Source organism: Typopeltis vanoorti, chromosome 3 (assembly GCF_054136105.1).
Source record: "Typopeltis vanoorti isolate ZY-2024b chromosome 3, IOZ_Tvanoo_1.0, whole genome shotgun sequence".
Lineage (NCBI taxonomy): Eukaryota > Metazoa > Arthropoda > Arachnida > Uropygi > Thelyphonidae > Typopeltis > Typopeltis vanoorti.
Window position 1 is genome coordinate 26,445,462 of NC_143551.1, and position 72,089 is coordinate 26,517,550.

The 72,089-nt window shown below is 34.6% G+C and overlaps 1 protein-coding gene across 1 annotated transcript; it reads left to right on the forward strand.

The window, feature by feature from the left end:
• The first annotated feature begins 22,194 nt into the window (after positions 1-22,194).
• Positions 22,195-32,125, forward strand: LOC150108005 (glutamate receptor ionotropic, delta-2-like). Its single transcript, XM_090415634.1, has 3 exons — positions 22,195-22,324; positions 23,931-24,157; positions 31,862-32,125. Exons 1-3 carry the CDS (start codon positions 22,195-22,197, stop codon positions 32,123-32,125), a joined length of 621 nt encoding a protein of 206 aa, XP_090271760.1.
• Positions 32,126-72,089: the final 39,964 nt, after the last annotated feature.

The window sequence follows — 72,089 nt, forward strand, 5'->3', positions numbered from 1 at the left end:
TGACAATTCAAACCATCGTTGCTTTTCTCCTTCAAAGTCGATGAATTTCAATCTCCAGTCACTATAATTATCAATTCTTCTTCACTTTTTCTTTTAGTCTTGGATCTGCTGGTATTACCACATCAGTAAACCTCTCATGTTGTTGTTCGACAACAGTGCTGTTTGGCAAATTACGTTCACGATGTCTATCGGTCTGTTATACTGTATATCCATAACTTTTTCAACTGCGTATTTCCAATTGATTATGCGAATTGGGAAACCATATTTCCTGCACAGCTTTTGATACCCGATCATTCCTTTGTTTGTGGCCTGTATGGGCAATAATGCTGCAAGAAATAATTAGTTGGTCCACAGTCTCTTCATCTCTGCACAGGCGGCATTTGATATCGTTAGAGATCTTTTCAATCTTCGTCTCTGTTGCATTCGCTTGCAGTGTTTGTTCTTGTAAAAAGCATCAAACATTTTGTCTCTTTCTTGATGCTGCCCTGCTGAGGCGATTGCCAAGTTAAGCGACTGTCAACTTTCTCTTCAATATTTTTTCAAATATTGACCATTCAGTGCTTTATTTTTCCAACCTTCCGATCATTTTGCTATTTCTTTTTCCTTGCTCTGTCTTTTTGAATCTTCTAATTCACCAATTTTTCTTTGTAAGCTACAATTAAACTATTTTCCGTGCTTTCCTTTATGTAATCATTCAACGCTCGCTTTTCTTCTATTACTGTTTGATTTACTTGAAAAAAACCACGTATAATGGATGGACATCACTGGTGGATGCAAAACATGATTTACTGTCATTCAGGAGGAAGGGTACCTGACTCTTAGCATATGTCGATTGTCAGTGCTAGTCAGCAAACTTAGATGTCTTTAAAACATTACTTCAGTCCAACCTAGAGAGTAACCAGAAGAACATATCGGACAAAAAAAAGACCCCAGCCAAAAAACTGCAAACATATAAGTATAGTAATCGCTACAGAACAGGCACCCGAAGCTTCTACATACCTGATATGATAAACAAACTGCCATTCGAGGACAGAAACCTAGGGGACCAGAACTAGCCGAAGCAGGTGTTATAAAAATTCTACAGCGAGACTGGAAATTACCAACTCTTTCTCTTTCTCTCACACACACACAAACATATAACAAACTCTCTCGAACACCATGAAAAGGACACACAGATATGCCATATCAAGCAGTGTTTATCTCGAGGCCCGTGTACTCTCCTCTATACGTTAACTAGAAAAAAGCATGTGTGTGTGTGTGTGTGTGTGTGTGTGTGTGTGTTTCCAAGTACATACCTATAAACAGTTAAATCAAAGTCTGACTTGCGACGGGTATTGAAACAAATCCACCGGCATCTATTATCATCTTCAGATAAACTTCAGAGAAGATTCGAGGAAGAAAGCAGAAAAGCCACAAAACAAACACAATAATAATAATTATTATTATTATTATTAGTAGTAGTAGTAGTAGTAGTAGTAGTAGTATTGTTTCACAAAAACTGATTTTAAAGTGAAATGAATGCATTCATGATTCCCTACTGATAACAAAAAATAAACTGTAAATATAATTTGTAAATTAAAATGAACTTCAGATTTAAATATAAATGTAAATTACAAAATGCAGAAACGGATCATGTGTATATTTGTATAAAATTATTCCACATCCAATATCGTTAATATGAAATATATCTCTCTATTAACACATTAAATGAATCATTGTAAATATATATGGGAAAAATCTGAAATACATTGTTAGTATTATTATTTACACACATTTAAATTAAATATTCACTTGACATTAAGTACTAAATATTTGTATTAAAAATATACTAGTTAAACTTCAACTGTGTCATCGTAAATCATCTGCATATGTCAAGATGATAATAAACGTTGTAATAAAACACAGTGATTAATATTATTATTATTATTGTTATTATTATTAAGAAAGACTTCAGGGCGTCAGGGACTCATCGAAGGAAGCCACATACTACACGCACGACTATCATACTTATACTTGAATTCATTCACAGTACTTGCACTCACAACCTTTAATTGCATTCCATTCAAAAAACGCACCACCATATTAGAGGAAAATTTAGCCATCACCCCATTCTTAGCGGCATTCATTATAAACTTCCAAGAATGCCCTCATGTCCTTTCTTCACACTCAATATTTTGAATAATTCCATCAACTGAAATGCTGTACACCGTGTCAGAAGTTTGTAAGTCTCAATCATATTACTCCTCTTTCCCCTGTTTGCAAGTGCTCGCAGCCTACAAATTCTTGATATGACTTCATAATTAGTATTCCACAATCCAAATATCATTTAACACTCTCCTTTGTACTCCCTCGCCAATACATCAGAATCACAAAGTAAACCAGGAGACCAGACCTGCGTAAAATAGTCTTATCACCGTCTTGTAAAGAGACAAAATGACATCCTTATCTGTACATTTGAACGTACGTTTCAGCATTGCAAATATCTTTGCAGTTGTATTTGCACTCTTTACTTCATTGTCCCTGAACTTCAACTTCCTATTTGCTAACACTCCAAGATCCCTAGCTTCATAATTTTCTCATTACGAAATCACTCCAATATAATACAACATCGAATATTTATTCATGCCAAAGTGAATGATTACATTTATTCACATTGAACTGACATTCATTTTCCAATGCCCACAATTCTAGGCTATTGAAATCATTCTGCATGTACTGCATATCAGCAGCATTCACGATTACCGTACCTATCTTTGAATCATCAGCAAATAGCTGTATGTTGCTTGTCAAATCCTTCCCAAAATCATTAATGTACAGATTGAAATAACAGTGGACCAAGCACTGATCCTTGTGTTACACCACTGTTATACCACATTTTGATATTTCAGTCAACCTCTTATCCACACTAATATTCAATAATCCAAACCCATATTCTCCAATTTATGCAACAACATACCCAGCTGTATTCTGCCAAAGGTCTCAGCAAAATCCAGAAATGTCATTGTGTAGCCATTCCCATTTTCTAGTGCAATGGAAACATGGAATGTGTGCGAGTTGCAAAAATATTATTTTCCCCTTAGTAAACCTCTATTGCTCTTTGCAACGTAAAGCTTCACTCAGCCGAATTCTGAGTGCAAGTCATAACCATCTTTTTTTCAAACTCTTCACCACTACCCTTGAGATACTAATTGGTCGATAGTTGGATACGTCGGTCTTGTTCGGTCATTGCACAAAGAGTGTCGGCACCCCCCCCTCCTTGTGCAATGGAATTTTCATACATTCTTTCCATTTATTCGGACACTTCCCTGTTCTAAGACTCATATTAAACAGCCTGGTCGAAAGAATATTCAGTTCAGCTAAAGACGTTTAACAAACATGCTGATATTCCATCAGTCCCAATTCTTATTCAGTTTCTACAACAGCTCTAATAGTCTAATACCTCATGCTTCATAGACCTGGGTATCTTCATCCAGTGAAGAGATAGGGTGAGCCCAATTTACCGTGCACAAGTTTGATAGGTTTTTAACAAATGGGTGCTCATCAGTTGAACAACCTATTCTGCATCTTGTACCATCACTCTGTTTGCCTTGAGAAGAGTTATACTTTCTTAATCAGTCTTTCTTTTAATAGCAGCATATCGATAGAAGTATTGTGTGTTGTCTTTAGCATGCAGTGGCAGTTTCTTTTCATAATCAGACTTTGTTTTCCCTACAACAGTTGTGTCTCTTCTACAATGCCACTTATAATTTTCATAACGGACATCATCCTTAGGCACACGGTATACTTTTCACATTATTATATTCTTACGAATCTCTTGCTTAATAAGATTACACATCTATTTGACTCCTACCCTATTTATTCTTCGAACTCTCAGTATATATACTCCTCAGTTGGTCACAATTTCCTGCTTTGTAGTTCAGCGTGTAAACATTTCTCAATGGAACATTCATAAACTCAGTCACTTCTCAAATGAGTACCGCATTGTTACTCTCATCAAGGTAGAATAGTTAAGTCTTTAACTGAAACGCCCTCTAACACTATAATCAAACCTTACGCTCCTTGACTTTGAGTTCCTTCTGTCGCATACTGCTTGAGAAATTTGTCACAGAACAGTTTAATAAATTAGTTTTCTTTCTACTCATGAGATTTCACTGCTGATACCCGATAAATATTTGGATAATTAAAATCATCGCTTATGAATATTTCGTTTCGCGTCATCTTTTCTATTTGGTAACATTTCTCCATCACTAACAACCGATCCACCAGGTCTGCAACAACACCATCTATGGAATTGGTCTTGTTATATTCCACCTCACACCGGATAGCTTCAAACTTAATGCTTCATGGAATACCGTTAGTAGTAGTACTACAAGCATAGGTCACAACTGTAATTGGATTAAAGTCATCCGATATCATTAGCAGCACGTCCCATCCTCTGCTATCCTTTCTCTCTTTCCTAAAAATTCTGTACCATTTACATTCGATATCAATTCGTATGTCTGATTCTGATAGCCATTTCTCACTAATGCCTACAATCTGAGGTCACAACATATTTACTAACATGACCAAGGCAACAAACTCTACCCCTTTGTTTCTGGTACTCCTAGCATTCGTGGGAAGTCAGAGTAATCTATCTGCATTTCTTTTGTGTTCTCTCGTCTGTAGTCTGCATGACACAGTTGGGAAACTTGCAGATCTCTATTCTTCTCTAGTGCCTCATATATGTAGACAATTTTGCATACGTTTGATGGATCCGAACGGGACGAACACAAAGTCGAAATCGTTGTCTCCTCGTCAAGATTTTCATGATAAAGCCCATTCCCGTAATTAACATAATTATACAATATTGTTGCTCTTGCACTCGCATTCTCACCATTCATCTCCTTTATAATTTAGTTTCCGTGACTCTCTGTGTTAGGTTTTATACTAGTTTTTGTTTTTCAAGAATTCTAATGCCAAACACATTCATATGTAGTCCGTCTCTCTTATATAATTCCAATGTTCTCTCATACTAACTCCACACATCCAACAACTGGCATCTTTTCCTTCTACACAGTCTAAATATCGAATCATTCGCCATCATAGCCCTTCGTAACTGATTTTTATCATATAGAGATAACTTTACTAAAAAGCGTCGAGTTCCAAGCTCAGACTTTACCCCTCAACTGAGATCAACATAAGTTATAATAGAATTAATTTATTACAACTATTAATGTATCCATTTTGTAGTCTTGTTCATGTGAATTTTGTCCTCAGTATCTCGAAGAAACTTGCCGTGCGAGGGTTTATTTTTCCTGCACACATATCGGTTATTTTATTGTTCCTTTTGTTAATCGGATTTGTTTCCTGTTCCTTTTAGAAGGCGCTCTTGTGTAATTGCTTGAATCATTTACACAAGAGCTCAGAATTATTGTCGGTTTATTCCTTCATTTCAAGATGAAATGAAAGAGTTGTCCTTTCATTTTCATTATTTCTTTTACTTGCAGCATATCGATAGAACTCTTGTGGGTTGTCTTTAGCATGCAGAGGGAGTGTCTTTTCTTACACGATCTTTGCTTTCCATACAACAATTGTAACTATTCTAGCCTGCTACTTATAACATTGATAGCGGACACCATCGTTATGCACACGGTATTCCTTAATTCTTTCATATCATCCTTTTCTTACGAATCTCTAGTTTCATAAAATTACACGTCATTTGACGCCTACCCTATTTATTCTTCGAACTTTCAGGACATATTTTGATTTTGCATCATTTTCCCATGTACTGTGATTATTTTATTCCATCCAGCAACCGATCCCATTCACTGAATTTAAAATACTCCTCCGTTGATCATAGTTTGTAGTTCAACACGTAACCTTTTCTGAATGGAACATTCATAAATTAATCACTTCCCAAGTGAGTACCGCATGATCACTGCCACCAAACGGAGGTAGAATGGTTATGTTTTTAACTGACATGTTCTCTGTCGCTATAATCAAATCTGACATTTCAAATCAAATCTAAAGTTATGTGTTCAATAACTAATTCCTTCAGTCTCTACAGCTTGCTTGCTGTTATCCAGATTTGAAATTGTGGGTGTTTTATGTAGTTATTCTATTATGTGCATCAAGATAACTTCGAATCCATCGTATTGTTTCAACCTTTGCAAAAGTAGTGATTTTACTAATAGTTGTATTAGGTCAAATGTTGAACTGTTATCTACTTATTTTCAACTGACTGTGGTTTTCTGAATATCAATGATTTTAGATTATCGGAATTTATGTGAATGCAGTTTATGTTGGGCCATCTTGTGACTAGATCGAAGTTCCATTGCATGTTTATCAATATGGATATGACGTATCTTCCATGTAATATCTTGCCTCTGAAAGGTAGCTATTAATGTCCTGTATATAACGTAAAAGAGAAGAAGAAGAAGAAGAAGAAGAAGGAGAGTAGAGAGAGAGAGAGAGAGCAGCTTTCTCTGGAACTCCAGTTTAATGGTAACTCTACACGGCGAGATAATGAGATACTTGCAATTTTTTTTCTTTTGTGCAAATAATTTCTTTTAATTAGATTAGTGTTAATTAGATACGCTACTGTTTGTTCATTTAATCTTCTGGAAATTATGTGGTGTGTTTGGTATGGTATGAGATATTTGTTTTATGAAATATGTTGGCAATTTGTTAACAATAACCGGTTCCATTATTACTTGGTTTCTAATTAATAATCATTTATTTTTATGCGTCAGTTTCGCTCTGCTGGGAAAACAGACTTTTGAAATTTCGTGCATAATAATACCCAACTAAAATATGGATTAACGATTACTTTTTCGGATATTAACTTAAGGTAATCTGAGTTCAAGGTAATCTGAAAAATATACTGAAGATAATTTTTAATAGCCTATACATTATCATCATGCTTGTCAAAGATTTAACCTGTTCTTGCCTTAGAAATCTTCGTTAATTCTCTTACGGGGACGTCTTGGTTTTTCTTCTTCCTTACGGTTTGTAATTTAAGGCTTGTTTGGTAATCCTTTTGTTTTCATTCTTTCAACATGTTCCATCCATTTATGTTTATATATATATATATTTTTCTATTATTGACTCCTACTTTATTCTTTCATATTTTTTTTAATTTCTTTTGTCATCGAATAGAGCATACTTTGCAGTTTTTCTCATAAACTTCATTTCAGCAGTTAGTAATCGTTGTTTTTCTTTTTGATTTACTTTCGAGATTTCACTTCCATACAATAGAACTGTTAGGGATAATGTATTGTATAATTTTAGTCTGGTTTGTTTTTGTACTAGGTTAGGTTTAAATATAGAGTTAATTACACCTGTTATTTTTAAATATTTCGCAATTTTTAGGTTTATATCTTTTTCATTTTCATATGTAATTATACATCCTAGTTAGTTATATGAATTCACCTGTCATAAAATCTTTTTGTCTATTACTATGTTAGTTCTTAATGTATAATTTCCTTTAAAGGGTACCGTTTTTGATTTTTTCTGTTGATATTATTATTCCATGATCTTTGGCTGTCTCGATTAAATATAAATTATTTTTCTGTAAATTACCTTCAGAATTTGTAATTATTATTTGGTCATCAGCAAAAAGGAGTGGTTAAGTTCGAAATAGGAGAAAGTTTCATACCTAGATTGAAATTTTTATTCCATTTTATTATTATTTCATTTTGATAAATATTAAAAAGTGTTGCTGAAAGGGGGACATCCCTGTCGAAGTCCTTGGTTTATCTCTCTAGTATATGATTGCTCATGATTAAATCTTATTTGCATTTGATTATTTTCATATACACTTATGATAGCTTTTAGAAAATTGTTTGAAATTTGTTTGTTTTAAATAAAATGATTCATGCTTCTTTTAACTTTGTCAAATGCTTTTTTGAAGTCAATAAATGTACTATGTGTTTCTAAATTGTATTCAGTTCTTTTCTCTATTACTAAGGTTGGGCAAAAGCCCGAGTCTATACATGATCTTCATTTTCTAAATCCATCCTATACATCTAAAATAAAGTTTGCAAAATATTTTATCATTAATTTAGGTTGTTATTTAAAATTCCGATACATATATTTTATAACAGGAATTTAGAATACCTCTATAATTTCAGGGTCATCTCTACTACCTTCTTTTAAAGATAACGATCACAATTGCTTTTTTTTTTCTTTCTGTTGGTGGGTAACTAGTAGAATAGATTTTAGTTAAAAATAATAGGAGTGTTCCTTTGAACCTTGTTCCTGCATATTTAATAATTCTGAACCCAATTTAACTACTCCAGGTGATTTTCCATTACCTGATTCATTCATTCCGATTTCTATTTCTTCTTCTTCTTCTTCCTTTCCTAGCTTATAGGCCAAGTGGCCTGTTCCGGACTCAATTCCATCTTTTTAAGGGTCTTCCTCTGCATCGAGTAACTTTTGGATGGTGATTTAGAATTTGTTTAGGTATTCTGCTTCTATTCATTCTTAGTATGTGTTCTTTCCATTTTTCTGTATAGCAAATAACTGTTTCATTTAGGCTGGTTATAATTCCAAGTTTTTTTCTGATTTCACTGCTTTCCATTTTGTCCATTATTGTGACTCCTTCAGCTCTGCGCAGAAATTTCATTTAGGATGATTCATTTCGGATGTTTCCTTTTCATTTTGATTAAATGTTTGCCAGTTATATATTTTAAGATATTTATCAGTCGACAATGCTGTATAGAAATCTAGAAATTCTTCTAATTTCCATTCGTTGTTTAAATTTATGTTTTTCTTTAGTATCTGCATTTAAGTGTTTCAAAATCTTAAATAAATAATAAATTGGGTCTTATTTTTTATAAATTATTTTCTAAATTTGGAGCAAATTTGTTCCATGACTCTCCATGTCTTTTCGTGACTTCTCTTTAAAATATGGCTCTTATTCTTTTATATTCTATTTCATCTTCTAATGTTTGACTTAACCATTTATGATATGCTTCTTTATTTCTCATTTTGATTATTTCTTTGATTGCATCGTCCCATATCTGCAGTTTTGGTTTCCTCTTATCGAATTTTTTTGGTATTTCCTAAGGTTTCATTTGCTACTGTATTTAGTGTCGTTTTTTATATTAAGCCATTCTAATTCTATTTCGTAATTTCGTTTTATTTTATCTAAATATTGGTTAATTCTTTGTTCATATAGCCATTGTATATTTTTGTCATTTAATAATCTACTTTTATAAACAAATATTTAAAATTCTCTTTCTGTCTGCCGTTGTTATTTGTAGCCAGTTAGACAGTAATCAAATCTTAATTTTATTTTAACAAGGAAGTGGTCGCTACTTATTTCATATCCTCTGGAACTCTAACATCCTAAGAGAACTTTGATGTGTTTTCATTTAAGATAAAATAATCTAATATTGAATATATTGAATATAATAAGGAATATAAAGCAATTATTGTTAAATAACCTCTTCCTATTTTTATTCTAGCTTCGAGGGTGGTCTGAAACTTTCTCGTCCTCGACCATAAATGGCAACACTATCGTCAAGTTGGTACATCTTTATTAAGCATCCATGTGAAGTTGCAATGGATTCTATCAAGTAATTTGTTTTATACAGCTGTCAGAAGCAAAAGCGTTATCTGTATCCCTTGAAAAGGATAAAATTGATTACCGTGCGGTTAGAAAATTCTCTGTAAAAGAAGGTTTAACGCCAAACGAAATTCATTCAAATTTCATAAAAGTTTGTGGGCACTCTTCACCTTCGTTTTCGACAATTAGGAAATGGGTTTCCAAGTTTAAACCTGGCCATACCAGCCTTGAAGATGATCCACATGAAGGACGTCCAAAAAGTGTAAGAACACCAGAAATCATTGATCACGTGCACGGTATGATATTGGATGACCGCCAAGTCCAAGTGCGTGAAATAGCAGAGACTATAGACATTTCAAAAGAACGTGTAGGATATACTTTGCATGAAGAATTGTAAATGAAAAGCTTAGAGCAAGATGAGTGCCGTGCTTGCTAAGAGCAGTTCAAAATTGCACCCACATGAAAATCTCTGAACAGTGCTTGGAGCGTTTTAACAAAAATTACACTGATTTTTTCCTTCGATTTATTACTATGGATGACATTTCAATTCACCATTTCCAACCAGAATCCAAACATCAAATTAGTCAATCAGAAACACCAAACAGAATAAAAACAATGGACAGAAGCCGGTTGTTCAGCTCCAAAGAAGGCAAAGTAGGTTCCATCAGGAAAGGTCATGGCATCAGTGTTTTTGGATGCTAAAGCATTTTGTTTATTAATCATCTTGAAAAAGGTAAAACAATAACCGGGGAATATCATTACGATCTTGTACCCAGACAAGACGAAAAAATTCCTAAGAAAAACCTGGTTTGCAGAAGAAAAAAATCATCTTTCATCAGGACAATGCACCTGCTCACAAAGTTGTTTTGGCAATCAGAAAATTAAGAGATCTGTACTACGAATTGTTGGAACATCCACCCTATTCCATATTTGGCTCCCTCTGACTTCTGTCTCTTGCCAAAACTAAACCCTTCCTGTCTCTTCCCAATACTAAAACTCTTCCTCGATAGTCAGCATTTTTTAATTCGAATCAAGAGGCGGTTGCAGCTGCAGAAGAGTATTTTGCAGATCTTTCTGAGAACTACTACAGGGACGGGATAATGGCGCTGAAGCATCGATGGTATAAATGTATTAGACTTAAGGGAGATTATGTTGAAAAATAAAAATTATTTTGAAATTATAAATTCGTTTTTTCATTGTTAGACCGAGAACTCTTCAGATCACCCTCTCATTATTCAGTATTTCTACAATTTATAATATTTTATCTGTGTTGAAAGGAAATTATGAATCCAAATCATAACACCTGCTTCTGCTCTTTGGTCTCTGTCAATTGCACTATTATTACATTAAAATTTTCACTCTCATGTTTCCTTTTAATTTCTTTTTTTGTTACAGTGATAACTGCTATTTGAAAATTTCTTTCATTTAATATTTGCTCTAACGTTATTTCTTTCTATTGCTATATTGTGTATTATATATTTTTTCTCCATTTTTGTTTCACATTTTCATACTAGGGTCGTTTTTCATACATTCATTTCGATTACCTTTCTTTGTTGGCTTTAATGTAGATTAATGTTCTCCATGAAGATTGGCGTTTACCAATTAGCAGGAAGAAGGTGACTAGCCTGGCGATGAATAATCCTGTGGTAGGTCGGCAATCTTAAAGCGTATGAACTAGTCTTCTTCCAAATTTAAACCCATAGGAGGAACAGGATATTAAAGGCTAAAGAGTAGATTATAGTGGAACAGAGTAGTTTATAGAGGGGGGCATAGATATATGCCAGAATAAGGGTCATAAAAAAGTACAGTTGGCTGATAGTGCCTTACAGGAAAGATTAAAGTGAGTGGATCTTCCTCAAAGTACAGTAAGAAAAGGAGTTCCCGCTAGGGGATCATGGGAGTGCCATTTCCTTTCAATGAAGAAATTTTCAACAGGGCCATAAGATTGCTCCTTATGGCCCTGTTGGTCCACGAGTCCTTATTCAATATATTCGGACCACTCCACCATATCTGGTGGGCTTTCGCTATCTGCCACCCAGGGAACGCGCACAATAGAGGTTAAAGGGTCCACCAAAAGTATGTCATAATGAAAATAATAATTATCAGAGTATTTTCCATATAATGCATAAAAAGGCATATATTTCACACACACACACACACACACACACACACACACACACACACACACACACACACACACACACACACACACACACACACACACACACACACACACACACACACACACACACACACGCATGTGCACAGGGATGACTTTGTATTTAAAAAGGTTTAAATACAAAGAATAATATTAGAATAATAAAGTTTATTAATATATAGGGTATAATCGAAGATTTCTTCTCTCTTTCAAGTACCTGCATTATTTTGAAGTATCTTTAAATAGCAATGGTGAAGAAATTATAACTGGTGGTGTAGAAGGGAAGATAATGAAGATTTTAGCAGAATTCTTAAACTTCAGGTAAAGTACGGCATTTTAAGTTGAAGTTGAAGATAAATTATATTCCAATAATATTTGTGTCATTGCATATAAAATATAAAATGTATATACATTTTTGAAAGTAAAAATAATAGACTATAGCTAAGTATGAAAGTACCTTACATCTAGGAATATACTTATATGCAATACCAGTGGTAAGCTCGACTATCGGAGAAGGAATACTTATAGTATTATTTAAGTATAGGCACAGAATGCACAAAATTACCTTCCTTATTTATAAGAGGTTAATCACAACTTATAGATTAAAGGTATTTTTTCATTACATTCTAGAATGAATCATTTATTACTCTACTAAAAACTGCAGTTGTTAAATTCGATATCTAACCATGTCATTAAATAGAAACAGTGGCTATCATTTTTCTAGTCCAGAGAATAGCAATAAGGTAGCCTCATTTGCTACTTAAACCATTTTCTTATATCAAAAACAGAAATATCCATAGAATGTAGCATTTTAGTTGTACGAACTTCATCATTTGTCATTACCACACTTCCAACTACCTGCGTCAAGTTGTATATTAATACACAATATTAGAATTGTGTTATAACAAATAAGTTACATACAGAATACCACTATCTTGATCAATTACTGTATTATACAAACTGCTCACAAATCTCAGCAATCACTTCTTCTCTCCACTTTGCTGTCATTCTCAACATTCACACACAAATTGACGAGGCGAAGTTTGACAAAATTCAGTTAGTAGTCAGAGAATGCTGCAATTCAGATTGCAAAAAAATCGTCAGGTACCACCACTTTTGACCGAGGGGGGGGAAATGATGGATGAATGACCGTCCCGCGACTCGTAAAAGTGACTTGTTACACATCGACACGCACGTCAAATCAATGGCGTCCGTGAACAGCAAACATCAAAGCTCCAAACACAGACAGCGCCTACCAATCAGCAGAAAGAAGGTCGAAATCTAGGAAAACAAAATTCGAAGAAAGAGGAAAAAGTGGTGGAGATTCGTATATCAATGATTCTGAAAAGGAAACTAAATTGGAAAACAAGCGCTTCTAATAGCCACTCAATAACCACAATGAAAGCACTGCACAGTATCCGGAGATTTCATCGAAAAAGCAATTAATCGAAAGAAAATTCATCAAAAAAGGCAATTAATCGAATGTACAATTCATCGCACGACAATTCGTTGAAAATGGTTCACCGAAAATTTACAATTTTCGAAAATGTTATGAGAAAATAGATCCATTTAGAAGAAAAATTGAACTGTGCAGAGTGAGATAGCAATGCTATTTTAATAGGGAAAATTATAGAACAATAAGCTTTCTTATAGTATTACTTCTCCGATAACTGTTTCATGTCTGTTCATGGCACTGATTTTCCGGTTTCCGGGATGAAAGGCCCTGCCATCTCCGTATTGTGCCTGCTAACTTACCTTTAGCTGAACAGGACCGATAAATATTATGCGCGTCGTAAATGGGATTCCAACTACCCAGGTCTTTTTAACTAAACGGCTTCGTTTATACCGACTGAACTACACAGTCTTCATTATTATTATTGTTGCTAGTAGTAATATGCGACCAATGAAACTTTTGCAAGAAAATATCGAGTTCCAGTTTTCAGTTCAGCTATATTCGGGGCGATAAAGAAATAACGTGTCCAAATTATGCAATACATTACAAAAACTCTGACTTAGCGGAATTAATAGAAGTTGCCAGTACAAGAAGCTGTCTGCATGGTTCAGTTGTTGTTCTAAATGGATTACTTTTATCATAACATTATCGAAATTTTAAAATTTTCGGTGAATTATTTTTTCGATGAATTGCATTTTCGACGAATTTTCGTTGAATGAATTGTTTATTCGATGAATATTATTTCGATGACTTGCCTTTTCGATGACTTTTACCGCACTGCACAGTAATCTTGCATTACACATGTTGCCAAAAGCACCGAAGAACGATCGAAATCTATTCTGCTCCAAACTGAATATTATTCGGTGATATCTCCATTCAGCAAAATCGCTCTTTTAATGTCTCCATCCATTTTTAACGCTACGATCTTCTCTCATAAATATGCATTTCTGCAGTTCCAAATTTCATAACAGAGTAATCACCCATCCTACGAGTTCTTAATGATAACAAAGCGAAATTAGCGTGTCTTCCTCTAGGGATGATGGAAGTAGAGTTGCTTGATATTTGCTCTGAACAATGGCCTTACACAATTTATTCACATTCTGTAATAAAATACCAGATAATCAACAACTCGAAAACAATAGATTTTTCTTTATAACCAGTTACTCTTCGAAGAGACCTGTGGCAAATAACGCGGTAAAAATGATAGAAATATCTACAACCAACTGCCATGTTCACAACTCCAGTATGAATTCTGCAGCTGCCTATCAGCAGGAGATCTACATACGTGATTAACTGCGCAATGGTTTACTAAGGGAAGGTCATGTCTTTGCATCTTGCTCACATTCATAACAATGTTAACATTGAACTAGGCGAAGGGAATAGATACACCATGACAGTGTTGGATTTTGCTAAGGCTTTTGAAAGAATACAACATGGTAGACTGTTGCATAAATTGAAGAATATGGGTTTGGATTATAGAATATTAGATTGGATAAGAGGATGTCTGACAGAAAGATATCAATAAGTGGTATACAGGGATGTGAGTCTGCAAGATTAAGATAACCAGTGGTGTGCCACAAGGATTAGTGCTTGATCCACTGTTATTTCAATCTGTACATTAATGATTTTGGGAAGGATTTGACAAGCAGCACACAGCTATTTGCTGATGATGCAAAGGTAGGTATAATCATGAATATACCTACCTTTGCTTCATCAAAGGTAAAGGTAGGTATAATCATGAATATACCTACCTTTGCATCATCAAAGGTAAAGGTAGGTATAATCATGAATGCTGCTGATATGCTGTGCGTTCAGAATGATTTCAATAGGCTGGAATTGTATGAAATGAAAATTGATATCAGAGCAATGTGAGTAAATGTAACCATTCACTTTTTCATGATTACATATCCGATGTTGTATTATAATCGATACATCGTGGGATTATGTAATGAGAAACTAATGAAGCTAGGGATCTTGAGGTGTTAGCATGGAAGTTGAAGTTCATCAGTCATTTGCAAAGTGTTCAAATACAACTGAGAAGTTACTTGAAATGATGAAACGACCGTTCACATGTAAAGATAAGGATATCGTTTTTCCTTTTTACAAGGCCTTTATGAGACCGCACTTGGACTATTGTGCGCAGGATAGGTCTCCTGTTTTCGGTTGTGATTCTGAAATAGTGGAGAATGCAAAGATTGCTAAAAATACACCCTCTGTCCAAAAAGAAACTGAACTTTTGATTGCAAATAAAACAGGCCAATTATAGTTATTCGAAATATTTATTACAATCAATATACTGTCCATAAACCTCAATACAGCGTTTCGCTTGGTCAATTATTTCGTTAAATGTGTTTTTTCTTTTTTTATATCGGGTTTTGGAATACTGTTAAGGGTCTGAGTTACTGCCGCTTGAACGTTTTATCTCTTTCATTTCATCGGCAAAAGAAATTGGGGAAGAGAAAGAATTCGCAGGTGCTATGTCAGGTGAGTACGGCGAGTGTTCCAACACAAAAACTTGGTTTTTACTTAAAAACTCTGTCACAATATTCGGACGATGAGATGGTACATTATCGTGGAAAAGTGACCAGCTGCCTGCATCTCCATATTCATGCCGTACGCGACGAATTCTCGCTATCAATCGCTTCAAAACTTCTAGATAAAACTCACCATTGACTGTTTGGCAATCAGGAACGAATTCTTTGTGGATAATGGCCTTGGAATCATAAAAACAAATCAGCATTGTCTTTACTTTTTACTTCTCGAAGCGGATTTTTTTCGGATGTTCCACTTGTGGTGGTGGTCTCCACTCAGCACTCTGGCGCTTTGTTTTGGGCTCAAACTCAAAACACCACTTTTCACCAGTAACGATCTGTTCAAGGCAGTTTGAGTTTTTACGAGTGGTTTTAATAACGTCTTTGCAGTTCTTAATTCGATACATTTTTTGGTCGTCGGTCAACTTGTGGGGAACAAATCGCGAATTCCATTTACCAAGGCCCAAACTATCGGACAAAACGTTGTGCACAGTTGATTTTAGAATCCGCAATTCATCTTCAATCAATCTCATAGACGATTTCGGGTTTTCTTTGATGAAATCACGCACGGTTTGGATGTTAACTTCGCTCAGTCGTTTTTGGACTGCCCGGCTTTTTGTCATTCTCAAGCGTCTCACGACCACTTTGAAATCGCTTACACCACTCATATACTTGACCACGGGATAGGCATTTATCACCATATGCTTTTGAAGCATTCGATGCGTTTCGGTAAAACCTTTACCAAGTTTATATCAAAAGTCAATCCCAGCTCTGTTCGACCGTTCGTCAAAACACACTGTCACTTTTGGCACTATGACTCGGCTTCTAATGAAACAAATGTCATAAACAGTTGATACAACACTAATGAAGGTTGCCACTTTCGACAGAAATAGTTACAACAAGTGACGCCACTAATTTCTTCTATTTCCGAAAAGGTCGGTTTCTTTTTGGACAAAGGGTGTATACCAAGATTGTGGAAAACTCATTAATGACATATCGAGAATAATAATAATAATAAGAAGAAGAAGAAGAAGAAGAAGAGAAGAAGAGAAGAAGGAGAAGAAGAAGAAGAGGAAGATGATGAAAAAAGAAGGAGAGGAAGAAGAAAAGAAGATAAGAAGAAGAAGAAGGAGAAGAGGAGGAAGAAGAAAAAGAAGTTAAGAAGAAGAAGGAGAAGAGGAGGAAGAAGAAAAAGAAGTTAAGAAGAAGAAGGAGAAGAGGAGGAAGAAGAAAAAGAAGATAAGAAGGAGAAGAAGAAGAAAAAGAAGAAGAAGAAAAAGCAGAAGAAGAAGAAGTAGAAGAAGAAGAAGGAGAAGAAGAAGAAGGAGAAGAAGAGGTAGATAAGAAGAAGAAGAAGAAGAAGAAGAGGTAGATAAGAAGAAGAAGAGGAAGAAGAAGAGGTAGATAAGAAGAAGAAGAAGAAGAAGAAGAAGAAGAAGAAGAAGAAGAAGAAGAAGAAGAAGTAGAAGAAGAAGAAGGAGAAGAAGAAGAAGAAGTAGAAGAAGAAGAAGAAATTTAAAACGATGTTTATAAAGTAATAAACATTAATAAAATACATAATCAAATCAAATCAAATGAAATATTAATAAAAATAAAAATTAATAGCAAATAATAAATTAGTAACAAATAAAGAACAAAGAATTATAGCGACTGCATAGAAAAATAAAATATGATTAGTAAGAATAAACCGATATGTACAAAATATGCAATTTCGACTCAACCAACTTCAGTTATTCCCTGTCTCTCTAGAGAAATACAATCGTACACCAAAAAAAGGAAGAAACACTCAAAATTTTAAGCCAATCTGGGATCATCCTATGGAATATAATAAAGATGCCTCATGGGTTAAGGTAACAGAATCAGAAATTAAGCAAAAACAAATGCAAAATATTATTAATCACAAAAGAAATGGTCAGTACACAAGCTAGTAAATGAAAAAACTGCAATGCAAATGGCAAAAGCAAACTATATGGATTTTGGTTAAAGCATCTAGTCAGTCTACATGATCGAATGCCGGACAATTTAATTATTTCTTGCAGTCAGGCTCATTGGAAAGCTGGATGATTACTTCCCCACTTTTCTCATCATGAAAGATAAAGATAAGGTGCAGACCCAACTAACTACGTCCAATAACATGCCTACCAACTATGCTTAAGTGTTCACTGCAATCATAGCAAATTCCGTATACCACTACCGATAATCAGATTTATCCGATTGAGTAAAAAGGTATTTTTCAAAAATCTGAAAGAAAAAAGACCAGATCCTTGTTAATAAAATGATTCTCAGAAATTCAAAAAGACGAAAAACTAACTTAAACATGGCATGGATAGACCAAAAGAAAGGATTCGGTTCTCTCCCACACTCCTGCGTTCTACAATTACTATAAATATTTGGAATTAGCAAAACCATACGTTCTTTTCTGGTTGCTTCTATGAATTCACTGAAAACAAATTTAATAGTCTGGTCATTGTTTAGGATATATTTGCTCATTCAAACATTTTTTTTTATTAACCTTTGTACTGGTTATGGGTAGTTCTACCCTTACAAGACATCCAGACATCTCGTGCGGACTTGATATAGGCCTAAGCCCTTACAAGTTTTTTACCCTATGCCTGTTCTACTTATCATTGTAGTCATTCTCTGGTGGCAACGCCATGCTACCAGTGTGCCCTGTAGGGCCCTCAAGGAAATAACTTTTATATCCTTCTGCCTAGGTCCAATCTGTTTAAAGTCCTTATAACTATCAGCGCTCCATAATCCATGTAAAGAGATGGTGCCGCTGGTAAAACTCGGAGTAATCCCATGCTCTTCCCGTATCTTACTAACTAGAACTTGGTTATTTTTATAATAGTTTACTTTATTATTATGGCTATAGGCTAGTGGTAGCCCTGATCCCACCAACTGGGGCATCAACTATCCAAACGTCACTATCTCTTTGAATCAATAAGTCTGTCTTACCCAAACCCTCGGAGGTTCTACAATGTAGTTCCACCGCATTCTCCCAACCTTTGTTCTTAAAGCGGTTGTACATAATTGAGACCACGTGTCATGCCTCCGCACGCATACTCCTGTGGTGCTGAAGCAACACTGGGCTATATAGAACAATGTCTCACTGTAGTGGCAGCCAGCCCTACAGTTTGAGTCGTCAATACCCTATCGAGTTGTGGATTAGTGGGAAGGGCATTGATCCACGTCCTGATAAGGTCAATATACTCGACCCCAGGGAGGAGTCTGGGTCTTGTGCTATCCCTTACCCAATCCTGCTGTGGGCGGCTCCAGATATGACTGTTTTAAAGGAGCACCATCTACAGAACAGTGCAGCAGAGTTGTCCACCTGTTGTGTTCTGTGAGTGCTGACCCAATTAAGGTACCTTGATAATTTTAACAACCTTTAGCCCGCCTAACGTCTTCTTGTATTAATGGGTTATAGAAAGCCTCTCTGCAGATAGTGGAAGAAGATAGTTCTAACGTCGCGATTCTGGACAGCCGCAGGCGTGGGATCAGCCATCTAAATGATGGAACCCCAAGCCCACTGTTCACCCTCACGTGGAAATATTCACTACTGGTGTCAGGCGGCAGTTCGAGCCATGATCTCACGGCTGAGCGGATAGCCCTGTCAATTTGGGACAATACCGAGATATATGTCTTGCCAAGCACCAACTTGTGGTAAAAGCGAGGAAGAAAATAGTGAGAAAGGAGAAACAGTCATTGCTGAGGCTTGAGAGGAGCTTTCTTCAAAGAATCGATCCTAGCTTCTAGGATAGAAGAGAGAGAAGACCTTCCCTTTGTGAACATGATACCGAGGTATCTCCACTTTCTCAGAATGGCCAAAGCATGCAACGGCCTCCCGTGCAAGGAAATCTCTATAGGCTTGATATTAATGAGTTTTCACGACCAAGGGAAACAAGAGCTAAAGAACAGGACTTTTCTACATTAAGGAAAGCCCTCAAATATATAGATAAATCAATTGCCGGGTCAAGGAGTTCCTGAAATCCTATCTTAGTAGGGGCAACGAGAATAATATCGTTCGCAAAGGCCATAGCATTAAAGAAAGAAGCGCATAAAGGGTAGCTAGGAAGAGAGTGAAGAAACTCATCTATGACGCAGTTAAAGAAAATGGGAGATAGAGGATCCCCCTAGCGAATACTCCGGACTGAGGGAATAGGAGAAACAGAACGCGTAACATTACACGTTCCATGCGTGTAATGTTACGGCTTCTGTTTTAATGTTTAATTTATAAGATAGTGTATAAATACTCAATTTTCTTTGTACTAGCCACTTTGAGTTTTTTCTCTTACCCTTATAAGCCCTGAAGAAGCTGGACAGCCCCGTCGGCGAAACTTGTTGGTATTACATGTTTATAAATCATGGTCAATTAAAGATCCCTCTGCTGTTGACTGCTGTGCTATCTGTTTACCGCCTGCAGTTGTTTTCAGCGTTGGATGTTTTCTGCCTGCAGTTGAAGTAAACATTCCTTTGTTTTCTCTACAATGCGGGCACTTCCACTCATCACGCTTCGCGTTTGATTTTCGTTGCCAAATGGTCTCGGACAGTCCCAAACATAGAAAATGCATGTTTCACTGGCAGTTCCTGCATGTTATGTGGTTTTCTTTCCCTGTTGTCTTAATGGCATTTGTAGCACTTCATATTTCTTATATGACGATCATGCTGTGATTTCTAACATGGAGACTTCTTTTGTTCTCTTCTCGCCTAGTTGTACAACGTTTACTTCGAACTTTGAATACTTATAATTTATTTATTTATTAACAGGTACTTACCATTTCTACATCTATATGTTCGGCTTGAAGAACGAAATTCACTGATACACTTTAAATTTTAATTCACAAGGAAAAATCTACTTTGCAACTTAAAGTATGGGAGCAACGAAATAGCGAAATAATAATAATAATAATAATAATAATAATAAAAATAATAATAATAATAATAATAATAATGAGTAATGCTACCTTTTCAAGGAAAGGTAACAGCATGCATTCTAAATAAAACGTGCTCAAAAAGAGGTAACCATTTGATAATGGTTACTTCAAAATAAGTTAATTATGGTAAAATAAGATAAATATATAAAAAGTAAACTATGGTTTTTATATAAAACCATATTTTGAAATAAAGTAAAATAAATAATAGGGTAAAATATGGTTTTATATATTTTTTATTTTTAACACAAATTGAGCTCTACTTTGAGAGGATTTACACCGGTTACCTTTTTTTTTTTTACCTCAAGAAACATACGGATTTTTCTAGTTCATTACTTTCATTACAAAAATCGGATCCTAATTTATCATCGTGTATCTACATCCACTTACTACAGTCATTTTCTTTCCTTTCATTATTTCTAAAGACTTTCCGTGTAAGCCTGCCACACTTTGAAAAACACTGACGTAGAAAATAACATTAACTACCATAGTCACAGTCATTACTATTTTTTATCCTGAGCAGGAATATTAAGAAAATTGCTAGAAAAGCTATTTTCTCACCTGTTCCCTTATTTTCACAAGAAAACTAAATAAGCATTTTTATTTATTTATAGATATAAACTGTTGAATCCTCCGTATAAAAACTGGGGAGGAATCAAAAATAAGAGTTTCGTTGGTTTTAGCAGAATGTTCTTCTATCAGGTATGTATTCATTTAAATTAAATACCAAAATTTATATAAATAATATATACCATATACATTAATACTGTTCCATTCTTTACTTAAGCTCTTGTTTTATATTAAATGAAAAATTGAAGATTAGGAAATATGACGTCATTTATTTTATTTTATTTTTGAGGAAGCAGATATAAATGGTATTAGCTATGAAATTACCTTGGACAGAACTTGTGCAGCCGACATGCTTTTTCCTTTATATATTACGCCATTTTCGTTCATGACGAGAAGACCAAGACAATTATTATCATCATATGCAATTATTCAACCGTTTTCATTTACGGTAGGTAGTTTTATGATACCAATTTCTGATATGATTTTAGAATCATATAATAAATATGATATGATTCTAATCTGATAGAATTTTTCTCGCTCTCTCTCTTTCTCACACACATATACGCACACGCACACACAAATATTGTACAAGCTTTAATACTTATATTTAAATATGGTTCTCAAATGGCATGAAAATGCTGATTGTTCATGATAGTTATTGAAGTAACTTATTATTATATTTAATTCGACATCGTCTGAATATCTTCACGGCTATCCAATAATGGGAACCTAATACACATACTAAATGCTTATATAAGGTGCTGAACATTAACATGAAATGTGAGCATATTGGGATATAGCTATACCTTTTACAACACAACTGTAAGTTTATTATCGATTTGATAGATTTGATGGTCAATCTCAGTAAAAGTTTTGCCCTTCTCTATAGTAATTTTATCAGATTACCAATTTTATCAGTATGGCTATATATTTTCATCTATTTAACTGACATAATTTGTCTCCTTGGTCGTTTTTTTCAGGTATGGATTTTCCTAATGGCATCACTTTTAGTAGGCAGTTTGTCAACGTATTTCGTTCTAATAATTTCATCTCATATTACTAATTTTGAAAAAGTGAACTTCACTGCCGTGTTCTGGGTACTCTTCGGAACACTTACTACTAAAGGTAAGTAATATTTCTAAACAAAGCCCATACGTCAATAACCAAAATACACGCTATATCGCTTATTGGTACTTTTAATACTCGTCTCCTACATATTTTATATAATATGATTTTCATTAAATCATTTATTAAAAAAAGGGTAAGACACCTAAAATGATTTATATAAGGAATAAGATATAAATAGTTAATGGAACCTTTATTTTCAATATTTTCAATTTTCCTTTGTAGACTTTGTTTCATTAAATATACTTTATATTGGATATCTTACTTTCTTGTGGTTGACAGACTATAACCTTTCGAACTAGTTTAAATCACCGGTTAAAACGACTTCTTCATTGCAGTGATGTTTTATGCTTAAACAGGCAATATTGAATACAATAAGGAATTTCAATGGATGCTTTGGATCAATAAGTTCTGACATGAATGGTAATAATCTCACTTTCGACTGGTAAACTTTTTATATTACGTTTTATATCATTTCATGTTTCAATACATCTGAGAATGAGTTCATCTAATGAGGATAACCGTTCTCAATTTTTGATTTCCTTTCTCCAAAGGTTGATTTTCTTCAATTTTCTTAACAGCTGAGTCATGTTCCTCTGATATTTTAATGTTTACCATCACTCAATCCGGTTGCACTGATCATGCCAACAGCAATACCGAAGTGCTTGAAATCACCAACCTCACATTAATTTTTCGCGTCTAATAAAATAATACTAAACCCCGATCAGGCTCATAAGTATTGATTTTTGTCAACAGTAAGTCTTATAAGTAAAATCCTAGAATTTTTCTTTCTCTGGCAATTTCAAATATCAACCTAGTATTGACTCCATTGGAAGCAATTTTTCCTAACACGAACTCAAACCCGAGTGTCATCTTGCATTATAAAAGTTTCATTTGTCAATCTACATTCTCCAAACAAATTGTATGGGTTCCCGAGAAGAATCACACATATCTCTGATATTAGTTAACGTTATTTCAATCTTCCATTCTTCCCAAAACGAAGTTAAAAACATTGTAAGAAGATTATTAAAACTTCCAGAAAAGTCCTGTGTAGCTCAGTGAAAGTGGTGTTTGCACGCCTCTACAATAAATCGCGCGAAGATAGACTTTAGTTAAAACCTTATCGCCGACTAGAGAAAATATTTTCGATCGGTTCCAGAGTAAGTCGATCTCCGTCAAATCCGTAACCTGTATCCAGTATTTATTGGGTAAATCTCTTTACAACCATTTTTAATGATAACATAAAGTAAACTTTTAATTAAAAATGTTCCAAAGTTCAATAATATCTGCTTCTCACATCAAAAATATTATCCTAAAGATAGCATTTGGCAAGACCAAATCATGAATGAAACGATTTTAATGAAAGCATAGTGAGTTCATCACCTCATCAAAATTCTCACTGAGATTTTATAATCAGAAAAAAGTCTTTAAAACAATGGTATCGTATTTTATATAAGATAGATCACTTCACATAAACTTCGTTGTAGGTAACAATAGAGCATATAATAATCTAGAGAATATATTAGGTGTTAACCTAGCAAATCGAGATATGTTTTGAAATAATAATTTATTTCTTGTTCTTTTCCTTTTTTTTTTTTTTTTTCAGGTTTCAGCTCTTTCTATCCTTCAAGAGCATTCCACATGTTTGCGTCCTTCTGGTTAATTTTTGCTTTTGTAATAGCTGCATCTTACAGCAGTTGTCTGCTGTCTTATTTGACAATCTTGGAAAAGGGAAAAGTTATAGAAACAACCAGAGATCTATCGAGAGCACTGGAAAAGAACGAAATAAGGTGCGGAACAATTAAAGCAACATCTGTAATGTCTACAATAATGGTAAGTCACTTTCATGCACACGCGCTCCACACACACACACACGCCATATACTGGATGTGTGTGTTTATGTGTGTGACACCCTTAATGGAATAAAAGATAAGGTATTGTCCCTTCAAGATATAATACTAGTTGGAGGAAGCGATTCTTTAAGAGAAGGATTTCTTTAAGTTTTGTCTGGAGTACCACTTTTGTTTAACGAATTTCAAATAAAAATTTAGTAAAGTAATTAATGCATGACAAAAACAGTTAAAATGTTCACTCGCCACGTCTTTGAATACCGAAGTTATCAAAATTTACAATTCTGAAATGTTCCAACTCAGTTAAATTAGTTCAAGTTTCTTTTCAGTATTTACTTCCATATTCAGATTTGTCCTAGTTCTAGTGATCTGTTTTGAAATCAATCCATCATGTAGGATTCTATCAATTATACATTTATTTATCCAGGGATTCTATTGTACCTTTATGTCAGTGCCAATCAGTATGCAAATATGGGGGGGGTTAGTTTGGAAAGCAGCTCGAGTTCATCGTCCACAGAAATATTAACGAAACGAAACGACACATCAAAGCTCGCTAAACGATCGTGATGCTACAATCGAAGGTTCTGTATAATGATTCATATTCAGACTTTTTATTATTATTTTTTTAATGTAAGGCGATGTCTTGCGTATATGCTTCTTGAATTCGAATGGCAAATTCTTATGGTTACATTAATTTATGGCATCAACGATGTAGAATAAAGGATCTCCTGCTTTATGGCCGTTAAGTAGATAATGTAGTTGGCGTGGGAGGTTAATTTTTTGTATTTGAACAAAATTTCAGTTGGCAGGTTTGTAATATTCTCTGACAGAGTTTTATTTTTATTTTTTTTGCGATGTTCACCTATCCAATAAACATTCTTCTATTTAGTTATTGATTCCACTTGTATTAACAGTCAGGAATCGTTTCCTTTGTCTTTTTAATACCACGATGTTATTATCATGTTTTAGATCTCTCAAGGTAGCCTTTTCTCCCAGAGATACGATGATTTTAACAAAGGAAGGGAGAGAAAGAGAGAGAGAGAGAGAGAGAGAGAGGGAAAGAGAGAGAATTTTCTTTTGACATGTTTGAAGTTTCTAGCAGAAATAACGTCGGCTTCAACTGGCAGTAGTCTTTTATGAAAAATTTTATGTTTGATATCCGAATCAATATGCACAGCAATTTTGTCATTACGCAAATGAAGCGTATGCTTAAATGTTTTGTCTCATTACTCTAAAGTGCATAATATGACAACAATATGAATTACCATGTCTGTTGGAATTTGTGTGCATATTATGCACATACCTTATATTTGGGAAGATAAGACGCAATTTTTTACGTAGAAACATCGAATTCCGAAGGTAGATGATACTGGGCAATTCCTGGATTCCAACGTTTTCGATGAGATTCAAACACGTCATGTCTCGTGGCATATGTGGGAACGATTTTCCTACTAAAACTTTATTGGCGTCAGAAATAGTTAGTGGGCAAGTGTATGTGGTTTTGAAAGGACGAGACGATTATAAAGACGTTTAAATAATGCTGCATAGTTATGGTAATAATAAATGAATACATATTTATATGATAATATATTTTTTCTAAAAATTGTCTCATAAATTCGTGGTGCGTCTTATAGTCCGGGGAATCTAATCGTCCGAAAAATACGGTATATACATAAACACACACACACACACACACACACACACACATATATATATATATATATATATATATATTATATATATATATATATATATATATATATATATATATATATATATATATATATATATATATATATATATATATATATATATATAAGGCTTGCGAAATGCTCTCTTCCCTAACGAATCAAAATTTTGATCTCACGATTTGATATCTCCCTATAGCTTCCTCAGATAACCTCCCCTACCTTCCCCTCTCTCTATGTAAAACTTCATCCGCATTAATTTGGCAATAACCCTAAGGGGGATATTATCAAATTATATGTTTCATTCATATGTCTTCCCATTCTAACCGTCTGGAAATTGCATTTCTCAGTCTCATCTTCCTACTCAACATTCCAGATACGAGAAAACACCTTAGTCAAACCTCTCTCAATCCTTTACAATATCCCTCCATTCTTTTCTAAACCAGGTAACCAAATTTGTTCACAGTAATCCATATGCAACCTGGTCAATGTGGTATGAAATGAAACCAAAACATTCTTACTTCCACATGTCAGTGTCCTCTAGTTTAACTATCACACCCCGAAAGTTTATGTCCCCGTCCTCAAGAGCTAACAGATTTCTCTTATTCTCTTCTTCCTCCAAGATGTTTCCACCACTTGGATTCTTTACATACCATTTCTGCGTCCCAAATTTTAAAACCTAACACTACATAACATTATTCTGTAAGTTATAGAATCATCATTTATATTCAATTAAGACAACACAAAATAGAGAAATTTCAATCGAATAGTTACAGTAGGAGCTAAGTAACGTATTTATTTAATCTTTTCAGGAGCTTTTTAATCTGTGATGTGGTATCTATAATGTGTTTCATAATATAAACTGTTTATTTAGGAACGTTCCTAGATGAATGAAATAAATCTAGATTTCTGCTATAAATTGATTATTATTACATCTGTTATCAGTGATCATTACACTTAATAACGCTTTTGGATGTGTTTGTGGTACTTCTGTGAGCGTGATTGAAAACAATGTGTATCCAGGACAGATGGCTAACCCTCTAATGGAAATAATATATGAGAAAACTACTAACTTCACATTCAGTACAAACGAAGGCGCTAGATTTCTTTTAAAGTCACACACATCCCAGTGGTGTACCTTCATAATTCTCCCTAAATTTACATCATCTGCAAATGACATATTACCTTTCAGATCTCTCTCGATATCATTTAACTACATACTGAACATGCAAATTAAATGGGTGCCCGTAGTGACACCATGGCATGTTATGCTCATCACCTGAATGCCCATGATTATCTGTTTCCTCTTCAATCTCTTTCAATATGCTCCATATCGCCATTTCTCTATCAGTTGTTGATGTTTCGTCATTGCGCTTGTTTCGCAACTCTCTACTCATTCACTAACTGCAATGTCTTCTGCAGGTGCTCTTGTGCTTGTTTTTTTCATCATAATTCATACGGTAGAGAGCAGCTTTCAGTAAATTTCCCTATTCATGAAAAGTCCTCTTCATCACTTTCACATTTAGAATCTTTAACATCATTTAGCTTCATCTCTGAAACCATGCCTAAAGGAATGTAAAATATCCTAAGTTAAATATCGCTTAAGACAGAATAAAATAATGTAAAAAATTCAATTAAAGTTATAGTTAAATTGCATAGTTTAGTGTTGAAAAGTGGATTACAAGGAATAATTAAAGAATGTATAATTTGTTCTTCTGATAACAAATCAAACATTATAGTGAATATTAAGTAAATTCTTAAATCTTCTATATCGCTCTTTAGAAACAAAAATAAACAAGTAAATTATCTCTCCTATTTTACTGAATAAACACTAGCAATCTCTCGGGGGACCCTGCAACCCCTAGAGAGCGCTTCCCCTGGGTGGTGGATAGGGGAGTCCACCATGTGTGCGTGCGTGCGTGCGTGCGTCGTGCGTGGGGGCGTGGGGGCGTGTGTGTGTGTGTGTGTGTGTGTGTGTGTGTGTGTGTGTCGTGGGGTGGTCCGAATATACTGAATAAAGACTTGTGGACCAACAGGGCCATAAGGGGTAATCATCTTGATTGTAAGGGAAGTGGCACTCCGTGGACCCCTAGCTGGATCTATCCTTTTCTTCTTCTACTTTGAGGAAGTTCCACTTTAAAATTTCCTATAAGGCCTTATCAGTCAACTTTTCTTATTTTATGACCATTATGCTATTATAGTACTGGAGGTTCATGAGGTCTTTTCATTTCTGGCCTTACATCTATGCCCTCTCTATAAACCCTACTATAATTCTTCTATAGTCTACTCTTTTACCTTTCAATATACTCTATTCCTCCTATGGGTTTAAATTCGGAAGAAGGCTTGTTCGGAAGTCTTAGCAGCTCGCCCTACCACTGAACTATTCCATCGTCAGGCCAGATCCCTGACATGGAGAGCGTAATTCTACTTGTAAACTGACAGAAAAAGATAATTGGATTCAATCTATGGAAAACGATCCTAGAGTGGAAAAGGTAAAACAAAAATGGAAACGACAAAATATAATACATATAGTAAACTGGAATTTAAGAGGAATAGCATGTAAAGAAATAGAATTAGACCAACTATTAAATAAAAGAAATTTTAAAATAGCAGTAATCACTGAAAAAAAAAGAAATTAAAAGGAACTATCAGAACAGAAAATATGATATACAGTGGAGTCGACATAGACCAAAGAGCATAAGCAGGAGTCATGATTTGGATTCATAACTCACTTTCAAAACAGTTAAAACATTATAAATTATGGAACGAAAGAATACTATAAGCTAGAATAAAACAGATAGAGGCTATTTAACAATAAATGGTTTATATGCTCCAGAAGAAGGAAGAAAACAGGATAATATTGATATTTATAATCAGCTACAAACCATACATAATAAAATAAATAAAAATGATTACGTAATTTTAGCAGGAGACTTAAATGCAAGAATTGGAAACACGAAAATCAATAAAATTGATTGATTTTGTAGTTTATAATAACCTAAAAATAATGAATTCCTTCTATAAACATAAAGACATACATAAATATACTTGGGCAGCAAGAGGATGGAAATCAATATTAGATTACTTCATATTAAATGAAAAGAAATCAAAATTTTCACTAGATGATAGACTTCACAGAGGATATGAAATAAGCAGTGACCAATTCTTTGTTAAAATAAAATTAAGATTACCGCCTAAATGGCCACAAGTAACAAGAACAGAAAGAAAATCGGAAACATTTGTTTATAAAACTAGACTATTGAATGACACAAATGTACAATGAATATATGAACAAAGAATTAACCAATATATAGATAAAATAAAACAAAATGAATAAATAGAAATAGAATGATAATATAAAAACAATAATAAATGCAGCAGCAAATAATAGCTTAGGAAAGACCAAAAAATTCAATAAAAGGAAAGCACTGAAAATATGGGATGATACAATCAAGGAAATAATCAAAAAGAAAAAAGAAGCCTACCACAAATGGTAAAGAAGTAAAATATTAGAAGATGAAGTGGAATATAAAAGAATAAGCGCTATAGCTAAAAGAGAAATCAGAAAAACACATAGAGATTCATGGAACAAATTTATTTCTAATTTAGAATGATTTATATAAAATCAGACCCAATGTATATAAGGTTTTTAAACACTTAAATGCAGATACCAAAGAAAACATAAAATTAAACACCGAATTGAAATTAGAAGAATTTCTAAATTACTACACAGAATTATGGACAGATAAATATTTTAAAAAATACAACTGGCAAACAATTAACGAAAATGAAAAGGAAATGTCTAAAGAATAATTAGTAATCAGCCAGAAACAAGAAACGAAAAATCACATGGAGAAGATAAGCTAGGTTCAGAACTATATAAATACGTAAGAACAACATTCAAAGAAAGACTCTTATTATTTTTAAATAAAATTTATTCAACTGGTATCCCCCCAATAGAATGGAAAAAAGCAATTGTGATTCCAATCTTTAAAAAAGGTAATAAAGGTGACCCTAAAAACTATAGGGGTATCAGTATACTAAATTCTTCTTACAAAATATATAGCAGACTCTTAAATAGCAAACTTAAATAGCAAAAATTAGAAGTATAGAATGGTTTTAGAAAAGAACCATCATGTATAGACCCAGCATTTTGCCAAAAATTAATAATAGAGAAAAGAAGAGAATACAATTTAAAAACACACATTGCATTTATTGACTTTGAAAAAACCTTTGACAAAGGTAAAGAAGAATTTTATTTAACACAAAGAAAGAAAGACAAATACCAAATAATATCCTAAAAGCTACCACAAGCATATATGAAAAAATCAAATACAAATAAGATTAAATTACGAGCTATCATATACGAGAGAGATAAACCAAGGGAATCTACAGGAATATCCCCTCTCAGCAACTCTTTTTAATATCTACTTATATGAAATAATAATAAAATATAATAAAAATTTACATCAAGGAATTAAACGTTCTCCTACAGTGAACGTAAATACTCTCCTTTTTGCAGACGACTAAATAGTAATTACTAATTCTGAAGATAACTTACAAACAGCTATTTTAGATATAAATGAGAAATCCAAAGATTATGGTATGATAATATCAAGAAAAAATCAAAAACAATGGCCTTTAAAGGTCACGATAGAGCAAGAACTAAAATAGTAATAGATAAGAAGATCTTAGAACAGAGTAATTCATTTAACTACCTAGGATATATGATCACATATCAAAATGAAAACGATATAAACGCAAAAATTGTAAAATAGGTAAAAAAACAGGTTTAATTAACACTATATTTAAAACAAACCTAGTTCAAAAACAAACCAGACTAAAAGTATTCAATACATTAGCCCTACCAGTCTTAATGTATGGAAGCGAAATCTGAACAATAAAACAAAATGTCAAACAAAGATTAACATCAGCAGAAATGAAGTTGATGAGAAAAACTGCAAAAGGATACCCTATTTGATCACAAAAGAAATGAAGAAATTATGAAAGAATTAAACCAAGAACCAGTAATTGAAAAAAAATTAAAAAATATAAACATAAATGGATGGAACATGTTCAAAGAATGAAAACTGAAAGATTACCAAAACAAGACTTAAAGTTCAAGCGATTAGGAAAAAGAAAACTAAGACGTCCTCTTAAACGATTCAACGATGACTTCTAAGACCGGAACAGGCCAAGCTAGGCCTAAATCCTTGATATGCATGATGATGATGATGAAACACTATGAATCACAAAATGAAGATATGCACGTCTTTAAAAAGCTGCAATCCACCTAATCGAAACAAAGATCCATGTTTTGAATAAAAACTGTCTGCATCAGTTACATGGAACGATGATTCATTAGAAGCACCTTGATATCTGTAACCCGTCTAGAATATAAGAATTTGCGCCTTTCATTTGTATTGATTTTTATTTAGTAGTATTCTCATATATTATTCCCATTAGAGGGTTTGTCATCTCTCCTGGATGCACATCATTATCAATCACGTTCACAGAGTGAAAGTAAAAGAAGTACCCAATCACTTCCAAAAGTGTAATGATCAGTGATGAGAGATGTAATGATCATTACATCTCTCGTGATAATTTCGGTAATACATTACACTGAATAATGTAATGATCATTATATTATTCAGTGTAATAATCACTGATGACAGATCTAATAATAATTTAAAGCAGAAATATATATTTATTGCATTCATCTATGAACTTTCCTAAATAAACAGTATATACCATGTAACAGTATATAACAGTATATTACAGATACTACATAACAGATTAAAAAGCTCCAAAAAAGGTTAAATAAATACGTTACTTAGCTCTTATTGTAACTATTTAATTGAAAATTCTCTATTTTGTGTTGTCTTAATTGAATATAAATGATGATTCTTTCTCTTCTTACCACCAAATATTTTAATCATTCTTAATATCAAGATCTCTGTTAAGTCTTATTGTTTACTATGTTTTATTATTTTTTTTAGAGTTCAACCACAGGTGCTCTGAAAGGTGTCCGGAGACAAGTCGAACGGGATCCTTCACTTCTTTGTGAAACACCTCAAAAATGCATCATAAAAATCTTGCGAGAGAATTACTGCCTTATTTGGATGGGATTGTTATTAGAAAATGCTGCTTACGAGAATGGACCTGATAATTTCGTTTTGTCTAAAGATGGATTTTATACTAGTTCTCTTGGTCATTGGCTCCCCAAAGCACATCCCTGTATTGAGGTGTTTTCAATAATGTAAGTGAATATAAAGTATATTTGACAGCTGAGAGTTAGCAATTTAAATATCGGTTAAATATTTCTTTTAACTTTTTCTTTTCTTTCTAACCCACATGACTATTTATAAGATTTTCATTTTGTTTTAATTTTGATTTCTCAGTGGCTTCTTCAGCCGAATAATTTGGTTCATAAATAGCAGTCTCTTGAAGCTTCTCAACGTTTAATTTTTAAGGTGGCATTATAAAACATCTTCAGACATTAAAACAATTATTTCGTATAGGAAAAAATTCTACATTTATGCTTTCTAAAAGGAAAACTAAACTTAACAACAGTATCACAACCGATATGGGTGATGTATAGCCTTCGTCTTTGTATTTGATTCACTGTAGGTCTGAAATGACACTACTACTACTACTATTACTGCTACTTCTAATAATAATAATAATAACAATATTAATGGAAGCAGGTGTAGGTAGGCAGCCTAATACCTTTTCATTCCCTAAACGGAATGGAGGAATGAGTTTCACGAGCTCATTTTGAGGAATGAAAAGGTTGTCCCCCATGCAGTATCCCATTTTAATCTATCCAATCCTGTATTCTTCCCTTGACTAATTTCTCCAAGACCTTGACAACGATTCCTGATATGCTAATCGGTCGGTAATTTACAACAGCAGTGTTGGAACCTCCTCCTTTATGCAGTGGAACTATTTTCCCCTCTTTCCACCCCCTCTGGACTAACCCAGACCCGAGACACAAATTACACAAAATGATCAAGGGTACTGACAATTCTTTAGCCACTTCACGTACGACACGAGCTGGTATACCATCCAATCCCACAGGTGTATTGACATTGACGTTTTGCAATAGACTACTATCCTCCAATTTATTCACCACAATTCCCGTATAATCTATTGGTTCATTCATTTCAGCAATGACACCACGTGGATGATATATTCTTGCAATGTGCTCGCTCAGTAATTCAACTATATCAACTGATTCGGTTACCTCCCTGCAATTGGCATTCTTTAAAATCATTCTGCCATATGCATTTTTCTTTTACTTGCAACATATCGAAAAAACTGTTTTGGATTCTCTTTAGCCTGCATGGACAATTTTTTTTCGTAATCCTTTTTTGCTTTTCTTACCACACTCGTTACCCTTCAGGCCTGCGCTTTATACCATTCAGGTGCCTGCCGGTCATTTTTCTCGTTAAATTCCCTACATAGTTGCTTTTTTTTGCAGCTCAAGCTTAATTGTGTTATTCATCCATTTAACCCCTACTTCTTTTACTATTCGGACTCTAGGTATATGGTCAGCCATTGCTTCATGCAAATACTTCTTAACCGCCTCCCATGGCACTGAACTAATCAATCTCCTAAGCTTGTCATATTTACCATCCCGATAATTCCACATTAACCCTGTCTTAATTGTAAATTCCACACCTTTAGCCACCTCCCAAGTCAAGACCCTATGATCACTCTCACCAATTGGTGGCAACGTGGTCATATTCGTTACAGCCAAATTTTCAGATGCAATTACTAGGTCGAGCACTCTCCGACCCCTAGTAGTTTCCATTACATGCTGTAGCAGATAGTTGTCCCATAATAACCGTATAAATTCCAATTCCTTCCTCCCATCTCCTCCTTCCAATCAATGTTTCCATATTTGAAATCTCCCATAATAATAACCCTCCTTCCACTCATTTCTTCTATTTCCTTATGGATTCTATCTCCACCATCTATTCAATCACCTGGTCTATAGCAGCACCCAATTGTATGTTTTGTTCCGCTAGTTTCAATCTCACACCAAATAGCTTCAAATGTGCTCTTTCCTCTATTCTGCATTTCCACTTCTATTCTTCTTGGCTGTAGCTCATCAGCTATTATCAATAACACTCCTTCCACCTTTTTATTCTCCCTGTCCCTCCTGAATACACCATACCCTCACATTCAATCCCACTAGCTGTGTCCTCTTCTGTCAGCCATGTTTCACTAATGCCAATAACCTGTGGTCTGGAAGTGCCAACCAAGCCCAATAATTCTTCCTTCATGTTCCTAATACTTCTGGCATTAATATGCATGAATTGCAGAAGCCGATTTGTCCCATATCCTATTTTGATGCCTTATAATAACTATCCCATTCTGATTCGTGGCCTTTTCTACTTGCTTGGGCATATTACACACATTCACACACTCAACTGTGTCTGCATATTTACTGAATATGCATATCTACTCCACCCCCCCCCCGTTAATAACTCTAGTTTACCTGATTCTGCACATTCATTTTCACTGCATTCGACAACACCTTTTCAAGTCTCCGTACACGAAATCCATTCAAATGAAAAAATCCATTTTATATAAATCCTTTCGCCCATCGAACTCATTTAACACATCCACAAATTCCACACTACTAAATAATAATAATAATAATAATAATAATAATAATAATAATAATAATAATAATAATAATAATAATAATAATATATATATTTATTGTTCTTTCAAATATTTACATATGTACAATGATCATCTATTCAGTATATTATTTTACAAGGTTCAGCACTTTGTGCTACATATAATGAGATTTAAATAGTAATAATGATAACAGTTTTATATATATATATATATATATATATATACATAACAATCATAGTAATAATTTACAATTATATTGTTCAGAGTTACATAAGTTGTATAATATTAGATGTTGCGGTTTACACTTTTTTTTTTCCAAGTTTGAAAAGGTGTGATTGTACAACTGTATTTAAACATATGCAATCCAAATATTATGTTTCCTTATTTTCACAAACATAAGGTGTAAACTGATGATTTACTTTTAAAGAATTCTTATTTTATTTTATTTATTTATTTATTTTACATTGCACACATTTGTTACAGTTATTATATACATTACATACATTTGTTACAAATTATTATATACATTACACACATTTGATTATATAAGATACATTACTTACATTTGTTTATATATGATACATTACTTACATTTGTTTACATGTGATATTTACATTACGTACATTGGTTTTTTTCATGCGATATGTACATTACATGCATTTGGTTACATATGATACATCTTGGATGAGAACTAATTTTTTTTGCTTTCATCCTCGAAGCTTATATGTAAGCTTATCTGAGGATGACACCAGTTGGTTATTAGGTATTGTTATTTTTTTTTGCTGTGTTGGGAAGCTACGAAATCTATGATTGAGAAATTCGCGTGCGCGTACTCACACGCGCACGCACACACGCACGCACGCACGCACACAAACACAGACACAACAACTTGGAATGTATTGATGTGTCGCTGAACTGGAAGCCTGAGCGAATTGTGTTTCATTAAATTTGTGTGGTATTTTGAGTGCATGTTTCTTGTTCATAGTATGTCCTTAGATCTCTTTTCAAGCTATTGTAGTTTGTAAGCTTTCTGCATGCAAAAGGTAATTTGTTTATCATGTCTGGAATGTAGAAGTTTCACGTGGCCTTTCCTTAGTGATTATTGTATTTATACGTGATATAATTAGTAGTCTGAGATCTTGTTATACGGTATGTATTTCTAACTGTGCTATAGTTGGCATCGAAATAATGTTTTAGCAAGGCTGCATAGTGACTTAAATGTTTTTCTGTCAGTATTTTGTGTTCTGCCATTGTTGAAATGTTTATAAGGTCGTGATTTTCTCTTTGTTCCGAAAAGATCAGTTTTGTCATTTTGCACTGTAGCGACATTAATCTATTTAATTTGTAGGGTGCAGCACAGAAAGCATACGTTGTTATAGCGTATCTTAGTATATTTTGGCATAGTGCTTTGTATATTAGAGTTTTTAGGCGTATGGGAACTATGTCTTTTAACCTGTAGAGTTTGTCACTTATTGTTTGGAGTTTGTTGTGTAGTGGTTTATGTGGCTATTCCACTTCATATCTGCATCGAAGTAAATTCCAAGGTTTGGTATTCTTTCAATCTGAGTGATTGTAGTGGTTTTGCTGCTCTGTGTGTTGTTTATGTTGGAAAGTGGATGTTGGATGGTTATATATTTGTTATCAACTGTTCGAGTCAGTGGATTTCTGCATATCATTAATTTTGTCTTTTCTGAGTTTAGGTGTATGGAGTTTTTCGTGAGCCAGTCTATGATCAGATTTATATCGTGTTGCATATTTGTTTGGGCTATGCTTGCGTTATTATGGATGGATATTATTGCTGTATCGTCTGCTTATTGGAATATCTTACCTTTGAGTGGTAACTGATTAATATCGTGCGTGTAAATGTTGAATAGATTTGGGGAGAGTACAGCTCCCTGTGGCACTCCACAGGTTACTGGTAGCTCTCTGCTTCGGTTTGATCCGATGTGTATGATATGCTTTCTATGTTGGAGGTAGTTTGTAAACCACATGTGAAGAGGCCCGAATATTCCAACATGCCTCAGCTTTTCTAACAAGGTTTGATGTGAAAGTGTGTCGAATGCTTTAGTTAGAACAATAAAGGCTAACATTGCAATTTTATTTTTGTCTAAGGCCGTATTAATTACGTCTGAAAATTCTTCCAAGAGAGTTGTTGTTCCCTTATTTTTCTGAAAACCATATTGTGTTTTGGGGATAATATGAAAGGTCTCAGTGTATGCTGTGAGTTTCTTCAGTATGATCCGCTCCATAATTTGATTGATAATTGGTAATGTTGCTATGGGTCTGTAATTGCTGATTAAATTTCTTTTTCCTTGTTTGTATATGGGTGTGATTATGGAGGTCTTTAGCATACTTGGTATCTTTCCTGTTTTAAATATTTTATTTATTAGCTCTAGTAGGATAGGACTTTAAACTATTTGCATTTTGCTTTATATCTTTCGGTCTGATACCATCTATTCCTGGGCCTTTGTTTGGTTTAATTTGATGTATCGCTGAGAGACGTTCTGCTTCTTTTATGCTTGGGAACTACAATGTCTGTTTTGATTGCGGTCCAAGTGGAGGGTCTCGTTTTGTGATTAGGGGAATATTTCTGTGAAGTTCTTGGATGGAGTCTGCAAAGTATTGGTTAAAATCATTTGCTAGTTGTTGGATAGGTTTCGAATCTTTCATGAAGCTGTGTTTTATGGTTTCGGAGGCGGTGGATTTGGGAACAGAATCTAGGATCTCATTAATCAGATGTCAGGTTTGTTTCATGTTGTTTTATGCGGAGGTTAGTTTGTCTCTCTAGTAGCTTCTTTTTGCATTTCTGATTTTTGTTGTAAGGCGATTCCTTGTTATCTTATATTCAGTTTTAAAAACTGTGTTATTTGGATATCGCTTTAATTCTTTCCATAAAGCGTTCTTTCTGTGTATTTCTAGGATTACGTTTTGTGTTATACAGGGATTTTGTGTTGTTTTTGATCGAATTCGGACTTTCTTTGTAGCTTTCTTATATATTTCCTCAAGTGTGAGTTTAATGTTGTTGTATAAGATATCTGCTGAATCTGAATCTGATGTTCCCAGTCTGTTTTTCTTATTTCGTGGTTGACTATTTCTTCGTCTATTATTGTTTTCTCTCGTTTTTCTTCTGATGGACATTGCACGGGTATTGTCTTGGTGTGCAGGTTTATAGCGGTGAAGTAATGGTCTGCTACTTTGCACTTTATGACTGATGCAGTGTAACTATTTGATGGTGATCGGACGTTTATATGATCTAGACAGGAGGCAGTGATTGTATTTCCGAATATTTCTTTTCTAGTACATGATGTTATTGTTGGTATTAGATTATACCTGGACAATATGTCTAAGTATTGTACAGTGTTGTTCTGGTTTTCATTTGCAAAATTTATGTTTATGTCGCTAATTATCATTAGGTGTTCGGTTGAGCATATTTCTTGGCTTAAAAGCCAGCAATTGAGTTCGTGTAAGAATTTTATCATGTTTAGGTTTGGTGGTCTGTAAATAGCATTTAATATTATGGGATGCTCTGTATGCGTAGTATTACTGATTTGGAGGCAGAGGGTTTCAGCATGCTCAAACTGAGAGGCCGTTTCTTTTGGTATTAATTTTTGTTTGATAAATATTAATATTCCACCCACTTTTTTGTTTGGCAGCATGATCTATATTGTTGGAAGCCTGGAATTTGGAAAGCAGTCGCTTCGTTATTAGTTATGGATACTTCTGCTAGAATCCATATATCAATAATATCAATGTGATTCCTCAGATAAGCCTCTAACAATAACCAATGTTTTTGGATGCTTCTGATGTTAATATGCAAGGTTAAGAGACCTCTTGCTTGTACTGTGTGTTGTTTTCATGCATCAAGACATTCGATAGTACAATTGCTGATGTATTCTGGTGTAATTACATCTATATGATGGTTCATATTCATTTTTGTTGTGTTGAGATCTTCTTATTGAACTAATTTGGAGTCGTTTGTTTCACTCTGTCAGCCTGCATATATCTTCTGAGCTTTTCATTTGTATAGACTTTGAAGTCTGTGACTTTTTCAAGAATATTTTGCCGTCTTTCATCCATACAAATTGATACTTTTTTATTTTTTTTCTTTTCTTGCTTGGTACAAAAGATTCTGATTGAAAGGTTAAATACTCAGAAAGATTGCCGTATATTGTCTTGCGATGCATTTAAATCCTTAACTACTGGTTTTTTCAGTCTGCTGGCTTTTATGAGATTGTCTCTTGTAGCCTTGCTTGTCAGACGAACTATGACTAGTGCGGGTTATGGGGAGCCTTTTTTTCTGTTCTTCCTGGGAAACCGATTTATGGTCTGAACATCATTATGCTGTAGGGGATATCAGTTGCATGGCCTAACTTTAAAACTACCTCTCTGAGATTTTCTGTAGATTCGGTTTCTGGAAGACCGTTTATGACAAGGTTTTCTTTATGTTATTGTTGATTTAAAACTTCGTATTGTAGTTTCAGGGAATTAAATTCTTGACGGAGTTCCGATGTGTCTTTTATCAAATTGTGCTGCCTCTCAGTTAATGCCTTAATGCTGGTTTTAATGTCTTTTACTGTTTGTAAGACTTCTTCGACTTTTGAATTATTAAATTTAACAAACTCTTCATATTCGCTATTTTTTTTTGTTTGTTATTTCTTTATTCTGTTTATCAAATAGTTCTTGGACAAGATCTACCAAGTTGAATTTTATATTTTCTAAACCTTTTTCTAGTAATAAATTAACGGAACTCAAATTATAAGACTAAGCAGTGTTCAGTTGTCTGTTCAGTTCATCGTCCGATTCTGCCTCTGACGTAATCAGTTGCGTTGTGGGTGGTGGCGTTTCTTTGTTCTCTCTACAGTTTAAGCACTTCCATTCTTCTCATTTGGCATTGGATTTGCGTTGCCAAGTTGTTTCTGAAAGTCCGGAACATGTAAAGTGAAGATTCCTATGAAATTTCCTGCAGCTTATGTAACATCCGTCGGACGGCAATTCCTTCTGACACTTGTTGCACTTCATGACTCACGTTTCCTCCTTTGGACAGCTGCAAAGATGGCGGCCTCCTTTGTTCTGTAATCGTTAGCAACCGCGGGGTACGCTTCAATTTTTAGCACACTCAGATTTTGGATTCCACTTGGCCGATTTCGATGAATTATATATCACTGTCTACAGCATGACAAGTAGAGTTACTTTATGAAACTTTTAAATTAAAAACAGGAGTTAGAACCACATTAAATCTATAAAAACGGGACCAGCAATACAACCATGTAACCGTTCGTATGCCTACATACTACAATAATAATAATAATAATAATCATAATAATTGAGTCTGCGCGGTTAGCTGAGTGGATTTGCGCTTCGCGAGAGTGTCCTGGGTTCGATTCTCGTTGCTGACGTGAGGAGCTTAAGGAACTTTCTCAGCATTAGCCAAGTTAGCCGGTTTTGGGCATGGACACTATGATTTTTCTCCGCAGTTTATCTGGACTTTTTCATCCATCAAAAGAGGCAAACCGGCCTTGAGAACTCAACACCACTACGGATATAGGACACACCGGGCGTATGGCTGACCACCTTAACCGGTAAACGGTTTAGGTCCGATGATTAGTAAACGCTCAACTACGCAAGGTAATAGAGGGTAAAAGAAAAAAGAGATGAGATGAGAATAATAATTGACTATATATATATATCTCGGAGATTCAGTGGTAAGCCTTGAAGAAAACCCTGATTGATTCAGGGTTTTCTTCAAGCGAGATATGGGGTTGACTGTAATGATAGGAAATTTAGAACTCCATGGTGGACATAGGAAGTTAAAGAGGCAGTTAAGGAAAAGAAGAAAGCATATCAAAAGTTCCTGACAAATAATTCAGCTTTTGGTGTTACATAATACAGAGACAAATGTAAGGAAGTTAAACACTGTGTAAAACTAGCTAAACAGAAGTCATGGGAAGACTTTCGTGAGAACATAGAAAATAAATATCAAGAAGGTGGCAAGATATTCTGGAGGTTGTTGAAAAAGCTCAGATATAAAGGAAAGAGTGTTGTAATAGGAATTAGAGATGATAAAGATGAGATGTAAACTGGAGAAAGAGATATCCTTGAAGTATAGAGGAATTACTTCGAATAATTGCAAAATGAAACAAACAGTGATAGCGCAGGGGTAAAAAAACACTGACAAAGCATGCAGTCAGGAACACATATCCATACCCGAAGAAGAAAAAAAGATATCAAAGTCCTGAAATGTGGAAAGGCAGGAGTAGATGATATTCGACCAGAAATGCTGAAATATGGAGGTATAAAAGTCTTACAAGGGCTGCACTGCATAATTCAGAAGACCTGGACAGAGGGACAAATTCACGCTGATTGGAGTAGAGCTCTCATAGTGCCCATATATAAAAAAGGAAATGAAACTGAATGTTAGAATTACAGAGGTATTTCCATACTGAAGTGTTCCTGGTAAGATTTATGCAAGTATGCTTGAGAAACGGTTGAGAAGAATTGTGGAAGAAAAGCTTCGTGAAGGACAAGCTAGATTCAGGCCAAATAGAGGCTGTCAGGTTCAGATCCTCACTTTACGACAAATAGTTGAAAAATCATTGGAATATAAGAAAGATCTGTATTTACGTTTTGTAGATCTGGAAAATACATATGACAAGGTGCCAAGAGAGAAGCTATGCAATAAGCTACAGTTATATGGTGTCAATCGGACATTATATAAAGCAATACTTCGTCTTTATTTGAATTGTAAGTCAGTAGTTAGAATTGCAGGAAGTACTGGAAGATAGTTTAATGTTAAATCTGGTGCCACACAAGGATGTATATTAACCCCTCTGTTATTCGTTATCTATATGGATCACATTATGAAGGAAAGTGGTATTAAACCTGATATCGAATTTGGAGATGTTAATGTCAGTTCTTTGCTTTATGCGGAGGATATTATACTTCTAAATAAATCCGCGACAAGTCTGCAATATTCCCTGACTGAATAGAATAACCATTGTAAAAGATATGGTATGAACATCAGTAATAGCAAGACAAAGACAATGAACATAAGCAGAAGCCTGGAAATTGTCGACTGAGGTATAAATGGAAAACCTGTGGAACAAGTAAACATTTGAGCTAATAAGGCACGATTTTTAGTGAAGATGATAAACTAAATATGGAAATAGACAACAGGATCAACAAAGCTGGTATGGTAGGAAGTCAACTGAATATATTTATATGAAATAAAAGAGAAATTAGTCAAAACATTAAATTAGCTGTATACAACATAGTGTTGAAACCAGTTTTAATTTATGGAGCTGAGAGGTGAGAAATAAAACATTTCATCAAAGACTAGAGACTGCAGATATGTAAGTCCTGAGAAAGAACAAGGGTACGAACAGATGGCATCAATGGCAATATCATATTAAAAAATGAGGATACTATGAAAGAGCTTGACATTGTCTGCATCCAGGAATGCGTTTGGTGGTGTGGCCATTTAAACAGAATGGGAGAGGAAAGATTAGCAAAACAAGTGTTCTCTGCCGGGTTTGCAGGAAAACGATCCAGAGGAATACCAAGATATAGGTGGATTGATACGGTAAAAAGTGCCTTAGACGATAAAAATATAAGATCTGATAATGCTCAAGTCTTGACAAGTAACATACTGATTTGGAGAAAAATTGTAGATAGGAAGTTAGTAATGATGTAAATTTTTCATGTAGCACTGTCATATCCTATGCACCCCTTGAGGGTACATGGCCGGAATTTGATGATTATGATGACGTTTTTGTTTGTTTGTTTTTGAAATATTATATTTGCAATGAACTTCCGTTATTCAATTATTCGACATCAGTTTGACGATGTATGTTGGCTGCCCTGCCTCCTAATTATTTGAGACTACTGCCCTTTGCGAAGAGAAGAGGTCGGATCGCAAAATGCCCATGGCGTGATTTGAACCAACGGATACGCCAACCACTTCGAAACAATGTTATTTAATTTTTAGGAAACTTAATAATTTCCAGCTGATTTTAAGAATAATAGCAGAAATGTCTTGTTAAGTTTGAAATCAGCTTAAAATTTGATAAGTGCTCCAATATATTAAATTTATTTTTGGATAGTAACGAAGCGTTTGGAGCTCGAACCACCTTTGTTATCCCTTGCCTTTATATAGTGCTACCTCGTAAGTCAACACACTTAGCTGAAAGAAAAAAAAAGTAAAACATATACACATAAAATGATAACGTGATTAACCAGAAATATTTTATTTAATGCAACCCATGTGTTTCACATGAAAATAAAACTTATAATTTTTATTTATAGGAATAAACAGCTTTTTGTTCCCGATGATCCCTGTATAGCGAAAAACATCTGCAGCATAACACTCGCCATATTGTAATTGCAAGAAAAACAAGTAGCTTCATTTTTATGAGTAATTACTGTATGCAGAAAATTACAGTCCATACAGCAAACATTGCTGGAAATTGAAGATTACTGGAATGAAGCCAATCTTACATAATTGAAGAGCAACGACACTTTACGGCATACAGGCAAGCAATGAAAGTTTTATATGTAGCCTCATATACGAAATCTAACAACATCTCAAAATTTTAGTTGCAGAAAATATGTAGTACATCTCTTCGTAACGAAGTCATTGGGTTTAGAAATCGACTATGGTAAACTAGCCTGTTATTGCAGCATCCCATGAATGTGGTTTGGTATCCACTGCTACGGGAGGGTAACAAAACATATACGCATAAAAATAACAACAAAAAACAGAAATTACATAGCACACAAACAACAAAAATAACAGGTAGTGCATTATCAGGGTTAATAACTTGAAACTTATATAAATATTCTGAAAGCATTCAGAATTGTATTTGAGATTTTTTATGTCATTAAGACAGTTCACGAATACAAATTTTATAAATAACATTTAACCGAGTTTTCATTCTAGTTTGAAAACATTCAAACTAGAATTCCTTATTAAAACGTTATGAAAATTAGCCCGCTAGACGCAGAAGGAAAGTAAATGATACAGGTTCGCCAGTTTTTCTAGCCTCACCAGCCATATTGGACATGTTTCAGAATATCTGAAGATGCAAGATTAAAAAATAGTTATTAAACACACGTATTTATAATCATACTGATATTATTAGGTTATTTAATTACTGTTAGTGGAAGGGTACCGCTTGATACTGATGAGTGTCGCTGATATACCGTTGGTTTGTGCTACGCACAACAAATTGCCAAATGCATGACGTATGTTGTTATCAATTCAAAATGTCTTTGTTTTTTTTTAATATATTTATTTCTTTATGAAACATTATATATATTAATGTATGAACGAATGTATTTTATGAGATTTTTTATCATTAAAACAAATGTTATATAATGGACTTGTTTGTGAAAATATTACTTAGGTATGTCGCCCTCAAACCGAATTTGCCGAATACAGTGGGTGATCGGTTAACGAACAGTTCGGACTGCGAACAAATCGAACAACAAACACTTTAGCGAAAGATTTTTATGTTCGGACAAAAAACACATGTTCGGATAACGAACACCTCAGAGAACAAACAGAAGAAGAAGCGACGCTGTGTGTAAGATTTGTAGAACTATTTTACTGCCATCTATGAACGGTTTCTGGAACGAGACTTTGACAGATATATACATAACCTTTTTGTGCGCTAGTTGATTTCTGTTCTCTGAATTTTTTTAAGTGCTTTTCTGAACTTTTTATTTAAAAACAAACGAATAATATTATGGGGTCTAAAAAGAGTGCAGTGTCTAGAACTGTGCTCACCCATAGAAATCAAGCAAGAGAAAATAGCCAAGGTAGAGAATGGGTAGAGATGTTACTAATCAGTATGGCTTGAACACGTCTACAGTAGGCACAATCTTAGCTAAGAAAGATATAATCAAGAAGACTCAACCAGCTAAAGGAGTAACGAAAATCACACCTGAGGAACAAGGATGTGCCATCCATGAAAAAATGGAGAGATTGCTTTCAGTTTGGATAAAAGAAAGAGAAATGAAAAGAGATGTAATTAGTATGACTATCTTTCAAGAGAAGGCTAGAGAAATATTTGAAGAAGTGCAGAAACAAACTCCACATTCGTCAAACGAGGAGATAGAATTCAAGGCTACCACTGGATGGTTTGCAAAGTTTAGAAGATCTGGCCTAAAACATGTGGTAATGCACGGTGAGTCTGCAAGTGCAGATAAAGAAGCTAAGAGGTTCTGTCTCAAATTTCAAGAATTCATTAACAAATGAAGGATATTGTTTGTCCGCAACAAATTTTCAATTGTCATGAAACTGGTTCATTTTGGAAGCGCATGCCGAACCGTACCTACATCACGAAAGATGAGAAAAATATTCCTGGGCATAAACCCATGAAAGAGCGATTGACGTTACTTTTGGGAGCTAACGCTAGTCGTAATATGTAGCTAAAACCGCTTCTTGTCTTTCACCCTGAGAACCCTAGAGCATTCAACAAAATTTTGATAATTAAAGAAAGACTGCCAGTGATGTGGAGATCGAATTAAAAGGCACGGGTCACGCAGGTTATTTTCAAAGAATGGCTGTAAAAATTTGTGCCCCAAGCATCAAGGTTTACCTTCAGGCCAATGAATTGCCATTGAAAGCACTGTTACTATTGAACAATGCACTAGGACACCCAAAACACCGTGCAGATAATTGCTTGAAGACTTTCCCTGACTGGCGGTTCATTTTATGCCTCCAAATACCACTTCGTTGATTCAGCCAATCGATCAGAAGGCTATTGCGGGTTTCAGGAAATTGTACACTCACACGCTATTTCGTGTTTTGAAGCATACCAGTTCTTCTCAACGATGACATAAAAAAAACGTTTTGGAAAGAAAAATTTGATATTCTTGAAGCTATCCGTCTCATTCAAAAGGAGTGGTCAAAACCCACTCAATGACAGTTTAATTCTGCTTGGCGAAAGTTGTGTCCATCCTGCATTCAGGGAGATGGAGATGATATTTCTGAAATTATGGATGAAATTGTGACAACTGCTTGAGATCTGGAATCGGAGGTGAATGAAGATAACATTGACGAGTTCATAATGGAACATGAAAATGATCTGACTAGAGAACTCCAAGAATTCTTGAATGAAGAACACCAAGATACTCAGCGAGATGTGTTTTCTTCTGAAAAAGAGGAAGACGAAAGAGGACCAATGCCGACATCTGCTATTAAAGATCTTTTGAAGAAGTGGGAAGATGTCAGTATAGCGGTTTCAGAATGGCACGTAAACCATGTTGAGATCAATAGGCTTGGGAATCTCTACAACGACAATGCTATTAATAACTTCCGAAAAATCCTGAAGATGAGAGAAAAGCAATTGACATTGGACAGATTCTTTAAAACCCCACAAATGGAAAAAAGAAACATGACTGATGAAAATGCAAGACGATATATGTATGTATTATTGTTACTATAAATATACGTAGTAAAAATTATATATAATTATTCATTTACTTTTTTGGGGTCTCCAGAAGAACGAATCAATCAAATACCCATCTATGGTAAATCGATGATTAATCGGTTAACTAACAAATTGGGTAGTGAACATCGTATTTGAACGGATTATGTTCGTTAACCGATCATTATCATAATCATAAACGTCAAAAGACATGCAGATTGAAGAAATACAGGCATGTGACACCGCGCAGCGTGACCTTTTCAAAACTATGAAATATATGAGCAAAATATATATTGTGATATTTTTTATCTTATTTCATAAAAAACTTCTAGTCGCCACCTACTACATTAATTAAACGCCACTATAATTGATCGCGACCCGCAGATTAAATATCCTGTACTTGTATAGTTACAGTTATGGCTCATTTGGGGGAATCCATTTTCAGAATGTGATTGTGAGGGTGGGGGAGAGGAGATAAATTATTAACCACATCAAACATCTAAGAATGTATTTATTTTGAAATTTAATTTAAAATTTAATCATTATATCACCAAATTCCCTGAATTAGACGGATGAAAAATTGATCAAATCTATTTTAATTTTTTTTCAGGATAATGAGATTGCATCAGTCAGGAATAATAATCAAAGAATGGAACAGTGTTCACTTTAAATTGGAATTAAATAGAAATCTAAAAAGAGAAGCTGAACAACAAGCTAGCGAAATGTCCTCTGCTTTGAACTTGGGTCACCTTTGTATGGCGTTTAATTTGCTAATATCAGGATATTTCATTTCATTCCTTGGTCTCCTATTTGAAGTCCTTTATTTCAAAAGTAAAATGACTCTAAAGAAGAAAATTCAAAAGAATAGCGAATAACTCAGTAAACCAAGACAAGAACTGTAGTTCATTTAATTATTTAGTTATAAAACCTAACTTGGAAACACTATAAATAATCTGATTGGATATTTACCAATATTTTGTCCAGAATATCACATTTTATCTCTACAGTATCTTATGGAAAAGAGTTCTCCTTTAGTGGTGAATTATTTATTTTAACAATGATCGAGAAACTATACCATATCACATAAATAATGAAATATACTTTGAATTTAAGGTATGCATCACAGAATCTATCGCAACGATGAAAAACGACCACATAATTCCCTAAACAGATCAGCGGTGTTTGTTTCTCATTGTCTGCAGCTGCCACAAGAAATATTAACTCCGTTAGGTCCTTATAAAATTCCTTCTCGCCTTAGACGAAGGAATTTGAATTTCTTAGAAATCAATGCCTTCGTCGATACTATTTGAGCTATTATTAAAACTTGCAATGTCCATTTGTTATGAAAAATAATATCATCTGTGTTATGTATTTTATATGAATCTCACCCAAAATCTTGTAAAATAAACTGCATTAATATCTTGGGCAGTAAAAGGATCACATAAACAACTTACACATCTTGTAACAAGGACAGAGGTATCACATAATTCGATACAACTTCTAGTAACATTTACGCAAGCAGTTGAATTTTACTAACGCCTGTGAGCTGGAGAGTCTATATGGTTTTCGCTAGGTTTTGCCATTATTAAACTGATCCTACTACATCATGAATGAAATGCATGTGAATTTCGAAATGCCTGTCAGGGTGGTTAATTCCCTAATTAACTTTGTCTTTCTGGTAAATTCTTTAGGTTCTACTAACATCTTCTTGCCAGGCTCAAACTCCTGCGAATTGCCTGCCAGATGAGAACTCACTTGACTGCATAACACGTCCCTTTGGTATCTGGGCAAACACATTTTTAGAAATTGTTATATGCAATATAGCATTCCAGATTCAACTCGGCACACTTTTATTTCCAACAAATATAAAATAGTATTTGAGAATCAACTTTATGGTATAGAATATTCCAACATGTAACATTATATTAATCCAAGTAAAAAACCAAATAGCATTATTTGCTTTTGAAAATGTTGCATTACATAAATTCGTTTATATATCCACCAAGGTGAAGTATATATAAATAAATATTATATTCTCCTTACCAGTTATTTTACCGTACATTTTTAGGTATCATTCTTAATTTGTTACTATAGTAGAACTTCTATTTAATTTTGCTTGAGTCTGAGCAATAGTAACTGTGCAGAAAGATGTTATTCACTGTATGAGATAATAAATGCCAGGATAAGTTATGTATAGTTTCTTTTTTTTCATAATTAATTATCATTCCCTGTATAATTCACCTATCAAATCTAAGCTGATCTCATTTTAATGTGTCCTAATTTGTTGTAAATCATGTTGAACTACTTACTACTGTACCACTTGTGTTTGGAAACGAAATAAATAAATAAATGCCAGAATTCTCTAATTGAGCTAAATAATATAGTTATTCTAGTTGTTATCAAGTATCGTGTAACTATACGTTGTATTTTCAGCTATAATAAAGCTGCTTTCCTTGCAGCTGTGCAATATGTGTCATTTGGGGTGTCGAATTTTGCTATCCAGGTCATTTTTATTCCAATACCAATATACTGATATACAGGCATCTTATATTATTGATTAGTTAAAATATACCAAACAAATACAGAATTCCCCCTTAATTTGTGTTTTGATATATCCCGATAAACAGAATATAGACTTTCATCCTCTACATATATTTGGTTTTTGTTCCTGTTTATTGCGAACGTGTTAAAGTATTCAGTTATTTTAACTCTGCATAATAACGAAAAGGAGATATCTAAAATTTATTTTTTTTGTTTCGTTTCATACTCAAAATGATAAAAATTCAGAGTGGTTTTTTTTAAAATGTACTGAATTTGCACGTTCAGGTTTGTGTAAATGGTGATAAAAAATCAAAGCAGTTGGTGAAGTTAATTTCGGATTATATAACCTATCTAATATAACCAGCATAATGAAAAAGAAGGGAAAGGCGGGATGATGAAGCTTCCCCCTCTACTGAAGGTTTCAATATTAAAAATCCAAGCAAAGATTATATTCAGGCACGCAATTCAACACAAGAAAATCACATAAAACAATAAATAAATAAAAGGAAAGGAATTCCACTTAATTATCTCTCGTTTAAACCCAAAAAAACGTTTTTTTGAAAAATCATTTCGCGACGGTTGGTTAAAAGAAACTAAAATTTTTTTTTGTGGTGTGTGTGTGTGTGTGTGTGTGTGTGTGCGTGCGCGCGCGTGCGTGCGTGCGTGCGTGCGTGCGTGCGTAAGTGTGTGTGTCATATAGCTGAGATGTGTTCGTAACCTTGCTTTATTAATATTCATCGCTATCCCTGATTTATGTTCTGGACATGATTGAATGCAACGCCATTTATTATTATTATTATTATTATTATTACGGGCAACTCCAAGGAGTCCCAATATCATGTCAAGGACAAATGTTCAACATTCACAGAATATCACACTCTTACCAAGCTTCCATGGATGGCCCCTAGTCCTCCCACTACCAGTCCTATTCTCAAAAATATCTTCTGAATTAATCTTATAGAAGTCCTTCACTATTTTGAATGTCTCAATCATATCACCTCTTTTCCGTCTATCAACCAATTTCTGCAGCTCATAAATCTTCAATCTGTTCTCACAAGGTTCATTCCATAGTCCTGCTATTATCTTGATCACTCGTCTCTGGATCCTCTCCACCTCCCCCCCATCAAGAAGAAACTCTGATGCCCATATCTCGGCACAGTAGTCTAGATTGGGTCTTATCAAGGCTCGATACAGAGGAACAATAACCTGTTTGTCTCTGCTTTAAAGTGTTTTTCAGCAACCAAGTGATTTGATGAGGTGATTTTGCCACTTTTGTGATGTGTCCCCTAATCTTCAACTCCCTATCCACCAATTTTGTAATGAGAAGTAAAAAGAAGAAAAGATATTGCTGATATCTTTTTGCTCCTTTTTACTTCTCATCACAAAGGAAAGTAAAGAATCTCTTAAATCTATAAGTTGATTTCGAATATACATCTTTAACGTAATCTGTACATGAAATTCACCGAAAAGCTAATTCTTTGTCTAGTAGATCACCAAGTAGTTCTTCATATCAATCTGAAAGCTCTAGCAATTTTCATTCATAGAGCATATGAAAGAATGATTTTGTATACTTTTGTTTGGAAATGTATGGGAATGACTTCCTGTCCTCCGCGGAAGAAACATTTAAAAGATGAGTTTAAATTTCGGGAAACTTTATATTTTCTCTCCCGTAAAAAATAGATCAACTCAATTGATGGCATTATAAAAAAAAGCAACGGATAAAACGTTTATTTAATGCATTTAATGTTTTATTACCATTCCGGATTTTTCAGATTAAGTCTAATTAAACAAAAACAAATCCGCGCTTTTATAAGGAATGACGCGTATATAAAATGTTGCAATTAAATTCATTATACGTATTTACATTACTCATTTATCTCATTTGAAATTACTTATAGCAAACCGATGCTTTTTTTTTGTCTCAACGAAGTATGTGCCCATAAGTTGTTCTGGTCCTGTAGTGTAATAGACGTGTGGGAGGACCAAGGATGATTTATTTAGTAATCTCTACAGTTCGTTTGTTATGTCTCTTAGTTTTGTTTATAAAATTGCCGTTTGCTTTCCAGTTTTGGATGGTGTTCATTGGTTGTGCACCTGAAGACGTCTCGTCTTAGACAAAACTAGTCGTGCAAATAAAGTTTTTATTTTAACCTCGGCTAAAATCATAAGTAGTTGATTATATATATATATATATATATATATATATATGAAAAACCTTTAATGACTAATACCAAGAGATAAAAAGATGAAAAGATATATTCATAAAGATACTACTAGTTTACTAGTTTCGTTGAATAGATCAACATCCTCAGGTATCCCAATCAAAGAAGTATATAAAAATTACAGAGACTTAAAATTGTAATAACAGAACAAGTATAAAAAGACAGTAGCGTGTTTGAAAAACAAATGCGAGTATGAGTTCCAAACAAACGTATACTACTCGCTGTCGCGAGTGCGCCAGTACTGAACACAAGCAACGTCTGCGTCAGAGAGATTGTAACTTAGGCTGTTGTTGATATGAGAGGAATCTAGAGAAATTTCCCTGGATTCGACAATCTTTCTTTCGAGTTCATCGTAGCACACATGGATGTTAGAAGTTTGAGTCCAGTTTTCAATGTGTTGGCGGCCTTCGTCTGAGTTAGCTGAAAGAGAACGTGGCTAGCTCTAGTCCTGTTATAGGAGATATCTCTACGGTGTTCATCCAAACGTAGAAGGATGGATTTAGCAGTCTGCCCATAGTATGGCTTTCCACAATCACACAAAATCTTGTACACTCGTGGAAACTGAGTAGGAAGATGTTTCTGTTTATGTTTGCTAAGTAATGAACGAAGTTTTGGAAGCGTAGTGAAGCAAGTTTTGAAGTTAAATTTCTTGAGAATCTTGGCCAGTTTTGATGAAAGAGAGCTGATGTAAGGCAAGCAGATGAAGGCTCTTGGGAAGTGGGATCTTCAGAAGTAGTTGAGTTCCTGGGGGAAAGAAATCTGTCAATTTTTTTTGGAGAGAAACCATTGTTAATAAAAGTTTTTTTAAGAAAAAGGAGTTCATTTTCAATTTCTGTTTCTTCTGTAAGTAATGATTTGGCTCGTGAGCTAAGGTGGAAATAATACCACATTTTTGTTGCGGATAGTGATGGGAGGAAGCATGAAGGTATCTATCAGTATGAGTAGGCTTTCTAAAAATTGAGATTTTAATGCTCTCAGCACATCTGATAAGTTTGAGGTCTAAAGTGGGAAGACAGTCATCTGATTCCAGTTCGAAAGTGAAAGAGTTTTTTCATGGCACTTGTTTAGGTGGTCTAAAAATAAATACAGGTTATTGACACCGTCTTCCCAGATGAGGAAAATATCATCAATATAGCGGTACGAGACATTTGGTTTAAAGTGAAAGGAGTTAATGGCTTTTTCTTCAAAATCGTCGAGAAATATATCCGCGAGAATCGGAGAGAGTGGGCTGCCGATAGCCAGACCTGAGTTTTGTAAGTAGATCTTATTATCATATTTGAAGTATCCTGAATTTATGCAATGGGAGAGAAGAGCAAAGAGTTTTTTTGATAATTTGTTCTTGAGAAGATCGAGGACTTCTTGAGCAGCTACATTTGTAAAGAGAGAAACAATATCAAAACTGGCCACTAAATCTGTTTTTTTAAGATTGATGTCCTTGATTTTAGAAACAAAATCTGCAGAGTATTTAATATGTGAAGAGGGAATTCCAGAAAGATTTCTTAGAAAACTCGCGAGGTATTTGGAGAGATTATAAGTAGGAGAGTGTATGCCCTCAACTATAGGTCTGAGTGGGCAGTTAGTTTTGTGGATCTTGGGGAGACCATACAGTCGAGGTATTAATGGATGAAGTTACCTAAGAGAAAGCCGAATGTTTCTTTGTAGCTCTAAGGTGGTTTTTAATAAATTATTAGTTCTATTGTGTAGTTCCATTGTAGGGTAACTAGCAATTTCTGAGTAAGTATCACTGTTTAAAAGTTCCAAGATTTTATTATGGTAATCAGACTTGTTTAAGATGACAGCTGCATTCCCTTTGTCTGCTGGAAGGATAACTATGTTACTATTATCTTTCAAGGACTTGATAGCTCTCCTTTCAGAGTACGAAATGTTGTCAGTTGGAGGTCTAGCTTTATTTATAGAGAAAATTGCTTCCATATCGAGGAGGTTAGCTTCTTTGTTTGGTAATAAAGAAGCTGCCTTTTCTATCGTTGTTAAGAAATGTTCTCTCGGGATGTATGTAGGAGCAGTGACAAAGTTGAGACCTTTAGCAAGTATGCTTTCTTCTGTCAAAGATAATTGATGGGAAGACTTATTGATGCAACGTTTTGTAGATAGGTAGAGTCAAAATGAGAAGTTTTGCTATCCTGATTATATTTAAGAGAATCATATTTTCTAATTGAGTTTGATATCATTTAAATTCTGTATTTTAGAAGATTTAAGAGTGCTAATTTCTTTTAAATAGTTCCAAGATGAACTGTATAGAGAATGAGAAAAACGTGTTTCGTGATAGGTCTTAGAAAAATTAGCAGCAAGACAACGTTCGGTATCACAAATCCGTTCCGATAAAAGATCTAGTTTAGCCCTCCTGTAAATTCTTTCAGCTCTAGCGGTTTTAATAGATTCATTAAAATTAAGGATGCGTAGAATAATAGAATTACACTTACATCTTTTTAGAAATACAAGTCTGTTTATGTATAATCCAATCGCTCTGAGATTCTTCTGATATTCCTTGAAAAGTGAATTTAATTCCTGGTCATCAGGAAAGTAGATATTTTCAGAATTCAATTTTACTCGGTTGGAATATTATGAAAAACCTTTAATGACTAATACCGAGAGATAAAAAGATGACAAGATATATTTATAAAGATACTACTATCCACCCCCCCCCCCCCCCACCCCCCCCCCCCCCCACCCCCCCCCCCCCCCACCCCCCCCCCCCCCCACCCCCCCCCCCCCCCACCCCCCCCCCCCCCCACCCCCCCCCCCCCCCACCCCCCCCCCCCCCCACCCCCCCCCCCCCCCACCCCCCCCCCCCCCCACCCCCCCCCCCCCCCACCCCCCCCCCCCCCCACCCCCCCCCCCCCCCACCCCCCCCCCCCCCCACCCCCCCCCCCCCCCACCCCCCCCCCCCCCCACCCCCCCCCCCCCCCACCCCCCCCCCCCCCCACCCCCCCCCCCCCCCACCCCCCCCCCCCCCCACCCCCCCCCCCCCCCACCCCCCCCCCCCCCCACCCCCCCCCCCCCCCACCCCCCCCCCCCCCCACCCCCCCCCCCCCCCACCCCCCCCCCCCCCCACCCCCCCCCCCCCCCACCCCCCCCCCCCCCCACCCCCCCCCCCCCCCACCCCCCCCCCCCCCCACCCCCCCCCCCCCCCAAGCAAATATAAAGACATTCATTTCGGCATGGTTTAAAGCGTGGTTTAAAGCAGCTGTTAATGACAGGAATATTTTTAATGACAGGGATATCTTCGCAGTAGAAACAAATTTACTAAAGTATTTCAAGAAAAGAGAGACAGAGGCTCGATGAATTCATATTCACCGAATCGCTCTCTCTCTCTCTCTCTCTCTCTCTCTCTCGATAAGAGTACACCATCATGGCTAAAATATTTAGCAAACATGGCCAATATCTTCTACCCTATGGATATTCTATTATATGTAATGAAAAATTTGTTGTTAGCAAGTGACAATTGTAAACGTTCAAATCGGTGTAGCAGAAAAATCAGTATCACTTCCTTATGTGTAACAACTGACGGAAAGTAGTCAGGATAATGAAATAATTAAGCATAGTCATTAAATCTGTAAATTCTGATTATCAATTATGTGTAAGCATATTCACAAAATGCACATTGCATTTATAAAGCACTCTTTATAAAGCACCTTTTGTAATTTTTATATTTAAAAAATTAAGATTGTGTTTTTTCCCCAGTGAGAAGGATTAAAAATAAGTAATGGATTCTCTCACTATTCTCTCGCAACTCATTTCAAAGATCATATGTAAACGGATAGATTATTAACATAATGAATACATAATTAATAACTAAATTATTATGTTTTAGTTTGTTATTACTGCGATTTAAAAGGCCATTAGTATCATAAAATAGTATATTATGCTGAACTTTCTGTGCGTTCTGCCATCTCCTTATGTTTCTTACATAAAAAGCCCGAATTGCTTTTTTTTTTAATATCTGGTATGGTAGTGCTGCATATTGTATGGTATAATACACTAACTCTATCATAGTAAACGTCGACATTGAATAAAACATTTTATCTACAATTCCATCCATACGAAAGATAATTCTTGACTTAAATTCTAAAAATCTCATCTAAGCTTTTCAGTAATTATGATTGACGAAAAGAATATGCTCCCATTAAAAGCAAATAAAAAAAAAGTATTTCTGTAAATAAAAGTAAAAGTTGAATGCTTATTAAGTTTTGGATAATAACTAATGTTAACAACTAAAATGGATATATATTCTCTCAGGCTGGTCCTTTTTCTTTCATAAGAGAATATGAATCACCCTAAAAACACGTCGATCTCAGTGCTGGATCTGAGATCGATCTGAGCGTTGTAGTCATTTAAGGTAACAAGTGGTGTACCACAAGGATAAGTGTTTGGTCCACTGTTATTCAATCTCTACATTAATGATATTGGGAAGGATTTGACAAGCGACATGCAGTTATTTACTGATGATGGAAAGATAGGGAGGGTAATCAGGAATGCTGCTGATATGTACTGTTTGCAGAATGATTTGAATAGGCTGGAATTATGGCATGGGAAAATGGATGTCTGTTCAATGTCAGAAAAGGTAAAGACATTCATTTCGGCATGATTACATATACAATGTCATATTATATTGGTGGGATTAGGCTAGAAGAAACTAATGAGGCTAGGAATCTTGGAATGTTAATAGAGAGGAGGTTTACGTTTAGTGGCCATATAGCAAAGATTGCAAACACAACTCAAAAGATAATTGCAATGCTGAAACCAACATTCATATGTAAAGATAGGGATGTTATTTTGCCTCTTTACAAGGCCTGGATAAGACCTCACTTGGACTATTGTGCTCAGGTCTGGTCTCCTGGATTCCGTTGTGAATCTAATATGTTGGAGAGAGTACAAAGGTGAGTGTTAAAATGATATCAGGATTGTGTAATACTGATTATGAAAACAGATTGAGAATTTGTAGACTGCAGACACTAGCAAACAGGAGAAAGAGGGGTGATATGACTGAGACTTACAAAATGCTGAAAAGGTCATAAAGGATTTCAATTGATGGGATTTTTCTATTTATAGAGGGTGGGGAAAGGACAAGAGGGCATCTTTGGAAGCTGAGAATGAAGGTTGGCAAGAAGGGTGTAAGGGATAGATTTTTCTCTGAAAGAGTGGTGCGTGATTGGAATTGATTGCCATTGTATGTTGTTAGTGCAAGATTTGTGAATGAATTCAAGAATAGTATGATAGCTGGTGTATGCAGCATGTGGCCCCCTCGATGGGTGTCTGACTTTCTGGAGGTCTCTTTTAACAATATTTTTTTTTAATAATAAATATAATTCTTTATTGTTTGCTAAAATATTTATACATACAATAAACATCTTGTGTTACATTGCACCTTATAATTTTACAGAGTTCAGCACTAAGTGCTGCAATTCCTACATTGCATTTCAATTAAAATTTTTAGTAATACTTTTTTGTCTTTATATTAAGTATTTACAACACATGTTCTTATAATATTAACAATGAAGATTATACAGAATTTTTTGCATAATTTTTTATTTGTTTATTTTTTTTAAGTTTGAGAAAGAGTGATTATACAAACAAATTTCTGCATTTGCTTATAAGGATTACTTGTAGATGAGTGAGGCAAGTTAATCCCACCTACTTCGAAGCTTGGGTTAGCTTTTATGAAGAGAGTGGGATTTAGCCTTCACTATTTGTGTTATTGCTACTGTTTATGTATGGGATGTAAGCATTGGATGCTAGTGATTTGTGATGTGTATATTAGTATTAACGGTTTCTTAACTTTGTTGGTATATTTTCTAGAGTTCGTGTTTTAATGTTCTGTAGTTATCTACGTGTTTTAACTTTCTTGATAGGTTGTTGAGTTACGTGGGTATCTGATGTGATCTCACAAAATAACCGTATGTGTTGTTGAAGGGTGTGGGGATGTACAGCGTTGTTGTAGGTCGTGATATACGATATGTGTCTCTGTTGATTCGATAGGTGATGTTGAAGTAATTCCTTGTGAATATCATGTAGCATTTCAGGTTTTTAATGCTCAGAATTCTGTGTATCGCCATGTGCTTGTCGGATATTGGTTGTTGCGTGTAAGGTGTCCAGATCACTGCTGACACGATTTTCCTGTGTAGTGTTTCTAATTTTGTTAGGTGGTTGTTTGATGTATTTGCATAGACTGTTATTCCGTATCTGAGTAGGGATTCGCAGATACCGTGATATAAGAGTTTTTATATGTTGGGTGGAATAATGTCTTTAACTTGGAAGAGTTTTGCTGCGATGATCCGGTGTTTGGTGTGTAAAAGTGGGAATCAATATAGAGACCGAGTTTTTGTGTGTTACAGGTTTGATTTCGGAACATTGGCAGGTATTTTTGTTGTTAATGCAGCGGTATCATATGCTTTGGTTAGGTACAGCAGTATAAGGACGGCGTATTTGTTTTTGTCGAGAGCTTTGTTCATTGTGTCGGCGATATCTCCTAATAAAGTAATGGTGCTTTTTGTTTTCTGAACGCCGTATTGATTTTATGAGATGATGTTGTACTTTTGTAAATAGTTCTCTAGTCTGATGTGTGTTATTTTTTCTAGAATTTTTGAAATGACTGGTAGTGTAGCTATTGGTCTGTAGTTCGGAGTATCGTTTCTTTTGCCGTGTTTGAATATTGACGTAATTACTGCTCTTTTCAGGCTATTGTAGTTTGTAAGCTTTCTGTATTCAAAAAGTAATTTGTATATCATGTCTGGGATGTAGAAGTTTCGCCTGGCCAATCCGTAGTGATTACGGTATTTATATGTGATATAATTAGTAGTCTCAGGTCTTGTTTTACGGTATGTATTTCTAACTGTCCTGTAGTTGGCATCGAAATAATGTTTTAGCAAGGCAGCATAGTGGCATAAATGTTTTGCTGTCAGTATCTTGTGTTCTGAAATTGCAATGTTTATAATGTAGTGGTTTTCTCTTGGCTCCCAAAAGATCAGTTTTGTCATTTTGTACTGTAGCGACATTAATCTATTTAATTTGTAGGGTGCACAGAATGCATACGTTGTTATAGCGTATCTTAGTATATTTTGGCATAGCGCTTTGCATATTAGTGTTTTTAGGCGTATGGGAACTATGTCTTTTAACCTAGAGTTTGCCACTTATTGTTCGGAGTTTGTTGTGTAGATGGTTTATGTGGCTATTCCAGTTCATAACTGCATCGAAATAAATTCCAAGGTATCGTATTGTTTCAACCTGAGTGATTGTAGTGGTTTTGCTGTTCTGTGTGTTTATTATGTTGGAAAGTGGATGTTGGTGAAAGAGTCAGTGAATTTCTGAATATCATTAATTTTGTCTTTTCTGATTTTAGATGTATGGCGTTTTGCGTGAGCCAGTCTATGATCAGATTTATACCATGTTGCATATTTGTTTGGACTATGCTTGCGTTATTATGGATGGATATTATTGCTGTATCGTCTGCGTATTGGAATATCTTACCTTTGAGTGGTAACTGATTAATATAATGCGTGTAAATGTTGAATAGTGTTGGGGAGAGTACAGCTCCATGTGGCACTCCACAGGTTATTGGTAGCTCTCTGCTTCGGTTTGACCCATGCGTATGATATGCTTTCTATTTTGGAGGTAGTTTGTAAACCACCTGTGAAGAGGCCCGTTTATCCCAATATGCCTCAGCTTTTCTAACAAGGTTTGATGTGAAAATGTGTCAAATGCTTTAGGTGGATCTACAAAGACTACCATGGCAATTTTTTTTTGTCTAAGGCGGTATTAATTACGTCTGTAAAGTCTTCCGAGAGAGATGTTGTTCCCTTATTTTTCTGAAAACCATAATGGGTTTTGGGGATAATATGTAAGATCTCAATGTATGCTGTGAGTTTCTTCAGTATGATCCGCTCCATAATTTGATTGATAATTGGTAATGTTGCTATGAGTCTGTAATTGCTGATTGAATTTTTTTTCCTTGTTTGTATACGGGTGTGATTATGGCGGTCTTTAGCATACTTGGTATCTATCCTGTTTTAAATATTTTATGTATTAGTTTTAGTAGGATAGGACTCAAACTAGTTGCATGTTGCTTTATATCTTTAGGTCTAATACCATCTATTCCTGGGCCTTTGTTTGAATTGATTTGATGTACTGTTGAGAGAAGTTCTGCTTCTTTTATGGTTGGGAACCATAATGTCTGTTTCGATTGTGGTCCAAGTGGGGGGTCTCGTTTTGTGATTGGAGGAATATTTCTGTGCAGTTCTTGGATGGAGTCTGCAAAGTATTGGTTAAAGTCATGCGCTAGTTGTTGGATAGGTTTTGCGACTTTCATGTAGCTGTGTTTTATGGTTTCGAAGGCGGTGGTGTTTGGAACAAAATCTAGCATCTCATTGATCAGATGCCAGGTTTGTTTCTTGTTGTTTTGTTCGGAGGTTAGTTTGTCTCTGTAGTAGCTTCTTTTTTGCATTTCTGATTTGTGTTGTAAAGCAATTCCTTGTTCTCTTATATTCAGTTTTTAGAGCTGTGTTATTTGGATATCGCTTTAATTCTTTCCATAATGCGTCCTTTCTGCGTATTTCTAGGAGAAAGTTTTGTGTTATCCAAGGATTTTGTGTTGTGTTTGAACGAATTCGGACTTTCTTTGTAGCTTTCTTTATATATTTCCTCCAGTGTGAGTTTAATGTTGTTGTATAAGATATCTGCTGATTCTGATGCCAGGTGTTCCCAGTCTGTTTTTCTTATTTCGTGGTTGACTATTTCTTCGTCTATTATTGTTTTCTGTCGCTTTTCTTCTGTGGGACATTGCATGGATATTATCGTAGTGTGCAGGTTTAGAGCGGTGAATTAATGGTCTGCTACTTTGCACTTTATGACTGATGCAGTGTAACTGTTTGGTGGTGCTCGGACGTTTATATTATCCAGACAGGAGGCAGTGAGAGTATTTCCGAATATTTCTTCTCTAGTACATGATGTTATTGTTGGTATTAGATTACACATGGATAGTGTCTCTAGATATTGTACAGTGTTGTTCTGGTTTTCATTTGCAATATTTATGTTTATGTCGCCATTTATCATTAGGTGTTCGGTTGAGCATATTTCTTGGCTTGAAATCCAGCAATTGTGTTCGTGTAAGAATTTTATAATGTTTAGGTTTGGTGGTCTGTAAATAGCATTTAGCATTAAGGGATGCTGTCTATTGGTAGTATTAGTGATTTTGAGGCAAATGGTTTTAGCATGCTCAAACTGATAGGCCGTTTCTTTTGCTATTAATTTTTGTTTGATAAATATTAATATTCCACCCCCTCTTTTTGTTTGTCGGCATGATCTATGTTGTTGGAAGCCTGGAAATTGGAAACAGTCGCTTCGTTATCAGGTAGGGATACTTCTGTAAGAATCATTATATCAATGATATCAGATAAGCCTGTAATAATAACCAGTGTTTTCGGATGCTTCTGATGTTAATATGCAAGATTGAGAGACCTCTCGCTTGTACTGTGTTTTGTTTCCATGCATCAAGAGATTCGATAGTACATTTACTGATGTATTCTGTAGTAATTACATCTATCTGATGGTTTACATTCATTTTTTTTTTGTGTTGAGATCTTCTTACTGAACTAATTTGGAGCCTTTTATTTCACTCTGGCAACCTGTCTATATCTTCTAAGCTTTTTATTTGTATAGACCTTGAAGTCTATGACTTTCTCAGGAATATTTTGCCATCTTTGATCCATAAAAATTGATACTTTTTTCTTTTTTTTTTTTTCATTTCTTGCTTGGTACAAAAGATTGTGATTGAAAGGTGTTAAATACTCAGATAGAAAGATTGGCGTATTGTCTTGCGATGCATTTAAATCCTTGACTACTGGTTTTTTCAGTCTGCTGGCTTTTATAAGATTATCTCTTATAGCCTTGCTTGTCAGACGAACTATGACTGGTGCAGGTCGTGGCGAGCCTTGTTTTCTGTTTATCTTGGGAAACCGATTAATGGTCTGAATATCATTATGCTGTAGGGGGATGTCAATTGCCTGGCCTAACTTTAAAACTATGTCTCTGAGATTTCCTGTGGATTCGGTTTCTGGAATATCGTATATGACAAGGTCTTCTTTATGTTGTTGTTGGCTTAAAACTTCGTATTGTAGTTTCAGGGAATTAAATTTTTGACGGAGTTCCGATGTGTCTTTTATCAATTTGTGCTGCCTGTCGGTTAATGCATTAATGCTGGTTTTAATGTCTTTTACTGTTTGTAAGACTTCTTCGACTTTTGAATTTTTAAATTTAACAAACTCTTCATATTCGCTAATTTTTTTTGTTATTTCTTTATTCTGTTTATCAAATAATTCTTGTACAAGATCTACCAAGCTGGCTTTTATATTTTCTAAACCTTTTTCTAGTAATAAATTTACGGAACTTAAATTATTAGACTCACCGTTGTTTTGTCGTCTGTTCAGTTCGTTGTCCGATTCTGCCTCCGGCGTAATCAGTTGCGTCATGGGTGGTGGCGTTTCTTTGTTCTCTCTACAGTTTAGGCACTTCCATTCTTCTCGTTTGGCATTGGATTTGCGTTGCCAAATAACATTAGAAGTATAAAGAAAATAGAAAATGATAAATCTACAGCGGGGGGGGGACGATATGAAGTTTCAGATATGACTGGTGTTATTGATGCCCAATTTCTTTGGATGAACACTCAAGTTTATTTCCTAATGAAATTTGTATTTCTGATGGATTTATTGTAAGATATGCATTGACAACAATGCCATGTAGTTGGAAAGAATTATGTAAAAAAGTTAAAAAGCAGAATTCTTGGTTAATTAAATACAATAAACAGCTGAAATAGGACAATAGTTTACTATCTCTGGACATACTAAGAGAATGGATAATAGAATCAACATGCAAATATCAAATATTGCTCGCCGAGGTAAGAGAAAAGTCAAAATTATTAACGTAGTTAGTGGGTAGACCTGTTATTGATTTAGATGATATTGGTTACCCAAAACGTGAAAAAATACTGCGCAATTCTTATAATTATTATTGGAAACATAACCAAAGATTTTGTGCTAAGGAACAAGAGTCAAATGCATTTTCAGGCTATTTACAGCAATAGTCTTTCAGGACTTGTATATATGTTTGCTGTGCTGTTTTATGTATCCCGTAAAGTAAAAAAAAAATAGCGATCCCAAAACCCTTTGGAATTTTTCTTTCTTCAGGAAAATAGAAAAAAACAGGCAAATCTTGTGAAATATTTTCAGGTAATTATGTGTTCTAATTTTCATTGTGAATATACTTGCAAATAATATTTCTGTCAAATAAATGTGTATTTGTAAACTTCAATGAACAATTAAGGTATTGTTCATGTGGTCTCCATATTTAAGAATATTTATTCTGCTTAGAATTTCTAATTGAGATTCCAGTAGTGATTATTTTAGAAAATGTCTAACTACAGCCTATTGACAAGAGTAACGTGAAAGAAAAAAAAAACACAGTAAAACTGAGAATATCGAGTATTTAAGTATTTCTGAAAATGTGAACACGAAAGAAAGAAAAAAAAAGTTGTGTGTGTGTGTTTGTGTTCTACTTTACTGTTTTGTGTAGCCCATAAATTAAAAAAACAAAATTCATTTCACTTGTCAGAATTCCATACTCTATCCATCACTCAGAATTCCCAAATCAGGAAGTCACACATACCCACAAAAAAAAACGTGTTTTCACTTCAACACTATGATGTACCTTTGGACAGAATCCTGTAAGTAACAATAACCAAGGGAATTTTCCAATTCCACGATGAAAAATGAATATTTACTACTATTCGTTATCACCCCACAAATCATCTTGTGTATGTGTCTTGTTCTGTGGATATATGGTATAATTCAACTATTTTGAAATATCTATTTGTATTCAGAAATTTGTTGTTCCAAGATGAGCCATTATGGAGAGAAAGTAAGTTAATGTTTCTTTTGTAGTTTAAACATAGCAATGGTCATTTGAGAATATTAACATCAGTTTCGATTTTTTTATCATATACACCCAAAACAGAAAATATTTTTTAGACAAGATAGGGTACATATATTAGAGACTTTCAGCCTGGGCTACATTAGCGAATTTCAATGTCTAAGTTACTAATATATGGTTAAAAGGTGGTTTTGGCAATGAAAAAAAATATGTGTGCTTGAGGGGGTCAGGGGATACAAATGATAGTCTGTAAATAATTGTTATGAATATGTCCAAATGCTTCCGCCATCTCTTGAGGCTAAACTGAAAACTTCAATATACAAAAACTTTTTAATAAAGATGACATTTAATTAGAAAAAAGTAATGAACTTTAAGATCTTAAAATTTTAGAGAAATCCAAATAATCGAATGAGTTATGAATAAGGGAAAGAAACATATCCAAAGATTTTGTGCTTATAGTGCTTATATCAATGCTCAAGAATTTATGTATTGGTTTAAAAATAATAACAATGTAAGCCTTAATTTTACTACAGTAACAAATTCCCATCCTCACAAATGAATAAACCTTCACAGATCGGTGTCTCAGTGTCAAATTGATGAAAGGCACGTGACTGTCACTTCCGCAACCATGGGAAAGGAACTGCAACCGTGGAAAATCATCACCTTTGGACAACTGCACAAATTTAAGGACCAAAAAAAAACAGAGTATATTTTTCATTTTATTTAATTTCTCTCTTTAGATTCTGAAAATACAATATTGTTAATAATATTTCAGTCAAATAAAATGTATAAACTTTAATGAACAGCTTCGTGTTGTTGTTGTTGTTGTCTTATGCAAATTTAAGTAAGACCACATATCTTTTTTGAAATCACAGACATGAAAGAAAGAAAAAAGTAAAGTGAGATCCCACTAGTTAATTATTTTAGAAAATGTGAACATATAAGAAAAACAATGTTTGTGTGTGTCTGTTTGAGTGGGACAGCAGTGATTAATTATTTTAGAAAATGTGAACATGAAGAGGAAAAAATACGTTGAGAGGGGACACCAATGATAGCCTTTAATTAATTATTTTGAAAATGTCTAATTGTTGACCTCATCTCTTGAATCTAAACTAAATTTCCCATACCAAATAACAGGAACGAAATACCACATGCTTATATTGGAAAATTCGTGCTGCCAAGTATAGACAACTGAAAACACAACGTCATACCAATGAGAGACGTGTGTGTCCCCAGTAAAATTTCGAGGATTCCATAGTGTATCTTATCTCTAACCATCACCCACTATTTTATACGCAAACAAAAACACTCAACGTGAAGTCAATGACGGAGGTGTGGCCCCCAGAGAAATTCCAAACATTCCATACTCTATCTTATCTCTATCCATCACCCACAATTCCATACGTGAACAAAAACACACTACGATTCGGCATTTGGCACATGATCCCCAGGGAAATTCCAAACATTCCACACTCATGACGTCATGCACAGAATCACACACAATGGCATCAATGATCTAATCAGCCAATGACGTCACGATTCCTTATAATAAGATATCTTGATCTGGATCTTGTTCAGAGTGCCACCTCTAATAGTTTCTTTTGGAATATATTTACTAACAATTTTAGTGAAAACAAGATGATGTCTCCAGAACACACCAAACATGGCTTCAGCTCAAAGTAGTCAAAACATTTTAAGTATGAGCTGTCGTTTTTGCACATTGCCAAAGACAGCTCAAAGTTCAGTAGATGTCCTAAAAATTGTATCATTCCAAGATTATGTGATTAAAAATTTCATTTTTTTTTTTGCAGTTTAATTTCCAAGACAGAGTTAATATATAATCTCTATGTTGTCTGGATATTTTCCCTTTTCCTTTCAGTATACGTGACGAAAGGATGAAATGAACAGGAAGTTCTAGCTCTTGGCTATGTCTGTATATATATATATATATATATATATATATATATTTATATATTCCCGATACACTGAAATCTTCCACTAGAGAACAAAGAGCGCAATTTTTCCAGGTTACTTCAAATCTCTTCTGCATTTACAACTTCTTTAGGTTTTCAATCATATGTCAGTGAAATAACAATAGGGACTATTGTAGGCAGCTGTCATGCGAAAAAAAATGGGGGGAATCTCCTCGGTGCAGTTCAAGAATAACATAATTTCCGATAGAATAACATTTGTATTTTCATATATAAATTGACTTCCTTACAGCCGTCACTGCTAAATTGCTAAGTATCCAAGCGCACTGATATTGTTACTGGGGTATATACAGATACGACACTGTGTTGCTCAGACGTTTGAAAGTATTCAAACGTCCGAACAACATGTTAGATAGGCATGTGAGGTAGGACGATCACCATTAAGAGATTTGGATAATCTACGGTTGCCTACTTGGGGTGTTAGTTAGGAAAGAGAAAGGGGCCTGTTTTTAACCTTCAGACACGTTTAACTGAAGAACTGCAACCCGTTTGGTGACAGATTTGGTAGAGATAACTGAAAAGAACATATACATCTATGGTTATCAGGATGCTGTATCCAGTCTGTAACAACCATATTTATTTGTTGGTTTTTGAGTTCCGAGAGGGAAAATACTCAGTTATCGACAGAAACCACGCTTGACGAGTGCTTCAATTTAACTTACGAGGTCAATATTTGTTGGTATATTTTTTCTTTTCTTTTTAGTTCATTTCTTGGTATAAAAAAATTCAAAATAAAAACAAAACGATATATTTATCACATTCGGAAACTATTATTTTTTGAAATATACAAACCCATTATAAATGATATTTCGGATTCATTACGCTGCATCCTAAGGTTTCGCGGTTATTCTTCTCTTTTTAGTGCATCCTTAGGCATATGTAAACTTAACTCAAGGTTTATCTATGATCTCTCTGAATAATCCTTTACACTTAAGTTTTACCTTTATTGAACAGTGTTGAAAAAATAATAGGAGAATTTTAATGTTCAGAACCTATTTTATTACAGCAACATAAATTTCGGTGAAAGGCTACATGTTTTCCATTGACAGAGAGAGAGAGAGAGAGAGAGAGAGAGAGAGAGAGAGAGAGAGAGAGAGGGAGGGAAAGAGAGAGAGAGAGAAAGAAAGAGAGAGAGAGAGAAAGAGGGAGAGAGAGATAGCATATTCACAAAATAGCAATAATTCTTACCTTGTATACCGTTTTCAGTCTCTAGGCTTTTAACTTTGACAGTCCCGATTACCAGCAAACATGAAATGATTATCATTGTTAATATTTAAAAACGAATGTCCATTTAAATATCATTTTCAACCATTTCTATAAGTTAATCTGTATTATATCTTAACGTTTAAACTTTATATAATCTGCAAATGGTTTCTCTTGTTCTGCAATGCACCAACTGCGCAGATGAGCAAAATAATAATAGCAACAGTCATTTTCTGACATTTCGTGTTGATTATTCATTCATTGCTTTCCATTTACTAGTTCTAACGGAATATTTACATAAGACATGAAATAGGCGTACACCATAATATTGATTTAATATGTAAACAATAAAATATATAATAATTTATTGACGTAACCGGTGACTGAATTTAGGTGAATCTTCAGCAGAACATGGATATAATTCCATATAACGTTTTTGCAAATTCTGAAAGCTTTTCACATGAATTTCTTAATTCATAACAGAAATGTTTTGTTAATTGCAATTTAAGTAATCGAAATTGAAGTTCTCTTTGGAGCACTAGTCATTCAAAGGTGTTGAAATAACACTTTTAACTAATATCTTCAGAGGTAGGAAAATACAAATGCAACTAAACTAGTAATGGAATGATTGCAGTCATTCATAAAAATGCGAGTTTTGTATTAACAATTCATATACTAACTTCATCCATTATCATAATATTTGAACTTAGAGACATTATTCACAGAAGTTGTTTTATTACATCGAATTTTGCTTTAAAAATAGCACCGTTGAACTGACTAATGGATTTTTACAAGGACACTGAGTTTTATTTATTTATTTTTTTTTACAAATTTGATTAAGCCATCGAATTATAACAGATGATCTTATTTTATATCTCGGAGACCGTTTACAACAACCAGAATTTGTTTTGTAGATGCGAACTTTTGCCAATTTTAGTTCATATTCTTTAAATCAAGCTAAATTTCCCAGGTTTCATATATTTTTTCATCTTGCTTGATATCGATATTTGATTTGTATGCAGTAAGTCACATGCTGGATTTTAATGCATTAACTCAACTGGTTGGATCCATAAGTTTCTGAATATAATTGGTTTTGCTTTATTAGAGATTATTTGGATATAGATGAGCCAGTTGATGAGTGAACATGATATCCTTTGGTAAGTTACTTAGACAATCCTTACATCGGTATGACTGCATACTAAATGGTGAGTTATTTGCATATTGGTAGATCTTGTGTATGAGAGAGAGAGAGAGAGAGAGAGAGAGAGAGAGAGAGAGAGAGAGAGAGAGAGAGAGAGATCCCTTAAAAAGGGGATAACCGACCCTGTGGACTACCTACTATCTACATACGGTGTGTTGACGTGTGATTCCAACTGTTAAGATGGAAGAGATTACAACTTCACAACTTCATTTTTCTACTGCATATTATAGATCACAGATAGGGATATATAATAGTCAACCTCCTGGATGGAGGTTAAATATTATGGATTATTTAGTAAAGAAGCCTTAATTTATATAAAGGAAAATAACTTGAATAAATTCTTCATAGTTTGCATCCACGAGTAACCTGTATTCTTAAGAGGAAAAAATAAAAGAGAGCAACATGCGCTTATATATTTCATACAGGCACTCATACAGCAGCCATACATTATTGAAGGCTTGAAGATTTTTATTCAAACTCAATTCATTTTTAATCAGACGCTATTGTAAATCGAACAGAGTCCATATTGTGCTTCGACATTATTCTGGTTATTGCATACAAAAAATTTAATTATTTTTTCACAACCTGATGGTACACCTGATAGATTATTACTTGTTTACCTCACCTAGTGAGCTTAATCATTTAGGCTCACCAGGTGCCTGAACTTTAATGAATTAGTGAATACCTTTCACTTATCAGGATCCTGATATCACTTCAAGCATTCTCTCTTAAATATTTCATAAATATATCACCGTAGTGCCAGTATAATAAGAAATATACCAACATGTAATGATAAGCAGGTGGTTTTGCCACCGTATAATTTACAGGTCAGAAGACACGTGGATCATTATTGTTATATTTAATATACTGTATTTTTAGTCAGAAGCACTAAAATTTTAGTGCTTCTGACTAGTTTTCATTGAGGTTGATGGAATGTGAGTGATATGATAGAGACGTTTAAGTTATTTATTTGTAGATTATTCGACCATATTCGGCTTGAATCTGAAAAACTTAAAATATTTCAATAGCTTCCAAATATTGTCATGCACAAAGCGTTGAAATGGATGGAAGGACAATCGTTTAAAATTTAAATGAAACAGAATAAATAAAAGAATAATAATGAGAATAATTCTTAAACCGGAATAACGACAAACACTACATAATGAAGAACTTGTTTCAGTGCATTGATGGAAATCAAAATTTAGAATGAAAAATATGAAGTGTATATTTAAATTGAGGTTTAGATCTAAAATACGGAGTTCGGGCAGCTAGTGGTCATATTTACTGGTGCAGCTTCGGTAGATTCCCGTGCCATTTTTGAAAGATTAAAATGATCTAATTCTATTTGACAAGTGTATAATAGCGTATCTTTACTAGTCAAAAACACTGTTCTTTAAAAATAAGGAAGATCATTCATCTGAATCCTGTGTTAACCGTTGCATTGTAGTTGCTCTTGTTTTGATAATCGTTTATGTACTGTTGCCCTTCTTCATTAACGTTTCTTCATAAAGTGTTAGCTAAACGCCTTCTATGATATATCTAACATGTTTTTAACAGATAGCCGTATACCTACGTATATTTATTATTACCTCTCTTTTTCCTGATTCCTGATGTCAAATTTTACTTCCTTTTAAGGCGTCCCTGAATCTTCAGAAGTCCTTTGAAAGTAGCTCTCTTAAAGCTATACTTGAGCGCTGTTTACTTCAGGGTGTCCAGACGATCTCTCGCATACAGGTCAGAGACGCACTCTTCAGATTCCTTTATCCAGATACCCTGAACTCCAGATCCATATTCACACTAATATTTAGGAGTACACCCCAAGGAGATTCTCCGCTTCCTATTTTCTTCAGTTATCTTACTGATGAGTTTTTGTCTCTCTTCAAAGCTGTATTGACCACTCTACTGACACAACAACTGATAGTGCTATGGCATTCAATGATCAACTTTTATCCATAACCTCTACTAGAGAATGCTTTCAGCAGTTCGTCAAACAAACCATCGACTTCTCCCAAGTTCGAGGCTCAGATATCAAGATGACAAAATCTAGTATGCTTTTCTCGTCCCCTCAGGTAGTAATAAGAAGTTGAAGGTTGGAACTTTTGAGTTTTCCGGTACGGCATTTCCTTGCATTCTATCTCGGTTCTGTTTGAGTGGAGACAGGTTGTTGTTATCTTCTCCTACATACTATGATCTTTACCATCCATTATTTTCATTCTACTCTCAAAAGGGGCTTACTTGAACATCGACAGATTCTATTCATTCTGATTTATTTCCTTCTTCTTTGACACTTCTTGCTAGTCCTAGGTAAAGTCACCCTTAGTACTGTCCCAAAAGTAGCAGTATTCTCAGCATTCCTTTCTTGATTATTTCTTCCTCATCATGTGTCATTATCATTCATATATGCCACTATAAACCATGTTGGTGTTGGAAGCCCTTCCTTGCGGTGGACACTGCCTCGATTACGTCTGTAATGTTCACAGAAATTTTCTCTCTTCACTTTCCAATTATGTTGTGCTGCCTGTAGAACTTCAAGTATTAAGGGTAGTTATCGACGTACCTGTGGATGGGTGCTTTGTGAAAGGACATCGGTTCAACTGTTACGTCTGAAGAAATGAAGTGGGTTTTAATTTTGCATCAATCAGTCGATGGAGCTGAATTACAATAATATAAATGCGTTCCGTCTTAACATGAATGGATCACGGATGGGAGTCGCTTCTTGCCGGAGTTTGAATATAGAATGATTGGAAAGAATTCAACAAACAGCCCTATGGGCAATGTGCATCCTGCTGTGTAACGCGCTAAGCCTTTGAAGCCGGTATAATTTGGAGAAATAAGCCCACAAGGAAGTGCAGCTGTGTCCGGCTGACAGCGCTGCGAGAAGGGAACTCATTAAGTTTTAAAGAGGCGTTGTAATAGGATCATCAACCCAGCTCAACAGTCAGTTATTCAATTACTGTGATGGAAGTATGGGTTAGGTGACTACTTACTGCCCTCCATTATGAGAAAGCTGTTCTGAAAACGAAGAGTTGATGCGGTTACTTCGAGAAGAACCACATCGTTCCAAAATTTATCGCAGGAAGTGTACAGGATTTTATATGGCTGATTACGAAACACTCACTAAATGTTTAACTAAATATTGCGAAATGAATACTAAGCATATCTGTTACAAACACAGGGTACTATTTTAACTAATGACACCTTAATGCCAAGTTTATACATCTTCTCGCCAAACTTTAGTTTCGAAATATATGCAAGTGACGAATATCAATGAGTTATATTGCTAATCTTTTTTGCTTATTTTTATTATTATGTAGATTACAATATCCGGTATGAAAACAAAATTTGTCATTAATAGTATTATTTCTTTTATTGCCAAACTCTTCGACCGAGTGTAAACGTATTTAGACTGCAACAAGATTAAAAGAGGACTGTTTTTAAAAAAAAAATTAAATTTCATAATGGTTTGATTTGTAAACGTGTTGGTAAAAAGATGGTTTACAAACTTTAGGCCAAGTGGCCTCTTCCGGTCTCATGCCATCTGTTTCTTGGTCTTCAGCTTCTTCTTTTTTACTTATTTTGTACCTGTATAATATTTTTGTTAGTCTTCTGTTGCCCATACGATTTAAATGTTCTAGCCATTTTTTTATACTTTCTTATGTAATTATCTAGTTTCCAACAGCAACGCAACATAAATTTCACGTAGAACCATATATCTTTCCTAGAGAGAGGACACCATTACAAAGTGGAAAAAATACTTGCCTTGTAAATCTTTCTCTATCTTTAGGCTTTTACCAGTGACAGTCCTAATAACGAATAAGCAAGAAATCATTACTTTTATCGGTATTGGAAGATGCATATATTCTTTAAAAGCTACTTATATAAATGTTTTGTTACGGTGTATCATGTTTCTCTTTTCTTTTGTACTCCGCGAAGTGCCAACATATTTTTACAGTCACGGTTTCAATACCAGTCATTTCTTGAAATTTTTTGAAAGTGTTCATGGATTGTATGAATGTTTCCCATTTTTTTTCTTTATTTTCTTTATTTTTTTTTTCAATAATAGAGTCATTCTAATGCAAAGGAAGGGAGTCTAGAAACCGTCAGCTGAACAACATGTTAGAGAAATTTAAATAAATTTCACTTTTAATAAAACAATTTGAATTATCCGCGATTATTGTTTATACATCTTATCGCTGCCATAGTTACATGTTGAAAAAACCTGCATAGCTCCATTTAATAATCCATATCCATATATGGATATGGATTATTAAATGGTTATTATTAAAATATGATTACTAAAATGTAATAAAATGAAATGAAATGAACTAAAATAAAATAAATTACTAAAGCCAATGTTTTGAAGGCGAAAAATACATGTAACATAACAAAATAATCGGCCATAATTTTTTAGACCTTCAAACACATTTTGACTCAATATGGCACGAAGCATTATGGAAAATTATGGAACATTTAGGCATAGGCAATAAAATCATTAGGATTATTAAATCTCTTTATTCCTCATCTGATATGGGAAATGAAATTAAAAATTACAACAGTGAACAGTTTTGGGCAGAACGGGGGGTAAGACATGAATGCATCTTGTCCCCCCCTTCTTTTTTAATTGTTTTCTGGAATATGTCATAGATGAAGCTCTTTATGAAAGTGGCAAGGGAATCACAGTTGGTAAACTAAGAATAAACGACTTACGTTTTGCAGACGATATCGACCTTCAGAAAATGAAGAAGAATTACAAGAGATAACAAGCCGCGTTTTCGGAACATTAAAAAAATATGGATTACTGTATATATAAACCTGCAATAAACCAAAACAATGATAACCTAAATTTCCGAAAATGAACCCTTAATGATAAAAATTGACTACGAACAAATTGAGAATGTAAACAAGTTATCTTACCTAAGAAGCACGCTGAGTTAAGATGGTCGCTCAAAAACCGGCATTAAATATCGAATTTCCAAGGCAACTGTGGCCCTACAGAAGTTAAAACTATTGTGGAGAGATAACAAAATAGCAGTCACAACCAGAGTTGG

Excerpts from the sequence above, each read along its gene's own strand:
- LOC150108005 (XM_090415634.1), top strand. The coding sequence starts at position 22,195 with ATGGCATCACTTTTAGTAGGCAGTTTGTCAACGTATTTCGTTCTAATA. Across the intron at positions 22,325-23,930 it reads CGGAACACTTACTACTAAAG|GTTTCAGCTCTTTCTATCCT; the intron begins GTAAGTAATATT and ends TTTTTTTTTCAG. Across the intron at positions 24,158-31,861 it reads CTGTAATGTCTACAATAATG|AGTTCAACCACAGGTGCTCT; the intron begins GTAAGTCACTTT and ends TATTTTTTTTAG.